The sequence below is a fragment of the Arachis ipaensis genome, chromosome B6 (assembly GCF_059453495.1).
Source record: "Arachis ipaensis isolate K30076 ecotype BB chromosome B6, ASM5945349v1, whole genome shotgun sequence".
In the NCBI taxonomy this organism is placed as follows: domain Eukaryota; kingdom Viridiplantae; phylum Streptophyta; class Magnoliopsida; order Fabales; family Fabaceae; genus Arachis; species Arachis ipaensis.
The window spans coordinates 102,724,408-102,796,496 of record NC_142441.1 but is presented as its reverse complement, the minus strand read 5'-3'; the positions used below and the strand labels follow the sequence as shown (position 1 = coordinate 102,796,496).

The 72,089-nt window shown below is 37.8% G+C and overlaps 4 non-coding genes across 4 annotated transcripts; 3 read left to right on the top strand and 1 right to left on the bottom strand.

Moving 5' to 3' along the window:
* Positions 1–15,853: 15,853 nt before the first annotated feature.
* LOC148562114 (small nucleolar RNA R71) lies at positions 15,854–15,962 on the bottom strand. The gene has a single exon (XR_015887493.1). It is a non-coding gene; the product is annotated as a small nucleolar RNA R71 (small nucleolar RNA).
* A 19,694-nt stretch (positions 15,963–35,656) lies between these two features.
* On the top strand, positions 35,657–35,764 carry LOC148562113 (small nucleolar RNA R71). The gene has a single exon (XR_015887473.1). It is a non-coding gene; the product is annotated as a small nucleolar RNA R71 (small nucleolar RNA).
* Positions 35,765–44,713: 8,949 nt separating this feature from the next.
* Positions 44,714–44,821, top strand: LOC148562112 (small nucleolar RNA R71). Its single transcript, XR_015887472.1, has one exon. It is a non-coding gene; the product is annotated as a small nucleolar RNA R71 (small nucleolar RNA).
* An 8,981-nt stretch (positions 44,822–53,802) lies between these two features.
* LOC148562111 (small nucleolar RNA R71) lies at positions 53,803–53,910 on the top strand. Its single transcript, XR_015888235.1, has one exon. It is a non-coding gene; the product is annotated as a small nucleolar RNA R71 (small nucleolar RNA).
* Positions 53,911–72,089: the final 18,179 nt, after the last annotated feature.

The window sequence follows — 72,089 nt, the reverse complement described above, 5'->3', positions numbered from 1 at the left end:
TTCATTTTATTTTTAGTTCTTACATTTACTTTTCTTGCCATTTTACTTCTCTGCACTTTATAGTTTTTTCCTTTACATTCATGCAATTTACATTTCCTTGTTGCTTATCACTCCAACATGATTCGTCTAACTAGGATAATCAATTAACCATTGATTGCTTAATCTGTTAATCCCTGTGGATTCGACCTCACTCTATTGTGAGTTTTTACTTGACGACAATTGGGTATACCTGCCGAGGGAAATTTGTTGAGAGACAAGTTTCTGTGCATCAGGGTCCCAACCAAAACCATGTTTTTCAATCCATTCTCATCCAGCTTCAATATCGTATAATTCCAAGGTCAAATCACTTTCAAAATCGAACCAACATTAATATTAAATCGTTACTAACTCTCAATCCATTACCAATAAATCAAACCAATAGTTTTTCAGACTCTTTTCAACAGTTTCAAACCCAAATCATTCCTTAATATATAAATAAATATATATAAATCAAATTTCTAAAATAAAATCACTTTTTAGTATAAACTTTCAATAACCGTATGCCAACTCAAGGAAATGAATAATCAAGCAAATAATTTCACTTGTCCAAAGCAAATCAATTCAATCCATAAAACCCACATAATCACTAAACATATATTTTTGCATCAATATAGATTTATAACAATTCTCGGAAATAAAATGAGTTTGAGGAAAACGCCCCTACCTCGATTTCGACTTAACCACACGACAGAAACTCTTTTTCTCACAGCCCGCAACAACACAACCTAAACCACAGTAACTTTAAAAACGGCACGTAAGAACCGAACTCAAACCTAAAGCATTAACGTTACAAGGACCTTAGAAACATATCACAGAATAGTGACTAAAAGAAATCGGAACAGGGAAAGGCTTACTGAACCTACGAGTATCCGTGAAAACGGAACGGCGGTGACTCCATTGACGACGCGACAGCTTGATATCGCATGCACGGCTATTGAACTCAGCATGCAAGAACCACAACTCAGCCCTACATTACCATCATCTCGGTTACTCTAATAGGCTATGACGGAAAACTGATTTCAAAGGTTTCAGAGATTATAAAGCTTACCAGGAAGACAGTGGCTCTACCGGCAGTTTCTGGCGGTCAGAACGGTGACGCAAAGCTTCGACGGTAACTGGGCAGTGATGAACGGCGGCGCCATAGCCACCCAGACGCGATGACGGCGAGCCCAGCAACACGACGGCAACGACAACTCCACGACGCCCCCTTTCGCGCATTCTCACCCTCCCCTGTTCGCGATTCTAACAACGGCGGCAAGAATGGGTTCGGCGGCAGAGATCTGACGAAGCTGGTGGCGATATCTCTCTCCCGCTCTGGCTCGTGATCAGCGGCAATGGACGCGTGGTCAGCGACAACTCCTCCCCTACGCGCGTCTTTGTTCTCTGATTACGATAATGGCAAGAGAACGGGGCGGCTTGGCAAGGCGGCAGTCCAAAGCAGCGCGGCGGTGGTGCGACGCTGGGTGGTGACGCGGATAGCTCTGCCTCTCTTCCTCTCCTTCTCCTCCACGGCAGCTCACTCATCCCCGGCGCTCTCTCCCTCTCGGACCTCCTTTTTCCCCCTTTCCCTTTCTTCTTTCTTTTTCTTATTTCGTGGTTTTAGTGTGTGTTTGTGCCTGCTGGGTGGGGGAGAGTGTCGGTTAGTTAGGGTTTGGGGTAGCTTAGGAAATTTTAATAAAGATAGGGGTAATAACATAATTTCATAAAATAAATGAAAAGATAAAATAATAATTAAAAATCAAATTAAAAGTAAAGTATCCATCTTTAAAAATATCTTTTAATTACCAATCTGTAAATTATTTTCAATTAAATACTAATTTAATAAAAATTAGAGATAAGTAAATTAAATCTCCTTTGTTTATAAAATATGGTTAAAAATATATATATTAAAATTAAGGCATACAAAATACTCATTATTTTTCAATTATAAAAACTCTAAATAATAAATAAAAGTTTACTCAACTTTTATGTAAAAATATCTAAAATATAGTCTTAAATAAATATAATACATCATAATAATTTATTAATAACTTTTAAAAATTTAGGGGTCTTACATATCTAATATATATTAATAATTTCATAATTAAAATCTGTTATATATCACTCTCTCATGGTAATTGAAATTAAATCTTTACCTTTAAAATTAAAGAGTTTTTTCCTCTTTTCTCTTGCTTTCTATATCTCTCTCATTCCTTCATTGATTTTATCTTTTTTATATATCATGACTAATTGTAAATTTGACAATCAAAATATACATGACATTCTCTAATTATATTCAAATTAAATTAAAATTAAAATTAAAATATAATTAGATTATATATTATATTTATGTATTACTAATGAATTTAATAATCAAAATATGTCACATGACACTCTTATTAAAATTTAGAGAAAATATTTTTTTCCAAAATTAGTAAACTTTCTTCTTATATTCTCTTATCTACCTCTCTTTTTTTTCTATTTCACTCTATATCCTTCCCACTATATATATTTTATATTTTATATTTTATATTAGTAATTTGACAAATCAAAATATGTCACTAGATATTTTTTATTACAATTAAAATAAAATTTTTTCTTCCAAAATTAACAAACTCTCTCTCATTCTTCTTGTTTATCTTTCTCTCTCTCTTTTCTAACATTTTTCATTTTTCTCTACCTTTCTATTCTTCAAAAAATAAAATTAACAAATATAATATAATTTAAATAAAATATATTATTATATGCATATTTTTTATTTAGTTTTAAATTTTTACTACTTATATTTTTAATCTATATTTTCACTTTTTTTTCAAATATTTATTATATATAATATAGAAAAAATACTAACGTTGTGATTAAAAGTTAGACTCAAGATTCAATTGTTTTAAAAAAAATAAATTTGAGTTAATTTTATAACTATCAATATAAATTTTTTTATGATAATATTTAATTATATTTTTATATACATAGAAAAAATATTATTTTTAAATAGTAAACATAAAAATTGATTATTTTTATTTGTTTAACAGACTTAACATCTAATCAAATATAAAAGTATACACATTAAATTCTTTCAAATTTTAGATAACGAATATTAAAATTAATTATTAGTAAAAAGTTAAACATTTTCATATGGAAATAATAACTAAAAATCTTATTATTTGATGATTTTTTTTATCAACGAAAATTCTGGTGTCCTTAGTCGACAGAAACTTTTGTCTCTTATGACTTTTTTGTAAAAGTAATTTAATACTATAAATATTTTGTGTCATAATTTATAATGTTAAAACCGACATAATTTTAAAATATTTATATTTTTATAATATTATTATGGATAAAAATAATAGTTTAAATATATTTTTGTATACCAAATGACTATTGAAGACATTTTAGTAATTTTTTTATGGTAGTTTTTAATCTGACAAATTAAAAAATACTTTATGGTGGATCTGAATTTCATTAAGGATATGCCGACATTCTTGCACTTTCTAACGAACACTTTTTCTTTGTAGTAGTGCACAAGTAGTACTGATTTAAAACGTGCCGCAGCCGGTACATGGTATTAGCATACAAATCACCATTAAATTTGGTTCTGCTGCCACACAGGTAATAGTACGGATGGCTATATTATACATATCTACTTGCTTTATGAACATTTCACAAATCACAAGTGGAAAAATGTGAGTAGAAAAAAAAATTTGGAAAACCAAATTCCCGTAAAAACTTACCAGGATCAAATGGAGAGAAAATTGCAGGCAACTTGAGTAGGACTGCCATCTCAGTTCCACTTTTCTATTTTTAACACTTTTTATGTGTGGAAAATATGAAATAAATAATTTTGATACACCTATATAATACGATTATACGTTATAATTCGATTAAATTTTTAAATTGGTCTTACATTACAAGTTAGTTACGATTTTTATATAATTCGAATATCGAAACTGTCATTACATGAATGCTATAAATCATGTAAGAGATTTTATTTTCATGAGTTACATACTCGTAATCGATAAACGGCTACAAGATATACTCAAATCTATAAAGTAACATCAATACGAAAGACAGAGATACATTATAAAAAAAACGCTGAGTACGGGTAGATTTATCGGTGTATGTTCTAAAAATTTATTTGTATTAACTTAAGTAAAATATTTTATATACTAATTTGAGTGTCAAAATATCTTGTACAGGTACTTATTCGGTGTTCTTCCAACATCCAAGATATAACTCATACTATTTGAAGTTTTTGAAGAAATCACAGAAAGACGAGCTATACTTGAGAAGGTCAAGTCGATCTATACAAGAATAATTGGTGCCTACCATCGGACCGAAAAATTAACTTTTCTTTGAGTTCTAACTCTTAAAATTAACCATGGTTGACAACCAACCTCCTCCAACACCATCCTAACTTCTTCGTTTGGCGACATAGTCACAGCAGGCTAATCAGTGTATAGCTGCAATGTAACTATGCATGAGTTAACTAATGTAGTTTCGATGAATGACGAAGTTAGAAAAATGTGGTTATTGAAGATATATGCAAACAAAAGAAAGCAATTCAACAAATATGAAGATCAAGATCAAAAGTAAGAAATGATTTTAGGTTTAGTCTTTTTATGAAAGAATTAAACCCATATCTCTCTCCTATACACACTTGAAAATGATTTCAAAGACTTAGTTCTATGAAAATCATGATAGAAATTGATTAATATCAAAAAGTTTTTCTAAACACTAGCCTAAACATTTTAAAAACATGATTTATGCCAAAAATAAAGGATAAAATCAATTCTCCTTAGCACAGAATCTATTTTCTTTAGCAAAGAATCGATTATGTGACCCAAAGAATTGATTTTTTTCATTTTAAATTTTAAATTTTATCATACAACAGCTAATAAAAATTGATTTTCTTTTAAAAGAATTGATTCTTTCACTGATAGAAAGTTTGAAATGGCTAGTTTGACAAAATGACTCTATTCTACCAAATTTGCAATGTTTCACTGCTTTGAAAATGCTATAAATAATTGCGTTGAAGCCTCATTTAAACACAACACTTCTTATAAGCTTTTTTGAGTTTATATATCAATTTATTTATAATTTCAAAGTGATATATACACAACTTGAGAGATATACAAATTTGTGTTCATTAGAACTTGATTTGTATTCACTCACTCTTCTTGAGACTGCTCAATTTCTGTTTTCATTAATATTGTGAAAGGAGAATTTTATAGCTCTTCTTGTTGACTGATTTGGAATGTGATTCTCCAAAGTTTGTGAGGTTTGTTTATACACTATATTCGGTGAGGATACCAAAGAAGTATAGTAAGCACTAAGAAAATTCTTAGAGAATGTGTCTCTAAGTGAAATGGCCTCATATATAGAGGTGATCATATACCGTGAGGTGTACATCAGGTGCCCATTGTTATAGCAGTTTGTCAAGCACCCTAAAAGCTTAGTGATATAATGAGAATCTCTGACACCTTAGCTTGGTGAGGAGGATTAGACGTAGGCGAAGAGGTTACATTAAACTAGAATATATCGATGTTTGCAATCTCTAAACTCAATCTCTTTTATATTCATATTTATTTACATTTTAGTAAATGATGTGGAAAGTAAAATCTTCTTGTAAGTACTTAAGAAGTGACTTAAGTCTTTGGAAAAATATTAGTACAGATCTATTTGTGCACTTTACTTTAAGTTCATTTAAATTCTACAAAAAATTATCATTTTTCATTGATACTCAATTCAACCCTCCTCTTGAGTATCGTACGTGTGCATAGTGACTAATATATAGGAAATCAACGAATGACAAATCAATTAGCCGAGCTTGGTAATGCCCGGATAACAAACAATGATAATAATAAAAATAATGAAGGTGATCAAAATGATGAAGACAAGGAAGGTGAATCCAATCCAACTCATGTTTTTGGAATGTAAAGGTAGGAAAATGATCAACCTACAACTCAAGCTGAAGGGCCAAATGTTGTTAGTCTATTTAATTCTAATATTATGAACGTTTAGCTTCCTAAGAATTTTGCTTTGCCCTTAACTTTGAATCCTTATGATAGACTCGCTGATTCAAAAAACCACATACAAAAATTTTGCTCAATGATGCTAGTGAATAGTGCTTTTGATCCTATTTTATGTCATTTTTCAACTGTCTCAGATGTTGTTGCACTTGATTGGTTTTTTTCTTTACCTACAGGATTTATTTCTTGTTTTCAAAATTTAACCAAAATTTTCGAAGATCATTTTACAGTTTTCTGTATCTATTTGCATTATTCATATTACTAAAATATAATAAAGCAAGGACACATGGAAGTCTAAGGGATTATGTAATCAGATTCACAAAACTGGCTATGAATATTCCATATTTGCATCTTGAGGTTCATCTCCATGCTATTAAAAGTGGTTTACGACCAGAAAAGTTTTAGGAAGCTATTGCTGTTGCTAAACCCAAAACTTTAGCCAAATTTAAACAAAAAGCCAAAGGACATATGAAGATTGAAGAACTCTACTATGCTCGGAAAGCCAAGAAGAGTAACACTAAAAATGATGAGCGAAAGCATGACAATAGAAAATCTTTCAAGCTCACGCCACGATTTGATTCATACATGCAATTCAATACTAAGAAGGCAGACATTATCAAACTGATCTTGAACATTAACATCAGAAAACCTCCAAAGAAGGCCGACACTTATCAAGATCAACGATACGTGGACAAGTTTAAATTTTATGCTTTCTATAAAAAATATGGTCATGTTACTGATGAATGTGTTGTAGTTAAAGATTTGTTGGAACGATTAGCTACGCAGGGACTTTTGGACAAATACATTGATAGCTATATACAAAAGAAGTATACCACACATCAATCTTATCAATTCACGAGCCAACATCAATTTAAAGATAAGGGTAAAATATTGGCTGACCAACCAAACCAATCACGAAGAATAATCCATTATATTTCTGGTGGTTTTGTAGCTGGAGGCCTTAGTTGTTCGGCATGAAAACGAATGTATCAAGCTGTGTTATCTATGGGGGGCATAAGCTCTTCTATTCTGCCGAAGCTTGATGTGCCAGAAATTATTTTTCATCCAACCGACCTTAATGCAACTGGAACAAACCTTGATGATCCTGTTGTTATTTCTCTATAAGTAGCAGATCTAGTTGTGTGTAAGGTTTTTCTTGATCCAGCAAGGAATGATGTTGTATTATTTTATTCTACTTTTTAGAAATGAAACTTCATGATCACTGCAACCTTCTTCTGGTGAATTAGTTGGTTTCTTAGATGAGCGCATTCCTGTACTTGGGTATGTGTCGTTACACACCACACTAGGTGAGCACCCCCCATACTAAGACATTAGATGTTCAATTTTTTATAGTTGATTTCTTTAGCCCTTACAATATAATACTTAGACATCCATCTTTGAATGCTTTTGGAGCTATTATCTCTAATATTCATCTATGCATTAAGTTTCATGGTGCAGGATAATATCATTGCAATAGTGCATGTCGATCTTAAAGAAGCTCACCATTGTTAATGCTAGCCTTAAGCAACAAAGGGTTAAAGCATCACACTTACATGTTCAAGTAGTATACAATTCAGACAATATTCCAACATTCGCTGAGATAGATCCTCGATTTGAAATATACGATAGAACAACACCAATGGATGATTTGGATAAGGTTTTTTTTTACGAAGGACTATACTAAGTTCAAACATATTGGTTGAGCTTTAATTTGTAGAGTGAAGTCCAAGCAAAGTTAATCCAATTTTTTTGCTTCAAAATGACGATTTGTATGCTTGGACTTTAGCAGGCACGCCTAGCATTGACCTTGCAGTTATTTGCCACATATTATCAATGGATCCATCAATATGACCTATAGCTCAAAAGAAATACAATCTCGATGTTGATAAACGGAAGGCATCCCTAGAAGAAACACAGAAGTTACTCATAGCAAGATTTATTAGGGAAATTCATTTTGTATATGGTTAGACAATGTGGTAATGGCAAAAAATCAAAATGGTAAAAATAGAGGATATGTGTCGATTTTACTTATTTAAATAAAGCTTGTAATAAAAATGTGTATCATTAATTACCTTCTGTTGATTTTTTAGTTGATAATGCTTCTGGTTTGCTACTTTAAGTTTGATGGATGCTTATTCAGTATATAATCAAATTCCTATGCATCATATAGATGAAGACAAAACTGCTTTTATTACTGATTATGATAGTTTTTGTTATAAAGTTATGTCTTTTGGGCTAAAGAATGCAAGTGCCACATATCAATGATTGATGGATAAAGTTTCCTATCAACAAGTCAGCAAAAACTTGAAAGTCTATGTTGATGACATGATGGCTAAGACCAAGGTTGGTGGGAGCCACACTGATGATCTCAGTGAAATATTTTCACAAGTCTGAAGAAAGTACAAGATGCGGTTAAATTCTAAAAAATGTGCATTTGGTCTGCATGGCGGCAAATTTCTTGGTTTTTTAATGACAAGATAAAATATAAAAGCCAATCTCGATAAATACTGAGGTATCTTGAACATGAAAAGTCCTTAAATCGTGAAAGAGGTTCAAAGAGTAGTAGGAAGGCTTGCTGCATTATCTTGTTTTTTTTGCCTTGTCTAGTAGATAAATCTATTTGCTTTTTTCAAACTCTAAAAATGAGAAGATCTTTTGATTGGACTAATAAATGTGAAGAGGCTTTTCAAAATATCAAAAATATTATTTCTTCTCATCCTATTTCACAGAAACTTAAAATTGGTAAACGTTATATCTGTACTTATCTGTCACTAATTATGTCGCGAGTTTTGTTTTGATTAAAGAAATAGGAAAGTAACAACATCCATTTTATTCGCTAAGCAAGTCTCTTCATCGTGCCGAACTCAGATATCCTAAATTGGAGAAACTTGCTTTGGCATTAATTTCAACAGCTCAGCAATTACGTCCATACTTCCAAAGACATACTATTATCATCCATACTAAGCAGCCATTGAGACAGGTTTTTAACAAAGCCAAAATTAGCTGGAAGACTAATAAAGTGATCAATAGAACTTTCCAAATTTGATATCTTATATCAGTTTAGAAGATCTTTGAAATATACATTTAGCCGACTTTATTGTTGTGTTTACTATACTAGACTCTGGGGATATCATTCCTAGGTGGATACTTTATGTGAATGGTGCTTCTAATTCTAATGGAGTGGCACTAAAATGCTTTTAAAGAACCATTCTGGAGCTGTGCATGAAACCTCCTTATAGTTTTCCTTCATTGCTGGTAACAACATAGCAAAATATGAAGTATTATTGGCTGGTTTGAGTTTAGTAAAAAATCTTAATATAAACAACCTATAAGTACATTGTGATTTTTTATTGGTTATACAACAGGAAAATGATGTATTTCAAGTAAAAGATCTTTTATTACAAACATATTTGTAGATTGTTAAAAATCTCATTCATTCTTTTAAGCATTTTGAAATACATCAGATACCAAGGGAGCAAAATTGTCCAAATTAGCAACAAGTAGACCAATAAACCACAAATTTATGGCAAATTTTGTATTGATATAAGTGGAATTTATCAACTTATCTTGTATTTATTCATTGAAATGGCATAGTTTTATGAATTTCTCCTAATTATGCTTAATGATTAAAAACAAGCTTTTTAGGCTCTTAAGTGGCTAACTTTAATTCACTTATATTCCATTCGATGCCTTGATGTATTTGTTGAGTGAATTCAGGCTTAGAACGCAAGGATGACTTGAAGAAGTAAAGAAAAAGCATGTAACAGTGGAGAATTCATGAAGAAATGAAGTTTTGAAAATTATAGGGTCATGCATATGCATGCCTTATGCGTATGCCTGAATCTCAATTTGCGCATACGCATGCCTCATGCATACACATGTTTTGGAAATTTGTCATTTTACGCGTACGCATCCCTCATGCGTACACATGATTGTCAGCACGTGATTTAGTTAAGTAAACACGCGGGTTGTGATTTCAAGCTTTCTTGGGCCCAATCCAACTCATTTATAAAGTATTTAATGCGATTCTCAAGGAGGATCAAAGGGAGAGCAACTAGGATAGTTCTAGGCCATGTTTTAGGTTAGAATCCTAGAGAGAGAAGTTCTCTCTTCTCTCTAGAAATTAGAGTTTTAGGTTTAGTTTTCTTCCTAGATTTAGGTTTTGATCTTGTTTTAAGTTAGTTTTCTCTACTTATCTCTACTTATAATTGTCATGTTGTGGTTAGTGACGCGAGAGTCGTTGATGTCCAATATTAATTGGTGATTTAGGATTGTTAGTTGTTCTTGTTTTCATTGACGAGTAAGACTTATGGATTAAAACTGACTATGCCCATTTGACTTTCTCCGGATGTTGGGGATGACGAAATGGGATTAACTCTAGGTAATCGCCATGTTTATGGTCAATGACTTGGTTAGGAAGCTTTAATTCTCAATCCTTGCCAGGAATGTCTTTTAGCATGTATCTTCCTTTAGTTGTTAGCTTTACTTTCTTGCAATTTATTTTCTTGTATGTTTATCTGCATACTCCCTTATTCTCATGACCGATAATACGCATGCCTCATTATAATTCCTTTGAGAGACGACCTGGGATCTAATACTCTCGATCTTTATTTGTTGGGATTCGTGACAAACAAAATTAAACTTTGATTCAGGTCATTTGTTAGTTTGGAACTATACTTGCAATGCAATTCTTTTTGAGAAAATTCTGAATCGACATTTGGCTTGCGTAAAGTTTTTGTTAGGTTTAGTTTTCTCCCTAGATTTAGGTTTTGATCTTGTTTTAATTTAATTTTTTTTTTACTTTTTATTGTTCTACCATCTTAATTCTCTTAGGTTTACTTGTTAATTTCTCTACTTTATTGCTTTTAGTTTCATGAACTCTTGTTAATTTTGGTTTTCTTAATGCAATTTGATGTTTTGTGTTTTCTTTATGCTTGTTTGAGTTATTGTTATTGTTATCTTGCATTTGATAGTTTTAGATTTTATTAATATTGCAATTTTACTATGCTTTCATTTTATGCCTTCCAAGTGTTTGTGAAAATGCTTCTCTAAGTTTTAGGGTAGATTTTTACACTCTTGGCTTGGATTGAGTAATTGAAGTGACTTTGAGTCACTAATGTTCGAATTAATTGATAATTTGGAGACTTTAATTAATCTCATTTTCATTAACAAGTAAGACCTATGGATTGAGATTGATTAAGCCCGGTTGACTTATCTCACCATTAGAGGTTGACTAATTGGGTTTGCTCTTGTAATTGTCATGTCGTGGTTAGTGATGCGAGAGTCATTGATGTCCAATATTGATTGGTGATTTAGGGTTGCTAGTTGTTCTTATTTCCATTGACGAGTAAGACCTATGGATTAAGACTAACTATGCCATTTGACTTTCTCCCGATGTTGGGGATGACGAAATGGGATTAACTACTCTAGGTAATCGCCATGTTTGTGGTCAATGTCTTGGTTAGGAAGCTTTGATTCTCAATCCTTGCCAAGAGTGTCTTTTAGCATTTATCTTCCTGTAGTTGTTAGCTTTACTTTCTTGCAATTTATTTTCTTGTCTGTTTATCTACAAACTTCTTTATTCTCATGACCGATAATACGCACACCTCACTAGAATTCCTTTGAGAGATGATATGGGATTTAATACTCTCAATATTTATTAGTTTGTATTCATGACAAACAAAATTAAACTTTGATTCGGGTCATTTGTTAGTTTGAAACTATACTTGCAACACTTGAGAAAATTCTGAACTGACGTTTGGCTCACATCATAGACCAAATTCACATTCTACAACATTTTTACAATCAATATTGCATGAGCTTAGTATAAATATCACCTATATTTTAAGTATTTCTCATGATATGGATTAGAGAGCTCCATATGTTAAATATTTGCAAAGAGGTCAAATTCCTCTTCATATTAATGATTCCAAGAAATTTAAGCGTCAAGCTTGTTTTTATACTTTAATTGGCAGCAATATATATATTGTCACCAATTTTTCTATTTTTTTATTTTAAATGACTTAAGATGCTGAGTTGACCATGGATGAAGTACATGAAGGTATTTGTGGTATACATGTTCATAGCCGAAATCTTTCCTCTAAGATTTTGTGTGCAAGTTTCTTCTGGTCGACCTTACAGTAGGATTGTAAACACAAAGTTGCCTCTTGTGACCATTATAAAAAAACATGCATCTATTATTCATACACCTGCTGAGGTCTTGCACTCTTCAAAGGTAAGTTGGCCTTTCAATAGATGGAAGCTCAATATATCTCGGTCTATTTTCACAATTCCCCCGATAGGTAAAATTTTTAGTTGTTGTAATTGATTACTTTTCAAAATAGATAGAGGCACAACCATTGGCAAAAATAACTTTTGATAAAATGATAGATTTTGTATGGAAAAGTATCATATGCAGGTTTGGTATCCCTTAACATATTATAATTGATAATGGTCGTTAGTTTATTGATAAGAGCTTTATTGATTTTTTTACAAAATTTTAAAATTCGTCAACATTTTTCTTCAGTCGAACACCTGCAGATTAATGGCTTAGCTAAAACTGCAAACAAGGTTATTCTTCATGCTCCTCTTAAGAAGTTAGATGATGCTAAAGCCTAAAGGAATGTGGTCCGACCTTATCACAGAAGTATTATGGGGGTGCAACACCACTGTAACCAAATCTTATTCTACAACAAAAGAAACTTCGTCTCGTTTGACGTACAGTTCTGATGCCATGATCCCAATTAAAATTTCACAACAATTCATAAGAGCAAGGATTGATTTAACAGCATCTGACAATGCTAGATTGATGAAACTTGATACTATTAAAGAACTCCAAGATATGACAACAATCAAACATCGAGCTATGTAACACCGAATTGCTCATAGATATAATAATTAAATCTTCAGGACTTGAGTGTCGGTGATGAGCGGATATTTTATACGCTTTTTGGCATCAGTTTCATATAGTTTTAGTTATGTTTTGTTTATGTTTTATTATATTTTCATAGGTTTTAGTACAAAATTCATATTTTTGGATTTTACTTTGAGTTGTTGTGTTTTATGGTGATTTCAGGTAAATTCTGGCTGAAATTGAGGAGCTTTAGCAAAGTCTAATTCAGAGACAGAGTAAGGACTGCAGATGCTGTCGGATTCTTACCTCCATGCACTCAAATGAGCATTTCTGGAGCTACAAGAATCCAATGGCTTGCTCTCAACGGCATTGGAAAGCTAACATCCAGGGTTTTCTAGAAATATATAATAGTTCATACTTATCTCTGGAAATGAAGGTCCAAAACTGGCATTCAATGCCACCTACCCACCCCATTCCTGGCGTTGGACGCCCAAAAGGAAGCAGCTGGCATCCAGCGCCCAAAAAGGGAAGCGTAGTGGGTGTTTAGCGCCCAAAAAGGGTACTAGCACGTGGAGTCACCCCTAGCTCAGCCCAAATACTCACCAAGTGGGTCCCAGAAGTGGATTTTCGCACTATCAGCCTACTCTATCTTATTTCTGTAATCCTTAGTTATTAGATCAGTATATATAGACAAGAGTTCACCCTTGTTAGGAGCTCTTGGCCACTCTACCCGTTTTACATTAATTTTCTGTAAGCTATGAATAACTAAACCTCCTAGGTTAAGGTTAGGAGCTCTGCTGATTTTCATGGATTAATAATATTATTGTTCTATTTCAATTCGTGTTTGATTCTATTCTAAGATGTATCTTCATTCTTCAACCTTATGAATGGAATGATCCATAACAATCATCCTCATTCTACATGGGTTTGTGCGAGTCCTTGGCAGGATAGTACTGAACCACAAGCTTGATTATACATCTCTTAGACGGCTAATCCACGACTTTGTTGGGGACTTGGAGAGATCAGTTCAGCCAAGTTATGGGGCGATTAGGCCGTTGTGGTATAGGCTAGAACCAGAAAGCAGCGTCCTCTGATCCGGAAGATGACTTTGTCTGTGGCATTTGGAGTAGGATCATCAAGGGAATGGAATGCAGGAGCTTCACCTTCATTCAGATTGGATGCACACTAACCCTGGCATTTGGTTTGAGTAGAGGAAATTAATGACCACTGGCTTAGCGTTAATCACTTACAGCCTGCCATGGAATGAATCAATCACAGTTGGAGTAGATAGTAAGAAAGGTTGATCCAGAAGAATGAAGCATCTCCGAAGCCTCAACCATTTTCCTACCATTGATTCCACACTTATTGAGTAAATCTATCCTTATTCTGTTTTTATGTGTTTTTCTCAACAACCATCTTTTACATCTGCCTGAATAAGATTTACAAGATAGCCATTGCTTGTTCAAGCCGACAATCTCTGTTGAATTTGACCCTCACTCACCTGAGGTATTACTTGGATGACCCAGTGCACTTGCCAGTTCAGTTGTGCGAGTTATGATTTTCGCGCACCAAGTTTTTGGTGCCGTTGCCGGGGATTGTTCGAGTTTGACAAACTACCAGACTATCTTGTTGCTTAGATTATATACTTTTAAGGTTTAGTTACTCATTTATTTGTGTCTTTTCTTTTCTTTTCAAAATTTTTTCAAAGTTTTTTCTTTTCTTTATTAATCTTTGTCTGTTGTTCTTGTTCTTGTTAAAGTTTCGAACTTTCTTGCTTTCTTTTTCGAAAAATTTTCAAAAATTTTTCTTTGTTTGAGTCTAGTGTCTGTTTTTAAGTTTGGTGTTCCTTTTGTGTTCATCTTTTCTTTAAAGTTTTCGAATTGTTCTTGAGTGTTCTTCTTGGTGTCCTTTAGTGTTTTTCTTTAAAATTTTCGAAAATTAGTCTCTTTTGATCTAAAAATTTTAAGTTTGGTGTTTCTTAGTTGTTTTTCTCTTTCTTCATTAATTATAAAAAATTAAAAATATTTCTTTCATCCTTATTCAAATTTTCAAAATCCTAATTACCTTTTCTTATCTTGATTTAAACCTTTTAAAATCCTTGTTTGACTTCTTCTTCCTTCTTTTTCGAAAATCACCTCTTAATTTTCAAATCTTTTTAGTTAATTAGCTTTTAATTTCCTTCTTAATTTTGAATTAAATAAATAAATAAAATAAAAAATATTTTAATTCTAGTTTCTCTTTCTACTCTCAATATTTGAATCCTTCTTTCCCCATATTCGAATTCTTTCTCTCATCTTTCTATTCTCATTCTTCTTTTTTTTTTTTCATATCTCACAGGGAGTTTTCTATACTCTGGCATAGAAGCTTCCTTTCTTCTTCTTTCTTGGTTTTCTCTTTCTTGTTTGTGAGCAGGAACAGATATAAAGAACCTATCTTTGATCCTGATGCTGAACCTGAGAGAACTCTAAGGAGGCGTCTACAGCAAGTTAGAGCACAACACTCCGGAGAAAACCTCACAGAGCTTTTCGAACAAGAAATAGAAAATATAGACATGGTACACAATCCTAATGGTGGAGGAGAGGCAAGAAAGGTCCTTGGATACTATACTGCACCCACTTTCGATTTTTATGGGCACAACATCTCCATTCCTGCTATCAATGCCAACAGCTTTGATCTGAAACCCCAACTGGTCACTTTAGTTCAACAGAACTGCCAATTCTATGGACTTTCACAGGAAGATCCAAATAAATTCTTATCTGAATTTTTGCAGATATGTGATACTCTCAAGGCTAATGGAGTGAGTCCTGAGGTTTACAAACTTATGCTCTTTCCTTTTTCTATAAGGGACATAGCTAGGGTATGGTTGGATTCTCAACCTAAAGAGAGTCTTGACACATGAGAGAAGGTGGTCAATGCATTCTTGACCAAGTTCTTTCCACCTCAGAAGTTGAGTAGACTTAGGGTGGAAGTTCAAACTTTCAGACAGAAAGAGGGTGAATCCCTCTATAAATCATGGGAGAGGTGCAAACAACTAATCAAAAGATGCCCTCCTAACATGATCTCAGACTGGACCATACTTGACATCTTTTATGATGGCCTCTCTGAGATGTCCAAAATGTCATTGGACAACTCTGCTGGTGGATCACTCCACTTGAAGAAAACACCTGAAGTGGCAGGAGAACTCATAGACATGGTTGCAAACAAACTAGTTCATGTACACTTTTGAGAAGAACCCTGTGAATATTGGGGTAGCTCAGAAGAAGGGAGTTCTAGAGGTAGACACTATAAATGCCATATTGGCTCAGAACAAGATCTTGACACAATAGGTTAATATGATCTCTCAGCATTTGCTAGAATGCAAGCTGTAGCTGGCAGCACTCAAGAGGCTTCCTCTGAAGGAGAAGCCTATGATCCTAACCAACCTATGATGGAAGGGGTAAATTATACGGGGAATCCCAACACTAAACTTTATGGAAACACCTACAACCCATCATAGAGGAATCATCCTAACCTCTCATGGAAGGATCAACAGAATCCTCAACAAGGCTTCAATAACAATCAAGGTGGAAGAAACTAGAATAGGTTTATTAACAAACTATTCCCACCTTCTCAGCAACCGATGGAGACTTCTAGGCAGAGCCTCTTTGACTTAGCAACCATAGTCTATGATCCCTCTAAGACCACTCACAGTTTCATAACAGAAACTAGGTCCTCCATCAGGAATCTAGAGGTACAGATTGGTTAGCTGAGTAAGAAGATCCCTGAGACCCCTCCTAACACTATCCCAAGTAACACTGAAGTTAAATGAAGAGAAGAGTGCAAGGCCATCCCTGTAGAAGTTGAGGCCGAATTTGAAGGAGAGGCATTGGCGTTGAACGCCAGTAAAGGAGTACCTAATGGGTGTTCAATGCCTAAAAAGGAGCCATCACTGGCGTTGAACGCCAGTAAAGCAGTCCCTACTGGGCGTTCAACGCCCAAGGAAGAGCCATTGAACGCCAGTAAGGAAGCCCCTATTGGGCGTTCAACTCTCACGAAAGAGCCATCATTGGTGTTAAACGCCAGTAAGGAAGTCCCTACTGGGCGTTCAACGCCCATAAGGGAGCCATCCTTGGCGTTGAACGCCAACAAGGGAGTAGCTGGGCGTTCAATGCCCACTAAAGACTTCCCTATTGAAGAACTGAAGGCAACCAATGCTCATGAAGAAACCATAGAAGTTCCTTTAAATGCCTTGTTAGAAATTATGGATTATGAAGACCACTCCTCCTCTAATGAGGAAGAGGAAACTAGGGAAGAGCAAGTTTCTTGGTACCTAGGAGTTCTCATGAGACTGAATTCCAAACTATTTGGAATAGAGACATTAGAGGAAGAACCTTCAGTGCTTACCAAGGAGATCAATGCTTTGATTCAGCAGAAGCTACCTCAAAAGCTGTCGGATATTTTATACGCTTTTTGGCATTATTTTCATATAGTTTTAGTTATGTTTTGTTTAAGTTTTATTATATTTTCATAGATTTTAGTGAAAAATTCATATTTTTGGATTCAACTTTGAATTGTTATGTTTTATGATGATTTTAGGTAAATTCTGGTTGAAATTGAGGAGCTTTAGCAAAATCTGATTCAGAGACAGAGAAAGGACTGCAGATCGTATCGGATTCTAACCTCCATGCACTTGAAGGAGCATTTCTGGAGCTACAGGCGTCCAAATGGTACTCTCTCAATGCCATTGGAAAGCTAACATCCAGGGCTTTCCAACAATAAAAAATAGTTTATACTTATCTCTGGAAATGAAGGTCCAAAACTAGCATTCAACACCAGATACCAACCTCATTCCTGGCATTGGACGCCCAAAAGGGAGCAGCTGGTGTCCAGTGCCCAAAAAGGGAAGCAAAGTGGGCGTTCAGCACCCATGAAGGATACTAGCACGTGGAATCACCCCTAGCTCAGCCCAAACACTCACCAAGTGGGCCCTAGAAGTAGATTTTCGCACTATCAACCTAGTTTATCTTATTTCTGTAATCCTTAGTTATTAGATTAGTATATATAGACAAGAGTTCACCCTTGTTAGGAGCTCTTGGCCACTCTACACATTTTACATTACTTTTCTATAAGCTATGAACAACTAAACCTCCTAGGTTAAGGTTAGGAGCTCTGCTAATTTTCATGGATTAATAATATTACTATTCTATTTCAATTCGTATTTGATTCTATTCTAAGATGTATCTTTGTTCTTCAACCTTTTGAATGGGATGACCCGTGACAATCATCCTCATTCTACATGAGTTCGTGCGAGTCCTTGGTGGGATAGTACTGAACCACAAGCTTGATTATACATCTCTTAGACGGCTAATCCACGATGATAAACCCATATTTTATGATATATTTTATGCTTAGTTTGAGTGATTTATCCCTTCCTTATTATATGATGTATGTGAAAAACATGTTTCCTATGCTTTAAAATTAATTATTTTAATTACCTTTATTTCCATTCGATGCCGTGATTAGTGTGTTGAGTAGTTTCAGATCTTCTAAGGCAGGAATGACTTAAAGGATGGAAAGGAAACATACAAAAATGGAAGGAAAGCACAAAACAGAGTTTTTGAAGAAACTGGTAGCCACGCGATTGCATAGGCGACGAGGCCGCATGCCAGCGCGAAAAGGCATTGACGCGGCCGCATGACTGACGCGACCGCGTGACAAGGAAAACTCCGAATGACGCGACCGCGTGACCCACGCGGACGCGTGACAGAGGCCACGCACCAGAAATTGCAGAAAACGCTCATAGCGAATTCTGAAGCCCTTTTTGGCCCAAATCCAAGTCCAGAAGGCATAGACCAGAGGTTATGAAGTGGGGGAATGCATCCATTCAAAGAGAGTCTCCACTTTAGTTAGTTTTTCATGATTTAGATTTAGTTTAGAGAGAGGTTCTCTCCTCTCTCTCCTCTCTTTAGGATTAGGATTTAGAATTAGGATTTTATTCGCTTTTAGTATTATCTCTTTATCAGGTTCAATATTCCCTTTTATTTACTTTTGCAATTTAATTTATGAATTCTTCCATGTTACAAATTACTCTTTTGAATTAATGTTATTTGAGATATTTCAGTTTAATCTTGCTTTATTTTATTTATGTTGCTATTATTCCCAATCTGAAGACATTTTTATTTCAGTAGATTTACTTTTCTCCTTTTGGTCTTGGTTAAGAAATCAGTAACTCAGGAGTTATCAAACTCAAACATGATTGATAATTGTCATCTTTGTTAATTCAATTGAACTTCAATAATCCCAATCTTTTCCTAGGAAATAAATAGGATCCGAAGATCAAACCAATTAATCCCTTGACCTTCCTTTATCTTAGTAAAGGTTAACAAAGTGGAATTAAGATTCAATTCTCATCATCATTGATAAGGATAACTAGGATATGACCTCCAATTTCTCATACCTTGCCAAAAGTTTATTTACAGTCATTTATTTATTTTACTTGCCATTTAAATTGCTTGTTCTTCATTTACTTTATTTGCTAATTAGACTATTCGCTCCTCATTCTCAAAACCCCAATTTACAATCTCCATAACCAATAATAAGAACATACTTCCCTGCAGTTCTTTGAGAAGACGACCCGGGGTTTCAATACTTTGGTTATCAATTTATTTAGGGGTTTGTTACTTGTGACAACCAAAACATTTGTACGAAGGGATTTCTGTTGGTTTAGAAACTATATCTACAACGCGACTATTTTTATAAAATTCTTTACTAGCAAAAATCCGAACGTCAAAATGGCACCGTTGCCAGGGATCTGCAATCGTGTGCCTTATTATTGGTTATTGTAAATATTTTTTCTTTTACTTGTTTATTTGTCTTTATTTTCCCCTTTTTATTTCTATTAGCTACTATGAATTCTCACCCCTTTCGCTTTGAGTTTGGTTCTAATGTTATTGAAAGGAATGGAAGTTATAACAGGAACATGCATCAAGGTCAGAACAATCAAAGATGGATGGAGCCAAGAGGATCTGATCAACCCTTTAGGCAACAACACCCTCCAAGATATCATGGACAAAGACCATTCTACAATGCATACCAAGCCAATAGACATGGTGGACAACCTTGTAATTACCCACAAGCCCCACCATGTGCTTATAGACCATCCTCTCAACATAACTTCGAACCACCACACTCACAAGCTCCTTTTCACCATTCACCATCGTATGATCCTCATCTACCCCGATTCCAGTCCAATTACTCCCAAAAATCACCACTTCCCCATGTACCATATCCAAATTTATCACCCCGAGAATCAGAGGTTCGCCTCAAGAAAACAGTAGATCAAATTCAAACAACCCTTCATCAACTGGAGCAAGCAGTAAGTCTATTATCTTCTAGACGTTCGAACATTCGAGGACATCCCACAGCCCCAAGTGGACAATCTAACGAAGAGCGTAGCATGAAGGAGATACTAGAAACTCTAGTGGACAAGACAGAGCATGGCTTCATCCTGGAACAAGTAGAGGAAGCTGTCATTATTAAAGAAGAAGAGTTGGTTGAAGACTTAGGAGACGCTGAACTTCCATGGGAATCCAGAGTTGTGAAAAATTCTGTCAAGGACGTTACAATTGATGCTAAGGAGGACAGTGCCCAACCCCCACATAATGAACTTGCATCCGCGAGTGAATTCTCTGAGATCGAAGAATCTTCCCCAAGTAAATACGAAGATGATACGTAGGTAGATTTCTCTCAACCTCCAGTCTATGACTTAAGTGATGAGGAAGACATAGATGGCTTTGATCAGGACATAGATACATTTGAAGAATCTTGCAAAGAAGTGGAGAAATTCACAGAAGAGCACAAGGGAGTAGAACTCACAGAACCACTGGAACCACCTATCCCAAGGCCATTACCACCCAATACAAGATTCAAGTGGGTACAATCCTTAATCATTAACTATGTTTTTCCACTTGAATATGGTTTTACTTGAAACAGATGGCCAGCTTAGAACTCTCTGCGGCTTTAAGAGTAAGCGGGAAATGGCTCGTACTCAGAGCTGGTGCACAAGGTTTAATAAGGTTCCACGCTTCATCAACTCGAAGTGCACGATTGGCATCATGATCAATCGGATGGATTGACGTCGGGTTTTCTACCAGTAAAGAAATTCATAGAAACGGTTGCGTTGTAGATATAGTTTCTAAACCGGCAAAAATCCCTTCGTACAAACGTGTTGGGTGTCACAAGTAACAAACCCCTTTAAAAATTGTTAACCGAGTATTCAAACCTCGGGTCGTCTTCTCAAGGAACTGCGAGGAAGTATGTTCTTATTATTGGTTATAAGGGTTGTAATCGGGGTTTAGAAGGTGAGAAGCAAGCAATTTAAATGACGAGTGAATTAAATGGCAATTAAAGATAAATAATAACTGTAAAGCAACTTTTAGCAAGGTAGAGAAATTAGAGGTCCAACATAGTTATCTCTCTCAACAATAATGAAAGTTGAATCTAAACTCCACTTGGTCAACCTTTACCAGAGCAAAGGAAAGTCAAGGGACTAATTAAGTTGACCTTTGAATCCTAATTATTTCCTAAGAGAAGGTTGGGATTATTTAAGTTCAGCTCAATTAGCAAGATAACGATTATCAATTATGTTGAGTTTAACAACTGTTGAGTTACTAAATTCTTAACCAGAACTAAAAGAAAGAAAAAGTAAAATTGCTGGAATAATAATAAAAATATCCTTAGATGGAAAGCAATGATAACTTAAGTCAAAGAGAACAATCATGAACTGAAAATACCTCAAATATCATTAATTCAAATAACTATCTGTAATACGGAATAATTCTTAGATCAAATTATAATAATCAATTCAAATGTTGGAATAAATAAATAGAAGTAAAAACTAAAAGAACATTAAACCTAGATCCAGAGTTACTCTCAAAACAAGAAGAAATCGTAAATCCTAAAAGAGAGAGAGAGAAGATCTCCCTCTCAACTAAATCTAAATCATTGGAAGGTGAAAATATGCGAGCTCTCCCTGAATGGATGCATTTCCTCACTTCATAACCTCTGGTCTATGCCTTCTGGACTTGGATTTGGGCCAAAAAGGGCCTCAGAACTCGTTATGAGCGTTTTCTGCAATTTCTGGTGCATGGCCTCTGTCACGCGGTCGCGTCATTTAGAGCTTTTCCTTGCCACGCGGTTGCGTCAGTCGTGCGACCGCGCCATGTGCGTTCTGCTTAAGGCGCGCGGTCGCGTCAGTCATGCGGCCGCGTCGCTGCTGATTCGTGCTTGGCACGCGATTGCGTCATCCATGCGATCGCGTGGATATCAGTTTCTTTAAAGCTCCGTTTTGCTTCCACCTTTCATTTTAGTATGTTTCCTTTTTCATCCTTTAAGTCATTCTGCCTTAGAAAATCTGAAACTACTCAACACACTAATCACGGCATCGAATGGAAATAAAGGTAATTAAAATAATTAATTTTTAAAGCTTATAAAACACGTTTTTCATTATATGACATAATAAGGAAGGGAAAGTAAAACTATGCAATTAATGTGAATAAGTAGGTGAAGAGTTGAATAAATCACTCTAATTAAGCACAAAAGAACTCATGAAATATGGGTTTATCAACCTCCCCACACTTAAACACTAGCATGTCCTCATGCTGAATCCAAGGTAAATAATTAAGGTTAAAGTGATGGAATGTTATGAAATGCAACCTATGCTAAATGCATCTACCTAATGAGTCATGCAATTCTAATTCATCCACTCATATATAAAGCTTACATGTAGCTAAGTTAATTCACATTCTCAAGGAGTTGTGTGTATATATATAGCCAACCCTTAAATAATAAGGTACTTTAGCAATTGAGATGGGAAAGAAAGCATTGTACAAACTTGCAAAATAATTGGTAAATTTTAAGCACAGATATATGTTGATGAGTTATTGAACCCTCAATGGATTTTGTGTTTACTCTCTAGTCACTCAGTGTTTATTGGGTTTATTCACTCTATTTTTCTTTTTATTCTTAGTTTCTACAGCTTTGTTTCTCATCTAACCAATCAACAATTATAGAACATAGTCATACCGAAAAGTCATGAGGTCTTAATTAAGGTTATAATGGGGCCAAGGTAAGGGTAAGGATTTATGTATAGGGTTAAGTGAGCTAATAAGTGAATCCTTAATTAGACTAAGATCTCACCTAACATACATATCTAGCAAAGTAAAATTTCTTTACCTAATTTCCCATAATTTCCCACTTATTGTTACATGCTCATGTTTTACTTTTTATTTTTATTCCATGTGCATTGTTTTCATTGGGGAATTTCTCTCTCTTTTTTTTTTGTATCCCATTTTATTTGGATGCTGAAAAAAAAATTTTTTTTAATGCACATGATAATTGAATCATTTAGATTTTCTCATGAGCATGCTTTCCAAATTTTATTTTATTCCCTTTTACTTTTCTACCTTTTTGTTTCTATTACCCATGTTCCCAAAAGGCTTCTCACATTTTACTCTATTCATAATTTGTCTATCTTAAGCTAACCAAAGATTCACTTGAGATTTTATTTTGTTTTTCTGCTTAAGGCTAGTAATTTGGCTAAATAGAATAAAGGGGTTTTAAAAGGCTCAAGGGGGCTAACAAGGGTGATGTAAAAGGTAGGCTAATTTGGGTAAGTGAGCTAAAATCAAATGATGGCCTTAATTATTCTCTTAGTATGTATCTTATTCTATATTCTATAATTGGACATATAGATTAAAGCAAAGTAAAGAACATCAGAATAAAAAGAAATGTGACACACAGAAATGAAATTATGGTTTGAATGCAACCATACAATTTAAGCTCAAGACTCACAGGCTGTGTGTTCTCTAACTCAAGCATCATATATCATTCATATATTGTATGCAGGTTTAGTTAAAAATTCCCATTATTCTCTTGAAAAAAATTATTTTGGGTAGCTTTTAAAGTTTTAATGTTCCTCCTTGATGAAATGTTGTCAACTAACATGTAATGCTATATATGCAAGGTGTGGGTTATTTTGATTCTGTTAAAGTTCCTAGTTTACTTTCTTTTTATATTTTTCTATTTAAACTATACTATCTTATGCTAAAAAAGGGTAAACTATACTAATTAATCCACTAATAAATCAGAATTGCAAACTAAACTAAATAACTAAAATGAACTAAATAACTAAGATATGAACTAAAGATGCAAAATGCAGAAAATAGAGTAAAATACACAAGTAGCAATGTATAAGTACTCAGAAAATAACAATAAAAGAAAAATACAGAAAAATGTCCAAAATAAAAGAAAAAGTATGTAGTGGTTCACCAAAATAAACGCCAGAGATGGCGACCTCCCCACACTTAAAATGAAACATCGTCCTCGATGCTCAATCAAGCCTGGTGTGAAGGAGTGTCATCACTGGTAGGGATGGCAGCTGGGGTCTCTGTGGCGGTGGTGGGCTGGGGGTCTGGCTGCTGTGGAGGTGGGACGGACTGGAGCGGGATCTCCGGATCTGCAACCTCTATCTGGGGCATAACCTCCTGATGCGGGGCAGCCTGCTCTGTGGCTGCCTGCTGATGAGTCTCTGCCTGGGAATGAGGCTCCTCCTCGTGCTCATCCTCCTCCTCATGCTCATCCTCTGATGGCTCTGAAGGGGTGTCGGGCTCTGAGGGGATGTCGGCGCCCTGTCTGATCGTTAGCTTCAGATGGGAATAGCGTCGCCTGCTGCGGCGCTCTAATCTCTCATACCGGCGCCTGTTATGATGCTCCATCTGATCAAGCTGGTGGAATAGACGGTGCACGAGGCGATAGACTGGCTCAGAGGCGGGTGGAGGTGCAGTGGTGGCAGCAGGGGCAGCTGGGGCAGCTGTGGATGAAGAGAGTCCAGCAGACGGAGGGGTTGTCTCATCAGTAGTAGTGACAGGTGGTGGTCTGTAGCCCAAAGCAAGGAAGTTCCTGCTGTGCGGGATGATCTTCCTGCAGTCCGCTGCTGGGGGTCTCTCATCGGCATCCTCCCAAGGCACATCAGCCTGACGGCCTAGCCGTGTAACCAGGTAAGGAAAGAGGAGGGTGCCTCGGACGTAGGCCCTGGCCATATAATGCGGGATAAAACGAGGCAGATAAATGTCCTTACCCTCCAGCACACACCAAAGGAGTGTGATCATGGTAGTCGGGATCTCCGTCTCGTGAGTACTCGGCATCACAAAGTTACTCAAGATCTGATGCCAAAACCGAGCCTCATCGTTCAAGTACACTCTCTTGATCCCTCTAGGCATAGTGGTGTTCTGACCCATCTCCCAAGGAACAGCAGGGTCGAGAGCTATTCTTGCCTTCACAGCATCCCAGTCAAACTGCATCTGGCCCATGTCCTCCTCAGCCTGTGCAAAACCATCTGGCTGATCGGACTTGGCTAGGAGCTGGAGAATGGTCTCTATGGCTTTCTCAGTGACCAGAATTAGCTTTCCTCTCAGGTTCACTGCATCTAGGGTAGTAAGGTAGTAGTTGCAATAGAATTTCCTGACCCAAGATGCATTGACCTCTGTCAGTGGTCTCTCCAGAAAGAACCAGCCCCTTTGCTTGATTTGCTCAGTAGTGTACTGTTGGAGGGCTTCTGGAATCTTCAAGGTACGTTCTAGGTATAGATTTTTGGAGTTTGCAAAAGCCGGGTACTTCAGTTCACGGTACCGGTTTGCAAATTTTATAGGATCATTTGCAGGAAGCAGCTGGTTAGCTTTCTCCTGCGGTGTGAAGTTCTTCTCCCACTATGATGAATCGTGCATTAGAGCAATGATGGACTGGGAGGAATCTCCTCTCTTGCGCTTACCAGTGGCCTTGCCTTTACCTTTCCTCTGTGAGGCAGACATCCTGAAAAACAGAAAACCAGGAAATGGATAAAACAGGAAAGCAAATAGGCAATTTAAACAAAGGAAACTCAAAGCGCTAAGAGAGAAATAAAATAAGGAAAATGAGTAATAGAAAGTGAGTGAATGAATGTTAAATGGAAAGAAAAATCAATATGCCATAGTGAGAAAATTATAGGAAAGTGAAAATAATCAGAAAAGATATTAAAAGGGTTAGTATGGTTAGGATTTGAAAAAGAAATTAGTAAATTAAAATTAGTGAGTTAGGAAGGTAAGTGTCATAGAAAAATTCCATATAACAAGGATTCACAGGTAAGCATGGAAGTACTCATAATTGAACAAGCAGTTTATGAACCAGGAAATCAAAAAAATAAGAAGGTCTGCCTTAGCATTCATGTAGTGCTTTGGGTAAAGCAGAGCAAAACAGAATTCAGAAATGCCAAACCAAAACATGAATGAAAACAAAATTAAAAAAATTTGGGCAGCATTCCGGCTAAAATTGGATTGTCCCGAAAAATAAATAGCAATTTAATCAGTTCATATGAATTAAAAAAATCAAGCTGCATGTACATAGATATAAAATGAACATAAAAACTCAATGTAAACAGCAGCAACATACAAGAAAGCAGCATATGAAGCATGATTATAGCAACAACATATATGCACATAGGATAAAACAGAAGTAAGAATAGTGCAAGTGAACAGACCTAGATCTACTAACCACAGCCTAAGCTACCTAACAACCTAAGAATCCACTACAACATGCAAGTCTAACTATCCTAATTATGAACATAAGCGGAATAAAATACAGAAAATTGACGAACGGATAAAAATGGTTGCGTGTTGCGGAACCTGGTAAGCGGAAGGGTGGAACAGGGAAGAAGGTGGCGGCGGCGGCGTCCGGCGCGGTGGTGGTGCACGGCGACGTGGTGGTGTTGGCGGAGGGGGCAGTGGCGGTGAGGATTTGGGTTAGTGATAGAGGAAGGGAGGGGGGCTTGCGGGTGGGTGGCGGAGGGGTGTGCGGCTGGGGTGCCGGCGGTGGGGGGCGGTGGTCGCGGAGGCAGTGGCGGAGAGGGGAGGGGAGAGGAGGAAGGGAGAAGAAGGGAGGGGAGGGGGTTAGGGCGGCGGCGTTGGGGTGGTGGTGTGGCGGCTGGCCGGCGGTGGCTGGGAAGGAGAAGAAGAGAGAAGGAGAAGAGGGTTGGGGGTGAAAGGGGAGGGCTGCGCGACTGATAGGGTTCACGGGCTGGGGGGTTATATTTTCGAATCCACGCGGCCACGTGGGGCATGCGGTCACGTGGCTGGGACGAGAATGGGAGTGACGCGATCGCGTGGAGTGCGCGATCGCATGAGAGGTGGGAAAGAAGGTTGATGCGACCGCATGGGTCGCGCGATCGCGTTGCTGGAATTCGTGCTAAACGCACGACTCCAGCGCCGTTTCAGCGCAACTCTCTGTCTCCTTTTGGGGTGATGTGCAATCCATGCGACGCGATCGCGTCGCTCACGCGATCGCGTGGGATTGACATTGTACATGTGACGCGATCGCATGGGGCATGCGATCGCGTGGGTCAATTTGTGCGAAATTCACAAGGGCCGCACAATTCCAGCCCAACTTTCTGTTCATTGGATCCTTACACCGATATATATATCACGCGGCCGTGTGGGTCACGCGGTCGCATGGGTGGTGTCTTTCGCGATATGACGCGATCGCATGGAGCATGCGGTCGCGCCATGCAACCACTTTTTTTTTTATGCATGAAAAGTGCAGAATGCAATGACTATCATGGATGCTTATGCATGATTCCAGGTTTAATAAATTAAAAATAAAAAGGGAAAATGAAAGCAATTAACAAGAAATAAATTGAAAAAGAAGCGACCATACCATGGTGGGTTGTCTCCCACCTAGCACTTTTAGTTAAAGTCCTTAAGTTGGACATTGGAAGAGTATCCTGTTATGGTGGCTTGTGTTTAAATTCGTCCAAAAATCTCCACCAGTGCTTGGAATGCCAATAGCCTCCGGGGTCCCAAACTAGGCATGTAAAGCTCCTGCGCAGCTTTAAACAGATATCCAGCCTCCCGGGATGACGAATGTCAGAACATAATCCATGATCCCAAGCTGTGTTTTTTGATCCGCCTCTGTTTTGATTTGTAAGTTTCCATTCGGGCGGGTTAAAAAGTAGAATCTCACCGTGGTGACCAAACGTCCTCCGTGATCCATGCAATTGAGAACGATACCAATCCGTGTACTTCGAGGTGAAGCGTGGAACTTTATTGAACCGGGTGCACCAGCTCTGAATACGAGCTATTTCCCTCTTACTCTTAAAGCCACAGAGAGCTCTAAGTTGGCCATCTGTTTCAAGCAAACCATATTCAAGTGAATAAGTAAAATTATAAGTTAAGGATTGTACCCACTTGAAGCTTGTATTGGGTGGTAACGGCCTTGGGATAGGTGTTTTTAGTGGTTCTGCAAGTTCCTTTTCCTTGTGCTCTTCTGTGAATTTTTCCACTTCCTTGCAAAGATCTTCAATTGTATCTGTATCCTGGTCAAAGTCTTCTATGTCTTCCTCATCACTCGAGTCATAGATGGAGGTTGAGAGAAATCTACCTCCGCATCATCTTCATATTCACTTGGGGAAGATTCTTCGATCTCAGAGAATTCACTTGCGGACGCAAGTTCATTAATAGGAGCACTAGACTTGTGACTATCATCATCAAGGAAATTTGCTTCTTGGATTATTCCGTCTGATTCTTCGTAAACGACTTGCCTAGGAGATTGTACGGTATCCTCCTTAGCATAAACTGTGGCATCTTGGACGGAGTTTTCCTCAATTCTGGATTCCCAAGGAAGTTCAGCATCACCTAGATCTTCAACCAACTCTTCTTCTTGAACAATGACAGCTTCTTCCACTTGTTCTAGTACGAATTCATTCTCTGTCTTGTCCACTGGAGTCTCTAGTATTTCTTTCATGCTACGCTCTTCATCAGGCTGTCCACATGGAGCTGTGGTTGATCCTTGTATATTTGAGCGCCTAGTGACCCATTGAATTAGCGCTTGCTCCAGTTGTTGAATGGTTGTTTGAAATTTAATCATTGTTTCCTTTAGGCGATCCTTTGCTTCGCGGTTTTCCAGACTTGGACATGATACAAAGGAAAGTGGTGATGATCGGGAACGATTGGATTGGTATTGGGGTAAGGAAGGATCATATGATGGCGAATGGTGAAGAGAAGCTTGTGAGTGTGGTGGTTCGAGGTTATGTTGAAAGGATGGTTCATATGCACGGGGTGGGGCTTGTTGGTAGTTACAAGGTTGTCCACCATGTCTTTCAGCTGGGTATGTGGTATGCGAAATTGTTACTCAGGTTGTGAATTGTTGTTCGAAACTGATTCCCTGGCAATGGCACCAAAAACGGATGCACAGAACCATGGTCTAAACATATCTTCACAACTTCACATAACTAACCAGCAAGTGCACTGGGTCGTCCAAGTAATACCTTACGTGAGTAAGGGTCGAATCCCACGGAGATTGTTGGTATGAAGCAAGCTATGGTCACCTTGTAAATCTCAGTCAGGCGGATATAAAATAGTTATGGAGTTTTCGAAATTTAGTAATAAAAGAAGGATAGAAATACTTATGTAAATCATTGGTGAGAATTTCAGATAAGCGTATGGAGATGCATTCGTTCCTCTGAACCTCTGCTTTCCTGCTGTCTTCATCCAATTAGTCTTACTCCTTTCCATGGCTGGCTTTATGCAAGGGCATCACCGTTGTCAATGGCTACATCCCCTCCTCTTGTGAAAATGGTCCAAATGCTCTGTCACAGCACGGCTAATCATCTGAGGTTCCCGATCATGCTGGAATAGGATTCACCCTCCTTTTGCGTCTGTCACTACGCCCAGCACTCGCGAGTTTGAAGCTCGTCATAGTCATTCAATCCCAGAATCCTACTCGGAATACCACAGACAAGGTTTAGACTTTCTGGATTCTCATGAATGCCGCCATCAATCTAGCTTACACCACGAAGATTCTGGTTAAGAGATCTAAGAGATACTCATTCAATCTAAGGTAGAACGGAAGTGGTTGTCAGGCACGCGTTCATAAGGAATGATGATGATTGTCACGTTCATCACATTCAGGTTGAAGTGCGAATGAATATCTTAGAAGCGGAACAAGTTGAATTGAATAGAAAAACAGTAGTACTTTGCATTAATCTTTGAGGAACAGCAGAGCTCCACACCTTAATCTATGGAGTGCAGAAACTCTACCGTTAAAAATACATAAGTAAAAGGTCTAGGCATGGCCGAGATGGCCAGCCCCCAAAACGTGATCTAAGATAGCATACAACTGATCAAAGATTCAAATATGGCTAATACAATAGTAAAAGGTCCTATTTATAATAAACTAGCTACTAGGGTTTACAGAAGTAAGTAATTGATGCATAAATCCACTTTCGGGGCCCACTTGGTGTGTGCTTGGGCTGAGCTTGAAGTCTACAGGTGGAGAGGTCATTCTTGGAGTTGAACGCCAGCTTTTGTGCCAGTTTGGGCGTTGAACTCCACTTTGCAACTTGTTTCTGGCGCTGGACGCCAGAATTGGGTAGAGAGCTGGTGTTGAACGCCAGTTTGCGTCATCTAAACTTGGGAAAAGTATGGACTATTATACATTTCTGGAAAGCCCTGGATGTCTACTTTACAACGCAATTGAAAGCGCGCCATTTTGAGTTCTGTAGCTCCAGAAAATCTATTTTGAGTGTAGGGAGGTCAGAATCCAACAGCATTAGCAGTCCTTCTTCAACCTCTGAATCTGATTTTTGCTCAAGTCCCTCAATTTCAGCCAGAAAATACCTGAAATCACAGAAAAACACACAAACTCATAGTAAAGTCCAGAAATGTGAATTTAACATAAAAACTAATGAAAACATCCCTAAAAGTAACTAGATTCTACTAAAAACTTACTAAAAACAATGCCAAAAAGCGTATAAATTATCCGCTCATCACAACACCAAACTTAAATTGTTGCTTGTCCCCAAGCAACTGAAAATCAAATAGGATAAAAAGAAGAGAATATACTATAAATTCCAAACTATCAATGAAACATAGCTCCAATTAGATGAGCGGGACTTGTAGCTTTTTGCCTCTTGAATAGTTTTGGCATCTCACTTTATCCATTGAAGTTCAGAATGATTGGCTTCTATAGGAACTCAGAGTTTAGATAATGTTATTGACTCTCCTAGTTCAGTATGATGATTCTTGAACACAGCTATTTTATGAGTCTTGGCTGTGGCCCTAAGCACTTTGTTTTCCAGTATTACCACCGGATACATAAATGCCACAGACACATAATTGGGTGAACCTTTTCAGATTGTGACTCAGCTTTGCTAAAGTCCCCAATTAGAGGTGTCCAGGGTTCTTAAGCACACTCTTTTTTTGCTTTGGACCTTGACTTTAACCGCTCAGTCTCAAGTTTTCACTTGACACCTACACGCCACAAGCACATGGTTAGGGACAGCTCGGTTTAGCCGCTTAGACCAGGATTTTATTCCTTTAGGCCCTCCTATCCACTAATGCTCAAAGCCTTGGGATCCTTTTTATTTGCCCTTGCCTTTTGGTTTTAAGGGTTATTGGCTTTTTGCTCTTGCTTTTTTTTTTCTTTCTATTTTTTTTCGCCTATTTTATTTTTATTTTTTTTTTTGCAAGCTTTGTTCTTTGCTGCTTTTTCTTGCTTCAAGAATCATTTTTATGATTTTTCAGATTATCAAATAATATGTCTCCTAGTCATCATTCTTTCAAGAGCCAACATATTTAACATTCTTAAACAACAACTTCAAAAGACATATGCACTGTTCAAGCATACATTCAGAAAACAAGAAGCATTGTCACCACATCAATATAATTAAACTAAGTTCAAGGATAAATTCAAAACTCATGTACTTCTTGTTCTTTTTGAATTAAAACATTTTTCATTTAAGAGAGGTGATGGATTCATAGGACATTCATAACTTTAAGACAAAGTACTAAATACTAATGATCATGTAATGAAGACACAAACATGGATAAGCACTTAACATAGAAAACGAAAAACAGAGAAAGTAAGAACAAGGAATGAGTCCACCTTAGTGATGGTGGCGTTTCCTTCTTGAGGAACCAATGATGTCCTTGAGCTCTTCTATGTCTCTTCCTTGTCTTTGTTGCTCCTCCCTCATTGCTTTTTGATCTTCTCTGATTTCATGAAGAATGATGGAGTGCTCTTGATGTTCCACGCTTAGTTGTCCCATGTTGGAACTTAATTCTCCTAGGGAGGTGTTGATTTGCTCCCAATAGTTTTGTGGAGGAAAATGCATTTGAGGCATCTCCGGGATCTCATGGTGATGAGCTTCCTGCGCCTCTTGAGCTCCATGAATGGGCTCTCGTGCTTGCTCCATCTTTTTCTTAGTGATGGGCTTCTCTTCCTCAATGTGAATGTCTCCTTCTATGAAAGCTCCAGCTGAGTAACATAGATGGCAGATAAGATGAGGAAAAGCTAGCCTTGCCCCAGGAGAGGGCTTTTCAGCTATTTTGTAGAGTTCAAGGGAGATGACTTCATGAACCTCTACTTCTTCTCCAATCATGATGCTATGGATCATGATGGCCCGATCCATAGTAACTTCAGATCGGTTGCTAGTGGGGATGATGGAGTGTTGGATGAACTCCAACCATCCTCTAGCCACAGGCTTGAGGTCCAATCTTCTTAGTTGAACCGGCTTGCCTTTAGAGTCAATCTTCCATTGAGCTCCTTCCACACATATGTCCATAAGGACTTGGTCCAACCTTTGATTAAAGTTGACCCTTCTAGTGTAGGGGCGTTCATCTACTTGCATCATAGGCAAGTTAAACGCCAACCTCACATTTTCCGGACTAAAATCCAAGTATTTCCCCCGAACCATTGTAACATAGTTCTTTGGATCCGGGTTCTTACTTTGATCATGGTTCTTGGTGATCCATGCATTGGCATAGAACTCTTGAACCATTACAATGCCGACTTGTTGGATAGGATTTGTTAGAACTTCCCAACCTCTTTTTTGAATTTCATGTCGGATCTCCGGATACTCATTTTTCTTGAGCTTGAAAGGGACCTCAGGGATCACCTTCTTCTTGGCCACAACATCATAGAAGTGGTCTTGATGGGCTTTGGAGATGAACCTTTCCATCTCCCATGACTCGGAGGTGGAAGTTTTTGTCTTCCCTTTCCCTTTTCTAGAGGATTCTCCGGTCTTGGGTGCCATCAATGGTAATGGAAAAACAAAAAGCTTATGCTTTTACCACACCAAACTTAGAATATTGCTCGCCCTCGAGCAAGAGAAGAGAGAATAATATGAAGAAGAAGAAGAAAATATGGATAAGAGGGGGAAGGTGTGTTTCGGCCAAGAAGAGAAGAGAGGGTTGTGTTGTGTGAAAATGAGGAAGAATGGAGGGCTATATATAGGGAAGGGAGGGGGGGTTTAAGTTTCGGCCATATGGGTGGGTTTGGGTAGGAAATTGATTTGAATTTTGAAGGTAGGTGGAGTTTATGAGGTAGGTTTATGGGGAAGAGTGGATGGATGTGAGTGGTGAAGAGGTGATGAGGAAGAGAGATTGAGGTGATTGGTGAAGTGTTTTGGGGAAGAGTGTTTATAGGATTGTGTGAAAGAAGGGTGAGAAGAAGTGAGTGGAGGTAGGTGGGGATCCTGTGGGGTCCACAGATCCTGAGGTGATCCTGTGGGGTCCACAGATCCTGAGGTGTTCAAGGATTTACAACCTTGCACCAAATTGGGCATGCAAAATGCCCTTGCACACAACTCTGGGCGTTCAGCGCCAGATTGGTGCTTGTTCTGGGCGTTGAACGCCCATTTGTAGCCTATTTCTGGCGTTGAACGCCAGAACCATGCTTGTTCTGGGCGTTCAGCGCCAGCTCTTCTCCAGGGTGCATTTCTGGCGTTCAGCGCCAGAACCATGCTCTGTTCTGGCGTTGAACGCCCAAAACATGCTTCTTACTGGCGTTTAAACGCCAGTAAGGTCTTCCTCCAGGGTGTGATTTTTCTTCTGCTATTTTTGATTCTGTTTTCAATTTTTATATTTATTTTGTGACTCCACATGATCATGTACCTAATAAAACATGAAAAACCATGAAAATAAAAATTATAGAAATAAACATTGGGTTGCCTCCCAACAAGCGCTTCTTTAATGTCAATAGCTTGACAGTGGGCTCTCATGGAGCCTTACAGATGTGCAGAGCTTTGTTGAGACCTCCCAACACCAAACTTAGAGTTTGGATATGGGGGTTTGACACCAAACTTAGAGTTTGGTTGTGGCCTCCCAACACCAAACTTAGAGTTTGACTGTGGGGGCTTTGGTTGACTCTGCTTTGAGAGAAGCTTTTTATGCTTCCTCTCCATGGATGCAGAGAGAGATCCTTGAGTTGTAAACACAAGGTTGTCCTCATTTATTTGAAGGATCAATTCTCCTCTGTCCACATCAATCACAGCTCTTGCTGTGGCTAGGAAAGGTCTTCCTAGGATGATGGATTCATCCTCTTCCTTTCCAGTATCCAAGACTATGAAGTCAGTAGGGATGTAAAGGCCTTCAACCTTCACTAATACGTCCTCTACTTGTCCATAAGCCTGTTTTCTTGAATTGTCTGCCATCTCTAATGAGATTTTAGCAGCTTGCACCCCATAGATTCCCAGTTTCTCTATTACAGAGAGGGGCATGAGGTTTATCCCTGAACCAAGGTCACACAGAGCCTTAAAGATCATGGTGCCTATGGTACAAGGTATTATGAACTTTCCAGGATCCTGTTTCTTCTGAGGCAATGTCAGTTGATCCAGATCACTTAGTTCATTGGTGAACAAGGGAGGTTCATCTTCCCAAGTCTCAATACCAAATAATTTGGCATTTAGCTTCATGATTGCACCAAGGAACTTGGCAGCTTTCTCTTCAGTAACATCCTCATTCTCTTCAGAAGAGGAATACTCATCAGAGCTCATGAATGGCATAAGAAGGTTCAATGGAATCTCTATTGTCTCTAGATGAGCCTCAGCGTCCTTTGGTTCCTCAGAGGAAAGCTCCTTATTGATCACTGGACGCCCCAGGAGGTCTTCTTCCTTGGGATTCACGTCCTTCTCCTCTCTTGTGGGTTCGGCCATGGTAATTAATTCAATGGCCTTGCACTCTCCTTTTGGATTCTCTTCTGTATTGCTTGGGAGAGTACTAGGAGGGATTTCAGTGATCCTTTTACTCAGCTGGCCCACTTGTGCTTCCAAATTTCTAATGGAAGACCTTGTTTCATTCATGAAACTCACAGTCGCCTTAGATAGGTCAGAGACTAAATTTGCTAAGCTAGATGGATTCTGCTCAGAATTCTCTGTCTGTTGCTGAGTGGATGATGGAAAAGGCTTGCTATTGCTAAACCTGTTTCTTCCACCATTATTAAAGCCTTGTTGAGGCTTTTGATCCTTCCATGAGAGATTTGGGTGATTTCTCCATGATGGATTATATGTGGTTCCATAAGGTTCACCCATATAATTTACCTCTGCTATTGCAGGATTCTCAGGATCATAAGCTTCTTCTTCAGAAGATGCCTCTTGAGTACTGTTGGATGCAGCTTGCATTCCATTCAGACTCTGAGAAATCATATTGACTTGCTGAGTCAATATTTTGTTCTGAGCCAATATGGCATTCAGAGTATCAATTTCAAGAACTCCCTTCTTCATAGGCGTCCCATTATTCACAGGATTCCTCTCAGAAGTGTACATGAACTGGTTATTAGCAACCATGTCAATGAGTTCTTGAGCTTCTGCAGGCGTTTTCTTTAGGTGAATGGATCCACCTGCAGAAGTATCTAATGACATCTTTGATAGCTCAGATAAACCATCATAGAATATATCCGGGATGGTCCATTCTGAAAGCATGTCAGAAGGACACTTTTTGGTCAGCTGCTTGTATCTTTCCCAAGCTTCATAGAGGGATTCACCATCTTTTTGTTTGAAGGTTTGAACATCCACTCTAAGCTTTCTCAGCTTTTGAGGAGGAAAGAACTTGGCTAAGAAAGCCGTGACCAGCTTATCCCAAGAGTTCAAACTATCCTTAGGTTGAGAGTCCAACCAGATTCTAGCTCTGTCTCTTACAGCAAATGGGAAAAGCATGAGCCTATAGACTTCAGGATCTACTCCATTAGTCTTAACAGTATCACAGATCTGCAAGAATTCAGTTAAGAACTGAAAAGGATCTTCAGATGGAAGTCCATGAAACTTGCAGTTCTGCTGCATCAGAGAAACTAGCTGAGGTTTCAGCTCAAAGTTGTTTGCTCCAATGACAGGAATGGAGATGCTTCTTCCATGTAAATTGGAATTTGGTGCAGTAAAGTCATCAAGAATTCTCCTTGCATTATTATTATTTTCAGCTGTCATCTCCTCTTCCTGTTCGAAATTTTCAACAAGGTTGTCTCTGGATTGTTGTAATTTAGCTTCTCTTAGTTTCCTCTTCAGAGTCCTTTCAGGTTCTGGATCAGCTTCAACAAGAATGCCTTTTTCCTTGTTCCTGCTCATACGAAAGATAAGAGAACAAGAAAAGAAGAGGAATCCTCTATGTCACAGTAAAGAGGTTCCTTATTGTTAGTGGAAGAAAAAAAGGAATAGGGGTGAAGAAGAATGAAGAATCCAAACACAATGGTAAGGATATGAGCAGTGATGTGAGATGAAGAGAAGTGTTAGTAGATGAATAAATAATTAGAAGGAGATGAGGGAGAAGGATTTTCGAAAATTATTTTTGAAAAAGGGTTAGTGATTTTCGAAAATAGTTTTTGAAAAAGGTTAGTAGTTTTTCGAAAATTCAATTAAAAAATAAAATAATTAGTCTAATTAAAAAGAAATTTTGAAAAAGAGGGAAGATTTTTTCGAAAATTAGAGAGAGAGAGAGTTAGTTAGGTAGTTTTGAAAAAGATAAGAAACAAACAAAAAGTTAGTTGGTTAGTTGAAACAAATTTTGAAAAGATAAGAAGTTAGGAAGTTAGAAAAGATATTTTGCAATCACTTTTTTGAAAAAGGTAAGATAAGAAGATATTTTTGAAAAGATATGATAGAAATTAGTTTTGAAAAAGATTTGATTTTTAAAATCACAATTAATGACTTGATTCATAAGAAATCACAAGATATGATCCTAGAACTTAAATTTTGAATCTTTCTTAACAAGTAAGTAACAAACTTAAAATTTTTGAATCAAAACATTAATTGTTATTGTTATTTTCGAAAATTTGATATAAAAATAAGAAAAAGATTTTTGAAAAATATTTTTAAAATTTTCGAAAATAACTAAGAAAAATGAAAAAGATTTGACTTTTGAAAAAGATTTTGAAAAAGATAAGATTTTTGAATTGAAAATTTGATTTAACTCATAAGAAACAACTAGATTTTAAAAATTTTTGAAAGAGTCAACTCAAATTTTCGAATTTATGAGAGAAAAAAGGGAAAGATATTTTTTTGATTTTTGAATTTTTATGATGAGAAAGAGAAACATGAAAATGATGCAATGCAAGAAAATTTTGGATCAAAATAAAGAATGCATGCAAGAATGCTATGAATGTCAAAATGAACACCAAGAACACTTTGAAGATCATGATGAACATCAAGAACATATTTTTTGAAAATTTTTTAATGCAAAGAAAACATGCAAGACACCAAACTTAGAATTCTTTAATGCTTAGACACTAAGAATTCAAGAATGCATATGAAAAACAAGAAAAGACACAAAACATGCAAATGCAAAGATCAAACAAGAAGACTTACCAAGAACAACTTGAAGATCATGACGAACACTATGAATGCATGAAAATTTTTGAAAAATGCAAGATGAGTATGCAATTGACACCAAACTTATAACATGACTCAAGACTCAAACAAGAAACACAAAAAATATTTTTGATTTTTATGATTTTCTAATTTTTTTTTTGTATTTTTTTTCGAAAATTATTTGAAAAAGGAAAATAAGGATTCCAATATTTTTAATATGAATTCCAGGAATCTTATGCTCTTTAGCCTAAAGCTCCAATCAAAGGGTCAGGCATGGCTTAATAGCCAGCCAAGCTTTAGTATGTAACTCAGACATGACACGCCTAACATGCCGTACAGTCGTGGCTTTACAGCCAACCAGGCTTCAACATGCTTTATGAAACACTAGAATTCATTCTTAAAAATTCTGAAGAAAAGATATTTTTGAAAACATTTTTAATTTATTTTTTTTTTTCGAAAACTGATGAGAAATTTTTTTGAAAGATTTTTGAAAAATTTTTGAAAATTAAAACAAAAAGAAAATTACCTAATCTGAGCAACAAGATGAACCGTTAGTTGTCCAAACTCGAACAATCCCCGGCAACGGTGCCAAAAACTTGGTATGCGAAATTGTTACTCAGGTTGTGAATTGTTGTTCGAAATTGATTCCCTGGCAATGGCACCAAAAACGGATGCACAGAACCATGGTCTAAACATATCTTCACAACTTCGCATAACTAACCAACAAGTGCACTGGGTCGTCCAAGTAATACCTTACGTGAGTAAGGGTCGAATCCCACGGAGATTGTTGGTATGAAGCAAGCTATGGTCACCTTGTAAATCTCAGTCAGGCAGATATAAAATAGTTATGGAGTTTTCGAAATTTAGTATTAAAAGAAGGATAGAAATACTTATGTAAATCATTGGTGAGAATTTCAGATAAGCGTATGGAGATGCATTCGTTCCTCTGAACCTCTACTTTCCTGCTGTCTTCATCCAATCAGTCTTACTCCTTTCTATGGCTGGCTTTATGCAAGGGCATCACCGTTGTCAATGGCTACATCCCCTCCTCTTGTGAAAATGGTCCAAATGCTCTGTCACAGCACGGCTAATCATCTGAGGTTCCCGATCATGCTGGAATAGGATTCACCCTCCTTTTGCGTCTGTCACTACGCCCAGCACTCGCGAGTTTGAAGCTCGTCACAGTCATTCAATCCCATAATCCTACTCGGAATACCACAGACAAGGTTTAGACTTTCCGGATTCTCATGAATGCCGCCATCAATCTAGCTTACACCACGAAGATTCTGGTTAAGAGATCTAAGAGATACTCATTCAATCTAAGGTAGAACGGAAGTGGTTGTCAGGCACGCGTTCATAAGGAATGATGATGATTGTCACGTTCATCACATTCAGGTTGAAGTGCGAATGAATATCTTAGAAGCGGAACAAGTTGAATTGAATAGAAAAACAGTAGTACTTTGCATTAATCTTTGAGGAACAGCAGAGCTCCACACCTTAATCTATGGAGTGCAGAAACTCTACCGTTAAAAATACATAAGTAAAAGGTCTAGGCATGGCCGAGATGGCCAGCCCCCAAAACGTGATCTAAGATAGCATACAACTGATCAAAGATTCAAAGATGTCTAATACAATAGTAAAAGGTCCTATTTATAATAAACTAGCTACTAGGGTTTATAGAAGTAAGTAATTGATGCATAAATCCACTTTCGGGGCCCACTTGGTGTGTGCTTGGGCTGAGCTTGAAGTCTACAGGTGGAGAGGTCATTCTTGGAGTTGAACGCCAGCTTTTGTGCCAGTTTGGGCGTTGAACTCCACTTTGCAACTTGTTTCTGGCGCTGGACGCCAGAATTGGGTAGAGAGCTGGTGTTGAACGCCAGTTTGCGTCATCTAAACTTGGGCAAAGTATAGACTATTATACATTTCTGGAAAGCCCTGGATGTCTACTTTACAACGCAATTGGAAGCGCGCCATTGTGAGTTCTGTAGCTCCAGAAAATCTATTTTGAGTGTAGGGAGGTCAGAATCCAACAACATTAGCAGTCCTTCTTCAACCTCTGAATCTGATTTTTGCTCAAGTCCCTCAATTTCAGCCAGAAAATACCTGAAATCACAGAAAAACACACAAACTCATAGTAAAGTCCAGAAATGTGAATTTAACATAAAAACTAATGAAAACATCCCTAAAAGTAACTAGATTCTACTAAAAACTTACTAAAAACAATGCCAAAAAGCGTATAAATTATCCGCTCATCACAACACCAAACTTAAATTGTTGCTTGTCCCCAAGCAACTGAAAATCAAATAGGATAAAAAGAAGAGAATATACTATAAATTCCAAACTATCAATGAAACATAGCTCCAATTAGATGAGCGGGACTTGTAGCTTTTTGCCTCTTGAATAGTTTTGGCATCTCACTTTATCCATTGAAGTTCAGAATGATTGGCTTCTATAGGAACTCAGAGTTTAGATAATGTTATTGACTCTCCTAGTTCAGTATGATGATTCTTGAACACAGCTATTTTATGAGTCTTGGCTGTGGCCCTAAGCACTTTGTTTTCCAGTATTACCACCGGATACATAAATGCCACAGACACATAATTGGGTGAACCTTTTCAGATTGTGACTCAGCTTTGCTAAAGTCCCCAATTAGAGGTGTCCAGGGTTCTTAAGCACACTCTTTTTTGCTTTGGACCTTGACTTTAACCGCTCAGTCTCAAGTTTTCACTTGACACCTACACGCCACAAGCACATGGTTAGGGACAGCTCGGTTTAGCCGCTTAGACCAGGATTTTATTCCTTTAGGCCCTCCTATCCACTAATGCTCAAAGCCTTGGGATCCTTTTTATTTGCCCTTGCCTTTTGGTTTTAAGGGTTATTGGCTTTTTGCTCTTGCTTTTTTTTTCTTTCTATTTTTTTTCGCCTATTTTTTTTTTATTTTTATTTTTGCAAGCATTGTTCTTTGCTGCTTTTTCTTGCTTCAAGAATCATTTTTATGATTTTTCAGATTATCAAATAATATGTCTCTTAGTCATCATTCTTTCAAGAGCCAACATATTTAACATTCTTAAACAACAACTTCAAAAGACATATGCACTGTTCAAGCATACATTCAGAAAACAAGAAGCATTGTCACCACATCAATATAATTAAACTAAGTTCAAGGATAAATTCAAAACTCATGTACTTCTTGTTCTTTTTGAATTAAAACATTTTTCATTTAAGAGAGGTGATGGATTCATAGGACATTCATAACTTTAAGACAAAGTACTAAATACTAATGATCATGTAATGAAGACACAAACATGGATAAGCACTTAACATAGAAAACGAAAAACAGAGAAAGTAAGAACAAGGAATGAGTCCACCTTAGTGATGGTGGCGTTTCCTTCTTGAGGAACCAATGATGTCCTTGAGCTCTTCTATGTCTCTTCCTTGTCTTTGTTGCTCCTCCCTCATTGCTTTTTGATCTTCTCTGATTTCATGAAGAATGATGGAGTGCTCTTGATGTTCCACGCTTAGTTGTCCCATGTTGGAACTTAATTCTCCTAGGGAGGTGTTGATTTGCTCCCAATAGTTTTGTGGAGGAAAATGCATTTGAGGCATCTCCGGGATCTCATGGTGATGAGCTTCCTGCGCCTCTTGAGCTCCATGAATGGGCTCTCGTGCTTGCTCCATCTTTTTCTTAGTGATGGGCTTCTCTTCCTCAATGTGAATGTCTCCTTCTATGAAAGCTCCAGCTGAGTAACATAGATGGCAGATAAGATGAGGAAAAGCTAGCCTTGCCCCAGGAGAGGGCTTTTCAGCTATTTTGTAGAGTTCAAGGGAGATGACTTCATGAACCTCTACTTCTTCTCCAATCATGATGCTATGGATCATGATGGCCCGATCCATAGTAACTTCAGATCGGTTGCTAGTGGGGATGATGGAGTGTTGGATGAACTCCAACCATCCTCTAGCCATAGGCTTGAGGTCCAATCTTCTTAGTTGAACCGGCTTGCCTTTAGAGTCAATCTTCCATTGAGCTCCTTCCACACATATGTCCATAAGGACTTGGTCCAACCTTTGATTAAAGTTGACCCTTCTAGTGTAGGGGCGTTCATCTACTTGCATCATAGGCAAGTTAAACGCCAACCTCACATTTTCCGGACTAAAATCCAAGTATTTCCCCCGAACCATTGTAACATAGTTCTTTGGATCCGGGTTCTTACTTTGATCATGGTTCTTGGTGATCCATGCATTGGCATAGAACTCTTGAACCATTACAATGCCGACTTGTTGGATAGGATTTGTTAGAACTTCCCAACCTCTTTTTTGAATTTCATGTCGGATCTCCGGATACTCATTTTTCTTGAGCTTGAAAGGGACCTCAGGGATCACCTTCTTCTTGGCCACAACATCATAGAAGTGGTCTTGATGGGCTTTGGAGATGAACCTTTCCATCTCCCATGACTCGGAGGTGGAAGTTTTTGTCTTCCCTTTCCCTTTTCTAGAGGATTCTCCGGTCTTGGGTGCCATCAATGGTAATGGAAAAACAAAAAGCTTATGCTTTTACCACACCAAACTTAGAATATTGCTCGCCCTCGAGCAAGAGAAGAGAGAATAATATGAAGAAGAAGAAGAAAATATGGATAAGAGGGGGAAGGTGTGTTTCGGCCAAGAAGAGAAGAGAGGGTTGTGTTGTGTGAAAATGAGGAAGAATGGAGGGCTATATATAGGGAAGGGTGGGGGGGTTTAAGTTTCGGCCATATGGGTGGGTTTGGGTGGGAAATTGATTTGAATTTTGAAGGTAGGTGGAGTTTATGAGGTAGGTTTATGGGGAAGAGTGGATGGATATGAGTGGTGAAGAGGTGATGAGGAAGAGAGATTGAGGTGATTGGTGAAGTGTTTTGGGGAAGAGTGTTTATAGGATTGTGTGAAAGAAGGGTGAGAAGAAGTGAGTGGAGGTAGGTGGAGATCCTGTGGGGTCCACAGATCCTGAGGTGATCCTGTGGGGTCCACAGATCCTGAGGTGTTCAAGGATTTACAACCTTGCACCAAATTGGGCATGCAAAATGCCCTTGCACACAACTCTGGGCGTTCAGCGCCAGATTGGTGCTTGTTCTGGGCGTTGAACGCCCATTTGTAGCCTATTTCTGGCATTGAACGCCAGAACCATGCTTGTTCTGGGCGTTCAGCGCCAGCTCTTCTCCAGGGTGCATTTCTGGCGTTCAGCGCCAGAACCATGCTCTGTTCTGGCGTTGAACGCCCAAAACATGCTTCTTACTGGCGTTTAAACGCCAGTAAGGTCTTCCTCCAGGGTGTGATTTTTCTTCTGCTATTTTTGATTCTGTTTTCAATTTTTATATTTATTTTGTGACTCCACATGATCATGTACCTAATAAAACATGAAAAACCATGAAAATAAAAATTATAGAAATAAACATTGGGTTGCCTCCCAACAAGCGCTTCTTTAATGTCAATAGCTTGACAGTGGGCTCTCATGGAGCCTTACAGATGTGCAGAGCTTTGTTGAGACCTCCCAACACCAAACTTAGAGTTTGGATATGGGGGTTTGACACCAAACTTAGAGTTTGGTTGTGGCCTCCCAACACCAAACTTAGAGTTTGACTGTGGGGGCTTTGGTTGACTCTGCTTTGAGAGAAGCTTTTTATGCTTCCTCTCCATGGATGCAGAGAGAGATCCTTGAGTTGTAAACACAAGGTTGTCCTCATTTATTTGAAGGATCAATTCTCCTCTGTCCACATCAATCACAGCTCTTGCTGTGGCTAGGAAAGGTCTTCCTAGGATGATGGATTCATCCTCTTCCTTTCCAGTATCCAAGACTATGAAGTCAGTAGGGATGTAAAGGCCTTCAACCTTCACTAATACGTCCTCTACTTGTCCATAAGCCTGTTTTCTTGAATTGTCTGCCATCTCTAATGAGATTTTAGCAGCTTGCACCCCATAGATTCCCAGTTTCTCTATTACAGAGAGGGGCATGAGGTTTATCCCTGAACCAAGGTCACACAGAGCCTTAAAGATCATGGTGCCTATGGTACAAGGTATTATGAACTTTCCAGGATCCTGTTTCTTCTGAGGCAATGTCAGTTGATCCAGATCACTTAGTTCATTGGTGAACAAGGGAGGTTCATCTTCCCAAGTCTCAATACCAAATAATTTGGCATTTAGCTTCATGATTGCACCAAGGAACTTGGCAGCTTTCTCTTCAGTAACATCCTCATTCTCTTCAGAAGAGGAATACTCATCAGAGCTCATGAATGGCATAAGAAGGTTCAATGGAATCTCTATTGTCTCTAGATGAGCCTCAGAGTCCTTTGGTTCCTCAGAGGAAAGCTCCTTATTGATCACTGGACGCCCCAGGAGGTCTTCTTCCTTGGGATTCACGTCCTTCTCCTCTCTTGTGGGTTCGGCCATGGTAATTAATTCAATGGCCTTGCACTCTCCTTTTGGATTCTCTTCTGTATTGCTTGGGAGAGTACTAGGAGGGATTTCAGTGATCCTTTTACTCAGCTGGCCCACTTGTGCTTCCAAATTTCTAATGGAAGACCTTGTTTCATTCATGAAACTCACAGTCGCCTTAGATAGGTCAGAGACTAAATTTGCTAAGCTAGATGGATTCTGCTCAGAATTCTCTGTCTGTTGCTGAGTGGATGATGGAAAAGGCTTGCTATTGCTAAACCTGTTTCTTCCACCATTATTAAAGCCTTGTTGAGGCTTTTGATCCTTCCATGAGAGATTTGGGTGATTTCTCCATGATGGATTATATGTGGTTCCATAAGGTTCACCCATATAATTTACCTCTGCTATTGCAGGATTCTCAGGATCATAAGCTTCTTCTTCAGAAGATGCCTCTTGAGTACTGTTGGATGCAGCTTGCATTCCATTCAGACTCTGAGAAATCATATTGACTTGCTGAGTCAATATTTTGTTCTGAGCCAATATGGCATTCAGAGTATCAATTTCAAGAACTCCCTTCTTCATAGGCGTCCCATTATTCACAGGATTCCTCTCAGAAGTGTACATGAACTGGTTATTAGCAACCATGTCAATGAGTTCTTGAGCTTCTGCAGGCGTTTTCTTTAGGTAAATGGATCCACCTGCAGAAGTATCTAATGACATCTTTGATAGCTCAGATAAACCATCATAGAATATATCCGGGATGGTCCATTCTGAAAGCATGTCAGAAGGACACTTTTTGGTCAGCTGCTTGTATCTTTCCCAAGCTTCATAGAGGGATTCACCATCTTTTTGTTTGAAGGTTTGAACATCCACTCTAAGCTTTCTCAGCTTTTGAGGAGGAAAGAACTTGGCTAAGAAAGCCGTGACCAGCTTATCCCAAGAGTTCAAACTATCCTTAGGTTGAGAGTCCAACCAGATTCTAGCTCTGTCTCTTACAGCAAATGGGAAAAGCATGAGCCTATAGACTTCAGGATCTACTCCATTAGTCTTAACAGTATCACAGATCTGCAAGAATTCAGTTAAGAACTGAAAAGGATCTTCAGATGGAAGTCCATGAAACTTGCAGTTCTGCTGCATCAGAGAAACTAGCTGAGGTTTCAGCTCAAAGTTGTTTGCTCCAATGACAGGAATGGAGATGCTTCTTCCATGTAAATTGGAATTTGGTGCAGTAAAGTCATCAAGAATTCTCCTTGCATTATTATTATTTTCAGCTGTCATCTCCTCTTCCTGTTCGAAATTTTCAACAAGGTTGTCTCTGGATTGTTGTAATTTAGCTTCTCTTAGTTTCCTCTTCAGAGTCCTTTCAGGTTCTGGATCAGCTTCAACAAGAATGCCTTTTTCCTTGTTCCTGCTCATACGAAAGATAAGAGAACAAGAAAAGAAGAGGAATCCTCTATGTCACAGTAAAGAGGTTCCTTATTGTTAGTGGAAGAAAAAAAGGAATAGGGGTGAAGAAGAATGAAGAATCCAAACACAATGGTAAGGATATGAGCAGTGATGTGAGATGAAGAGAAGTGTTAGTAGATGAATAAATAATTAGAAGGAGATGAGGGAGAAGGATTTTCGAAAATTATTTTTGAAAAAGGGTTAGTGATTTTCGAAAATAGTTTTTGAAAAAGGTTAGTAGTTTTTCGAAAATTCAATTAAAAAATAAAATAATTAGTCTAATTAAAAAGAAATTTTGAAAAAGAGGGAAGATTTTTTCGAAAATTAGAGAGAGAGAGAGTTAGTTAGGTAGTTTTGAAAAAGATAAGAAACAAACAAAAAGTTAGTTGGTTAGTTGAAACAAATTTTGAAAAGATAAGAAGTTAGGAAGTTAGAAAAGATATTTTGCAATCACTTTTTTGAAAAAGGTAAGATAAGAAGATATTTTTGAAAAGATATGATAGAAATTAGTTTTGAAAAAGATTTGATTTTTAAAATCACAATTAATGACTTGATTCATAAGAAATCACAAGATATGATTCTAGAACTTAAATTTTGAATCTTTCTTAACAAGTAAGTAACAAACTTAAAATTTTTGAATCAAAACATTAATTGTTATTGTTATTTTCGAAAATTTGATATAAAAATAAGAAAAAGATTTTTGAAAAATATTTTTAAAATTTTCGAAAATAACTAAGAAAAATGAAAAAGATTTGACTTTTGAAAAAGATTTTGAAAAAGATAAGATTTTTGAATTGAAAATTTGATTTAACTCATAAGAAACAACTAGATTTTAAAATTTTTTGAAAGAGTCAACTCAAATTTTCGAATTTATGAGAGAAAAAAGGGAAAGATATTTTTTTTATTTTTGAATTTTTATGATGAGAAAGAGAAACATGAAAATGATGCAATGCAAGAAAATTTTGGATCAAAACAAAGAATGCATGCAAGAATGCTATGAATGTCAAAATGAACACCAAGAACACTTTGAAGATCATGATGAACATCAAGAACATATTTTTTGAAAATTTTTTAATGCAAAGAAAACATGCAAGACACCAAACTTAGAATTCTTTAATGCTTAGACACTAAGAATTCAAGAATGCATATGAAAAACAAGAAAAGACACAAAACATGCAAATGCAAAGATCAAACAAGAAGACTTACCAAGAACAACTTGAAGATCATGACGAACACTATGAATGCATGAAAATTTTTGAAAAATGCAAGATGAGTATGCAATTGACACCAAACTTATAACATGACTCAAGACTCAAACAAGAAACACAAAAAATATTTTTGATTTTTATGATTTTCTAATTTTTTTTTTGTATTTTTTTTCGAAAATTATTTGAAAAAGGAAAATAAGGATTCCAATATTTTTAATATGAATTCCAGGAATCTTATGCTCTTTAGCCTAAAGCTCCAATCAAAGGGTCAGGCATGGCTTAATAGCCAGCCAAGCTTTAGTATGTAACTCAGACATGACACGCCTAACATGCCGTACAGTCGTGGCTTTACAGCCAACCAGGCTTCAACATGCTTTATGAAACACTAGAATTCATTCTTAAAAATTCTGAAGAAAAGATATTTTTGAAAACATTTTTAATTTATTTTTTTTTTTCGAAAACTGATGAGAAATTTTTTTGAAAGAGTTTTGAAAAATTTTTGAAAATTAAAACAAAAAGAAAATTACCTAATCTGAGCAACAAGATGAACCGTTAGTTGTCCAAACTCGAACAATCCCCGGCAACGGCGCCAAAAACTTGGTATGCGAAATTGTTACTCAGGTTGTGAATTGTTGTTCGAAATTGATTCCCTGGCAATGGCACCAAAAATGGATGCACAGAACCATGGTCTAAACATATCTTCACAACTTCGCATAACTAACCAACAAGTGCACTGGGTCGTCCAAGTAATACCTTACGTGAGTAAGGGTCGAATCCCACGGAGATTGTTGGTATGAAGCAAGCTATGGTCACCTTGTAAATCTCAGTCAGGCAGATATAAAATAGTTATGGAGTTTTCGAAATTTAGTATTAAAAGAAGGATAGAAATACTTATGTAAATCATTGGTGAGAATTTCAGATAAGCGTATGGAGATGCATTCGTTCCTCTGAACCTCTACTTTCCTGCTGTCTTCATCCAATCAGTCTTACTCCTTTCTATGGCTGGCTTTATGCAAGGGCATCACCGTTGTCAATGGCTACATCCCCTCCTCTTGTGAAAATGGTCCAAATGCTCTGTCACAGCACGGCTAATCATCTGAGGTTCCCGATCATGCTGGAATAGGATTCACCCTCCTTTTGCGTCTGTCACTACGCCCAGCACTCGCGAGTTTGAAGCTCGTCACAGTCATTCAATCCCATAATCCTACTCGGAATACCACAGACAAGGTTTAGACTTTCCGGATTCTCATGAATGCCGCCATCAATCTAGCTTACACCACGAAGATTCTGGTTAAGAGATCTAAGAGATACTCATTCAATCTAAGGTAGAACGGAAGTGGTTGTCAGGCACGCGTTCATAAGGAATGATGATGATTGTCACGTTCATCACATTCAGGTTGAAGTGCGAATGAATATCTTAGAAGCGGAACAAGTTGAATTGAATAGAAAAACAGTAGTACTTTGCATTAATCTTTGAGGAACAGCAGAGCTCCACACCTTAATCTATGGAGTGCAGAAACTCTACCGTTAAAAATACATAAGTAAAAGGTCTAGGCATGGCCGAGATGGCCAGCCCCCAAAACGTGATCTAAGATAGCATACAACTGATCAAAGATTCAAAGATGTCTAATACAATAGTAAAAGGTCCTATTTATAATAAACTAGCTACTAGGGTTTATAGAAGTAAGTAATTGATGCATAAATCCACTTTCGGGGCCCACTTGGTGTGTGCTTGGGCTGAGCTTGAAGTCTACAGGTGGAGAGGTCATTCTTGGAGTTGAACGCCAGCTTTTGTGCCAGTTTGGGCGTTGAACTCCACTTTGCAACTTGTTTCTGGCGCTGGACGCCAGAATTGGATAGAGAGCTGGTGTTGAACGCCAGTTTGCGTCATCTAAACTTGGGCAAAGTATGGACTATTATACATTTCTGGAAAGCCCTGGATGTCTACTTTACAACGCAATTGGAAGCGCGCCATTTTGAGTTCTGTAGCTCCAGAAAATCTATTTTGAGTGTAGGGAGGTCAGAATCCAACAGCATTAGCAGTCCTTCTTCAACCTCTGAATCTGATTTTTGCTCAAGTCCCTCAATTTCAGCCAGAAAATACCTGAAATCACAGAAAAACACACAAACTCATAGTAAAGTCCAGAAATGTGAATTTAACATAAAAACTAATGAAAACATCCCTAAAAGTAACTAGATTCTACTAAAAACTTACTAAAAACAATGCCAAAAAGCGTATAAATTATCCGCTCATCACAACACCAAACTTAAATTGTTGCTTGTCCCCAAGCAACTGAAAATCAAATAGGATAAAAAGAAGAGAATATAATATAAATTCCAAACTATCAATGAAACATAGCTCCAATTAGATGAGCGGGACTTGTAGCTTTTTGCCTCTTGAATAGTTTTGGCATCTCACTTTATCCATTGAAGTTCAGAATGATTGGCTTCTATAGGAACTCAGAGTTTAGATAATGTTATTGACTCTCCTAGTTCAGTATGATGATTCTTGAACACAGCTATTTTATGAGTCTTGGCTGTGGCCCTAAGCACTTTGTTTTCCAGTATTACCACCGGATACATAAATGCCACAGACACATAATTGGGTGAACCTTTTCAGATTGTGACTCAGCTTTGCTAAAGTCCCCAATTAGAGGTGTCCAGGGTTCTTAAGCACACTCTTTTTTTGCTTTGGACCTTGACTTTAACCGCTCAGTCTCAAGTTTTCACTTGACACCTACACGCCACAAGCACATGGTTAGGGACAGCTCGGTTTAGCCGCTTAGACCAGGATTTTATTCCTTTAGGCCCTCCTATCCACTAATGCTCAAAGCCTTGGGATCCTTTTTATTTGCCCTTGCCTTTTGGTTTTAAGGGTTATTGGCTTTTTGCTCTTGCTTTTTTTTTTCTTTCTATTTTTTTTCGCCTATTTTATTTTTATTTTTTTTTTTGCAAGCTTTGTTCTTTGCTGCTTTTTCTTGCTTCAAGAATCATTTTTATGATTTTTCAGATTATCAAATAATATGTCTCCTAGTCATCATTCTTTCAAGAGCCAACATATTTAACATTCTTAAACAACAACTTCAAAAGACATATGCACTGTTCAAGCATACATTCAGAAAACAAGAAGCATTGTCACCACATCAATATAATTAAACTAAGTTCAAGGATAAATTCAAAACTCATGTACTTCTTGTTCTTTTTGAATTAAAACATTTTTCATTTAAGAGAGGTGATGGATTCATAGGACATTCATAACTTTAAGACAAAGTACTAAATACTAATGATCATGTAATGAAGACACAAACATGGATAAGCACTTAACATAGAAAACGAAAAACAGAGAAAGTAAGAACAAGGAATGAGTCCACCTTAGTGATGGTGGTGTTTCCTTCTTGAGGAACCAATGATGTTCTTGAGCTCTTCTATGTCTCTTCGGGTCTTTGTTGCTCCTCCCTCATTGCTTTTTGATCTTCTCTGATTTCATGAAGAATGATGGAGTGCTCTTGATGTTCCATGCTTAGTTGTCCCATGTTGGAACTTAATTCTCCTAGGGAGGTGTTGATTTGCTCCCAATAGTTTTGTGGAGGAAAATGCATTTGAGGCATCTCCGGGATCTCATGGTGATGAGCTTCCTGCGCCTCTTGAGCTCCATGAATGGGCTCTCGTGCTTGCTCCATCTTTTTCTTAGTGATGGGCTTCTCTTCCTCAATGTGAATGTCTCCTTCTATGAAAGCTCCAACTGAGTAACATAGATGGCAGATAAGATGAGGAAAAGCTAGCCTTGCCCCAGGAGAGGGCTTTTCGGCTATTTTGTAGAGTTCAAGGGAGATGACTTCATGAACCTCTACTTCTTCTCCAATCATGATGCTATGGATCATGATGGCCCGATCCACAGTAACTTCAGATCGGTTGCTAGTGGGGATGATGGAGTGTTGGATGAACTCCAACCATCCTCTAGCCACAGGCTTGAGGTCCAATCTTCTTAGTTGAACCGGCTTGCCTTTAGAGTCAATCTTCCATTGAGCTCCTTCCACACATATGTCCATAAGGACTTGGTCCAACCTTTGATTAAAGTTGACCCTTCTAGTGTAGGGGCGTTCATCTACTTGCATCATAGGCAAGTTAAACGCCAACCTCACATTTTCCAGACTAAAATCCAAGTATTTCCCCCGAACCATTGTAACATAGTTCTTTGGATCCGGGTTCTTACTTTGATCATGGTTCTTGGTGATCCATGCATTGGCATAGAACTCTTGAACCATTACGATGCCGACTTGTTGGATGGGATTTGTTAGAACTTCCCAACCTCTTCTTTGAATTTCATGTCGGATCTCCGGATACTCATTTTTCTTGAGCTTGAAAGGGACCTCAGGGATCACCTTCTTCTTGGCCACAACATCATAGAAGTGGTCTTGATGGGCTTTGGAGATGAACCTTTCCATCCCCCATGACTCGGAGGTGGAAGTTTTTGTCTTCCCTTTCCCTTTTCTAGAGGATTCTCCGGTCTTGGGTGCCATCAATGGTAATGGAAAAACAAAAAGCTTATGCTTTTACCACACCAAACTTAGAATATTGCTCGCCCTCGAGCAAGAGAAGAGAGAATAATATGAAGAAGAAGAAGAAAATATGGATAAGAGGGGGAAGGTGTGTTTCAGCCAAGAAGAGAAGAGAGGGTTGTGTTGTGTGAAAATGAGGAAGAATGGAGGGCTATATATAGGGAAGGGAGGGGGGTTTATGTTTCGGCCATATGGGTGGGTTTGGGTGGGAAATTGATTTGAATTTTGAAGGTAGGTGGAGTTTATGAGGTAGGTTTATGGGGAAGAGTGGATGGATGTGAGTGGTGAAGAGGTGATGAGGAAGAGAGATTGAGGTGATTGGTGAAGAGTTTTGGGGAAGAGTGTTTATGGGATTGTGTGAAAGAAGGGTGAGAAGAAGTGAGTGGAGGTAGGTGGGGATCCTGTGGGGTCCACAGATCCTGAGGTGATCTTGTGGGGTCCACAGATCCTGAGGTGTTCAAGGATTTACAACCTTGCACCAAATTGGGCATGCAAAATGCCCTTGCACACAACTCTGGGCGTTCAGCACCAGATTGGTGCTTGTTCTGGGCGTTGAACGCCCATTTGTAGCCTATTTCTGGCGTTGAACGCCAGAACCATGCTTGTTCTGGGCGTTCAGCGCCAGCTCTTCTCCAGGGTGCATTTCTGGCGTTCAAACGCCCAGATGCTGCCCATTTCTGGCGTTCAGCGCCAGAACCATGCTCTGTTCTGGCGTTGAACGCCCAAAACATGCTTCTTACTGGCGTTTAAACGCCAGTAAGGTCTTCCTCCAGGGTGTGATTTTTCTTCTGCTATTTTTGATTCTGTTTTCAATTTTTATATTTATTTTGTGACTCCACATGATCATGTACCTAATAAAACATGAAAAACCATGAAAATAAAAATTATAGAAATAAACATTGGGTTGCCTCCCAACAAGCGCTTCTTTAATGTCAATAGCTTGACAGTGGGCTCTCATAGAGCCTCACAGATGTGCAGAGCTTTGTTGAGACCTCCCAACACCAAACTTAGAGTTTGGATATGGGGGTTTGACACCAAACTTAGAGTTTGGTTGTGACCTCCCAACACCAAACTTAGAGTTTGACTGTGGGGGCTTTGGTTGACTCTGCTTTGAGAGAAGCTTTTTATGCTTCCTCTCCATGGATGCAGAGAGAGATCCTTGAGTTGTAAACACAAGGTTGTCCTCATTTATTTGAAGGATCAATTCTCCTCTGTCCACATCAATCACAGCTCTTGCTGTGGCTAGGAAAGGTCTTCCTAGGATGATGGATTCATCCTCTTCCTTTCTAGTATCCAAGACTATGAAGTCAGTAGGGATGTAAAGGCCTTCAACCTTCACTAATACGTCCTCTACTTGTCCATAAGCCTGTTTTCTTGAATTGTCTGCCATCTCTAATGAGATTTTAGCAGCTTGCACCCCACAGATTCCCAGTTTCTCTATTACAGAGAGGGGCATGAGGTTTATCCCTGAACCAAGGTCACACAGAGCCTTAAAGATCATGGTGCCTATGGTACAAGGTATTATGAACTTTCCAGGATCCTGTTTCTTCTGAGGCAATGTCAGTTGATCCAGATCACTTAGTTCATTGGTGAACAAGGGAGGTTCATCTTCCCAAGTCTCAATACCAAATAATTTGGCATTTAGCTTCATGATTGCACCAAGGAACTTGGCAGCTTGCTCTTCAGTAACATCCTCGTTCTCTTCAGAAGAGGAATACTCATCAGAGCTCATGAATGGCATAAGGAGGTTCAATGGAATCTCTATGGTCTCTAGATGAGCCTCAGAGTCCTTTGGTTCCTCAGAGGGAAGCTCCTTATTGATCACTGGACGCCCCAGGAGGTCTTCTTCCTTGGGATTCACGTCCTTCTCCTCTCTTGTGGGTTCGGCCATGGTAATTAATTCAATGGCCTTGCACTCTCCTTTTGGATTCTCTTCTGTATTGCTTGGGAGAGTACTAGGAGGGATTTCAGTGATCCTTTTACTCAGCTGGCCCACTTGTGCTTCCAAATTTCTAATGAAAGACCTTGTTTCATTCATGAAACTCACAGTCGCCTTAGATAGGTCAGAGACTAAATTTGCTAAGCTAGATGGATTCTGCTCAGAATTCTCTGTCTGTTGCTGAGTGGATGATGGAAAAGGCTTGCTATTGCTAAACCTGTTTCTTCCACCATTATTAAAGCCTTGTTGAGGCTTTTGATCCTTCCATGAGAGATTTGGGTGATTTCTCCATGATGGTTTATATGTGTTTCCATAAGGTTCACCCATATAATTTACCTCTGCTATTGCAGGATTCTCAAGATCATAAGCTTCTTCTTCAGAAGATGCCTCTTGAGTACTGTTGGATGCAGCTTGCATTCCATTCAGACTCTGAGAAATCATATTGACTTGCTGAGTCAATATTTTGTTCTGAGCCAATATGGCATTCAGAGTATCAATTTCAAGAACTCCCTTCTTCATAGGCGTCCCATTATTCACAGGATTCCTCTCAGAAGTGTACATGAACTGGTTATTAGCAACCATGTCAATGAGTTCTTGAGCTTCTGCAGGCGTTTTCTTTAGGTGAATGGATCCACCTGCAGAAGTATCTAATGACATCTTTGATAGCTCAGATAAACCATCATAGAATATATCCGGGATGGTCCATTCTGAAAGCATGTCAGAAGGACACTTTTTGGTCAGCTGCTTGTATCTTTTCCAAGCTTCATAGAGGGATTCACCATCTTTTTGTTTGAAGGTTTGAACATCCACTCTAAGCTTTCTCAGCTTTTGAGGAGGAAAGAACCTGGCTAAGAAAGCCGTGACCAGCTTATCCCAAGAGTTCAAACTATCCTTAGGTTGAGAGTCCAACCAGATTCTAGCTCTGTCTCTTACAGCAAATGGGAAAAGCATGAGCCTGTAGACTTCAGGATCTACTCCATTAGTCTTAACAGTATCACAGATCTGCAAGAATTCAGTTAAGAACTGAAAAGGATCTTCAGATGGAAGTCCATGAAACTTGCAGTTCTGCTGCATCAGAGAAACTAGCTGAGGTTTTAGCTCAAAGTTGTTTGCTCCAATGACAGGAATAGAGATGCTTCTTCCATGTAAATTGGAATTTGGTGCAGTAAAGTCACCAAGCATTCTCCTTGCATTATTATTATTTTCAGCTGCCATCTCCTCTTCCTGTTCGAAATTTTCAACAAGGTTGTCTCTGGATTGTTGTAATTTAGCTTCTCTTAGTTTCCTCTTCAGAGTCCTTTCAGGTTCTGGATCAGCTTCAACAAGAATGCCTTTTTCCTTGTTCCTGCTCATACGAAAGATAAGAGAACAAGAAAAGAAGAGGAATCCTCTATGTCACAGTAAAGAGGTTCCTTATTGTTAGTGGAAGAAGAAAAGGAATAGGGGTGAAGAAGAATGAAGAATCCAAACACAATGGTAAGGATATGAGCAGTGATGTGAGATGAAGAGAAGTGTTAGTAGATGAATAAATAATTAGAAGGAGATGAGGGAGAAGGAATTTCGAAAATTATTTTTGAAAAAGGGTTAGTGATTTTCGAAAATAGTTTTTGAAAAAGGTTAGTAGTTTTTCGAAAATTAGAGAGAGAGAGAGTTAGTTAGGTAGTTTTGAAAAAGATAAGAAACAAACAAAAAGTTAGTTGGTTAGCTGAAACAAATTTTGAAAAGATAAGAAGTTAGGAAGTTAGAAAAGATATTTTGCAATCACTTTTTTGAAAAAGGTAAGATAAGAAGATATTTTTGAAAAGATATGATAGAAATTAGTTTTGAAAAAGATTTGATTTTTAAAATCACAATTAATGACTTGATTCATAAGAAATCACAAGATATGATTCTAGAACTTAAATTTTGAATCTTTCTTAACAAGTAAGTAACAAACTTAAAATTTTTGAATCAAAACATTAATTGTTATTGTTATTTTCGAAAATTTGATATAAAAATAAGAAAAAGATTTTTGAAAAATATTTTTAAAATTTTCGAAAATAACTAAGAAAAATGAAAAAGATTTGACTTTTGAAAAAGATTTTGAAAAAGATAAGATTTTTGAATTGAAAATTTGATTTAACTCATAAGAAATAACTAGATTTTAAAAATTTTTGAAAGAGTCAACTCAAATTTTCGAATTTATGAGAGAAAAAAGGGAAAGTTATTTTTTTTATTTTTGAATTTTTATGATGAGAGAGAGAAACATGAAAATGATGCAATGCATGAAAATTTTGGATCAAAACAAAGAGTGCATGCAAGAATGCTATGAATGTCAAAATGAACACCAAGAACACTTTGAAGATCATGATGAACATCAAGAACATATTTTTTGAAAATTTTTTAATGCAAAGAAAACATGCAAGACACCAAACTTAGAATTCTTTAATGCTTAGACACTAAGAATTCAAGAATGCATATGAAAAACAAGAAAAGACACAAAACATGCAAATGCAAAGATCAAACAAGAAGACTTACCAAGAACAACTTGAAGATAATGACGAACACTATGAATGCATGAAAATTTTTGAAAAATGCAAGATGAGTATGCAATTGACACCAAACTTATAACATGACTCAAGACTCAAACAAGAAACACAAAAAATATTTTTGATTTTTATGATTTTCTAATTTTTTTTTGTATTTTTTTTCGAAAATTATTTGAAAAAGGAAAATAAGGATTCCAAAATTTTTAATATGAATTCCAGGAATCTTATGCTCTTTAGCCTAAAGCTCCAATCAAAGGGTCAGGCATGGCTTAATAGCCAGCCAAGCTTTAGTATGTAACTCAGACATGACACGCCTAACATGCCCTACAGTCGTGGCTTTACAGCCAACCAGGCTTCAACATGCTTTATGAAACACTAGAATTCATTCTTAAAAATTCTGAAGAAAAGATATTTTTGAAAACATTTTTAATTTATTTTTTTTTCGAAAACTGATGAGAAATTTTTTTGAAAGATTTTTGAAAAATTTTTGAAAATTAAAACAAAAAGAAAATTACCTAATCTGAGCAACAAGATGAACCGTTAGTTGTCCAAACTCGAATAATCCCCGGCAACGGCGCCAAAAACTTGGTATGCGAAATTGTTACTCAGGTTGTGAATTGTTGTTCGAAATTGATTCCCTGGCAATGGCACCAAAAACGGATGCACAGAACCATGGTCTAAACATATCTTCACAACTTCGCATAACTAACCAACAAGTGCACTGGGTCGTCCAAGTAATACCTTACGTGAGTAAGGGTCGAATCCCACGGAGATTGTTGGTATGAAGCAAGCTATGGTCACCTTGTAAATCTCAGTCAGGCGGATATAAAATAGTTATGGAGTTTTCGAAATTTAGTAATAAAAGAAGGATAGAAATACTTATGTAAATCATTGGTGAGAATTTCAGATAAGCGTATGGAGATGCATTCGTTCCTCTGAACCTCTACTTTCCTGCTGTCTTCATCCAATCAGTCTTACTCCTTTCTATGGCTGGCTTTATGCAAGGGCATCACCGTTGTCAATGGCTACATCCCCTCCTCTTGTGAAAATGGTCCAAATGCTCTGTCACAGCACGGCTAATCATCTGAGGTTCCCGATCATGCTGGAATAGGATTCACCCTCCTTTTGCGTCTGTCACTACGCCCAGCACTCGCGAGTTTGAAGCTCGTCACAGTCATTCAATCCCATAATCCTACTCGGAATACCACAGACATGGTTTAGACTTTCCGGATTCTCATGAATGCCGCCATCAATCTAGCTTACACCACGAAGATTCTGGTTAAGAGATCTAAGAGATACTCATTCAATCTAAGGTAGAACGGAAGTGGTTGTCAGGCACGCGTTCATAAGGAATGATGATGATTGTCACGTTCATCACATTCAGGTTGAAGTGCGAATGAATATCTTAGAAGCGGAACAAGTTGAATTGAATAGAAAAACAGTAGTACTTTGCATTAATCTTTGAGGAACAGCAGAGCTCCACACCTTAATCTATGGAGTGCAGAAACTCTACCGTTAAAAATACATAAGTAAAAGGTCTAGGCATGGCCGAGATGGCCAGTCCCCAAAATGTGATCTAAGATAGCATACAACTGATCAAAGATTCAAAGATGTCTAATACAATAGTAAAAGGTCCTATTTATAATAAACTAGCTACTAGGGTTTACAGAAGTAAGTAATTGATGCATAAATCCACTTCCGGGGCCCACTTGGTGTGTGCTTGGGCTGAGCTTGAAGTCTACACGTGGAGAGGTCATTCTTGGAGTTGAACGCCAGCTTTTGTGCCAGTTTGGGCGTTGAACTCCACTTTGCAACTTGTTTCTGGCGCTGGACGCCAGAATTGGGTAGAGAGCTGGCGTTGAACGCCAGTTTGCGTCATCTAAACTTGGGCAAAGTATGGACTATTATACATTGCTGGAAAGCCCTGGATGTCTACTTTACAACTCAATTGGAAGCGCGCCATTTTGAGTTCTGTAGCTCCAGAACATCCATTTTGAGTGCAGGGAGGTCAGAATCCAACAGCATTAGCAGTCCTTCTTCAACCTCTGAATCTGATTTTTGCTCAAGTCCCTCAATTTCAGCCAGAAAATACCTGAAATCACAGAAAAACACACAAACTCATAGTAAAGTCCAGAAATGTGAATTTAACATAAAAACTAATGAAAACATCCCTAAAAGTAACTAGATTCTACTAAAAACTTACTAAAAACAATGCCAAAAAGCGTATAAATTATCCGCTCATCACAACACCAAACTTAAATTGTTGCTTGTCCCCAAGCAACTAAAAATCAAATAGGATAAAAAGAAGAGAATATACTATAAATTCCAAACTATCAATGAAACATAGCTCCAATTAGATGAGCGGGACTTGTAGCTTTTTGCCTCTTGAATATTTTTGGCATCTCACTTTATCCATTGAAGTTCAGAATGATTGGCTTCTATAGGAACTCAGAGTTTAGATAATGTTATTGACTCTCCTAGTTCAGTATGATGATTCCTGAACACAGCTATTTTATGAGTCTTGGCTGTGGCCCTAAGCACTTTGTTTTCCAGTATTACCACCGGATACATAAATGCCACAGACACATAATTGGGTGAACCTTTTCAGATTGTGACTCAGCTTTGCTAAAGTCCCCAATTAGAGGTGTCTAGGGTTCTTAAGCACACTCTTTTTTTGCTTTGGACCTTGACTTTAACCGCTCAGTCTCAAGTTTTCACTACAGACTGTAGTATAGTTTACCCAAAACTCTTCACCAATCACCACTACAGACTCTTTTTAATTTATTTTGCTACTTTTTTGTATTTTTATTTTTATTTTTATTTTTATGTTCTCAGTACTTATATATTGCTATTTTTATGTATTTTTACTCTATTTCTGCATTTTTCATTTTAGTTCATATTTTAGCCATTTAGTTTAGCAGCAATTCTAACTTATTAGTTATAGAAATTGTGGATTAATTAGTATAGCTTACCCTTTTTAGCATAAGATAGCTTAGTTTAATTTGAAAATATAAAAAGGGAGTAAACTAGGAACTTGAACATAATAAGAAACAATCCACACGACTTGTATATATAGCATTACATGTTAGTTAGTTAACAACATTTCATCAAGGAGAAACACTAGAACTTTAAAGCCACCTTAAGTTTTACATTGAGAATAATGGGAACTTTTAATTTTACTTGCATGACATACATAATTGATAAATGATTTTTGAGCTAGAGAATACACAGCCTGTGAGTTTTGAGCTTAATTGTATGGTTACATTCAAATCATAATTTTTATTCCTGTGTGTTCCGCCCTTCTTATTTATTCTGGTGTTCTTTACTTTGTTTTAATCTATATGTCCAATTATAGAATAGAAATACATACCAAGAGAATGATCGAGGCCATTATTTGATTTTAGCTCATTTATCCCAAAATAGCCTACCTTTTACATCACCATTGTTAGCCCCCTTGAGCCTTTAAATCCCCTCTTATTCTATCAGCCGCATTACTAGCCTTAAGCAGAAAAACAAATTAAAAATCCCAAGTTGAATCCTTGGTTAGCTTAAGATAGAAATTGTGTAATTGTTTAAGTGCGGGAAACCTATTGGAAACATGGATGATAAAAACAAAAGGTATAAAAGTTGAAAAGAATAAAATAATTCAAAATAAAAGTTTTGGGAAGCATGCTCATGTGAAATCAAAATAATTGAATTACCATGTGCATTAAAAAAAGTGTTATTTTTCAGTAGTTGAATAAAGGGGACACAAAAGAATTCCCCAAATGTGAAATAAAGCAATGCACATGGGATAAAAATAATAAACATTGAAACATGAGCATGTAACATCAAAAGTGGAAAAATATGGGAAAATAGGTAAAGAAGCTTTGTTTTACAAAGTATGTATGTTAGGTGAGATCTTAGACTAGTTAAGGATTCACTTATTAGCTCACTTAGCCTTATACATATACCCTTACCTTTACCTTGGCCCCATTACAACCTTAACTAAAGACCTCATGATTTTTGATATGTCTATATTCTATAATTGTTGATTGGTTAGATGAAGAACAAAGTTATAGAAAGTAAGAATAGAAAGAAGAATAGAGTGATTAACCCAATAAACATTGAGTGACTAGAGAGTAAACACAAAATCCAGTGAGGGTTCAATAGCTCATTAACATATATCTCTGCTAAAATTATTAATTGTCTTGCAAGTTTATAAAATGTTTTTCTCTCCCATTTCAATTGTAAAGGCCTTTTATCAACTATCTAAGGTTTGGCTATATATATATATATATATATAACTCCTTGAGAATGTGAATTGATTCAACTACATGCAAGCTTTATATACAAGTGAATAAAAATTAGAATTGCATGATGCATCTAGGTAGCTGCATTTAGATTAGATTGCATTGCATGGCATTCCACCACTTTAACCTAACATTACTCTTGGACTTAGCATGAGGATATGCTATTGTTTAAGTGTGGGGAGGTTGATAAACCCATATTTTATGATATATTTTATGCTTAGTTTGAGTGATTTATTCAATCCTTCACCCACTTATTCATATTAATTGCATGGTTTTACTTTCCCTTCCTTATTATATGATGTATGTGAAAAACATGTTTCCTATGCTTGAAAATTAATTATTTTAATTACCTTTATTTCCATTCGATGCCATGATTAGTGTGTTGAGTAGTTTCAGATCTTCTAAGGCAGGAATGACTTAAAGGATGGAAAGGAAACATACAAAAATGGAAGAAAAGCACAAAACAGAGTTTTTAAAGAAACTGGTAGCCACGCAATCGCATGGGCGACGCGGCCACATACCAGTGCGAAAAGGCATTGATGCGGCAGCATGACTGACGCGACCGTGTGACAAGAAAAACTCTGAATGACGCGACCACGTGACCCACGCGGACGCGTGACAGAGGCCACGCACCAGAAACTGCAGAAAACGCTCATAGCAAATTCTGAAGCCCTTTTTTGCCCAAATCCAAGTCCAGAAGGCATAGACCAGAGGTTATGAAGTGGGGGAATGCATCCATTCAAAGAGAGTCTCCACTTTAGTTAGTTTTTCATGATTTAGATTTAGTTTAGAGAAACCTCTCTCTCTCTCCTCTCTTTAGGATTAGGATTCAGAATTAGGATTTTATTCGCTTTCAGGATTATCTCTTTATCAGGTTCAATATTCCCTTTTATTTACTTTTGCAATTTAATTTATGAATTCTTCCATGTTGCAGATTACTCTTTTGAATTAATGTTATTTGAGGTATTTCAGTTTAATCTTGCTTTATTTTATTTATGTTGCTATTATTCCCAATTTGAAGACATTTTTATTCCAGTAGATTTACTTTTCTCCTTTTGGTCTTGGTTAAGAAATCAATAACTCAGGAGTTATCAAACTCAAACATGATTGATAATTGTCATCTTTGTTAATTAAATTGAACTTCAATAATCCCAATCTTTTCCTAGGAAATAAATAGAATTCGAAGATCAAACCAATTAATCCCTTGACCTTCCTTTATCTTAGTAAAGGTTAACAAAGTGGAATTAAGATTCAATTCTCATCATCATTGATAAGGATAACTAGGATAGGACCTCCAATTTCTCATACCTTGCCAAAAGTTTATTTACAGTCATTTATTTATTTTACTTGCCATTTAAATTGCTTGTTCTTCATTTACTTTATTCGCTAATTAGACTATTCGCTCCTCATTCTCAAAACTCCAATTTACAATCTCCATAACCAATAATAAGAACATACTTCCCTGCAGTTCCTTGAGAAGACAACCCGAGGTTTGAATACTTCGGTTATCAATTTATTTAGGGGTTTTTTACTTGTGACAACCAAAACGTTTGTACGAAGGGATTTCTGTTGGTTTAGAAACTATATCTACAACGCGATTATTTTTATAAAATTCTTTACTAGCAAAAATCCTAACTTCACATGACTTCGTTGGGGACTTGGAGACATCAGTTTAGCCGAGGTATGGGGCGATTAGGGTCTTTGTGGTATAGGCTAGAACCAGGAAGCAGCATTCTCTGATCTGGAAGATTCGACCTTGTCTGTGGTATTTGGAGTAGAATCATCAAGGGAATGGACTGCAGGAGCTTCACCCCTCGTTCAGATTGGATGCACACTAACCCTGGCGTTTGGTCTGAGTAGAGGATATTAATGACCATTGACCTAGCGATAATCACTTATAGCCTGCCATGGAATGAATCAATCATAGTTGGAGTAGACAGTAAGAAAGGTTGATCTAGAAGAATGAAGCATCTCCAAAACCTCAACCATTTTCTTACCATTGATTCCATACTTACTGAGTAAATCTATCCTTATTCTATTTTTATGCATTTTTCTCAACAACCCACTTTTAGATCTGCCTGACTAAGATTTACAAGATAGCCATTGCTTGTTCAAACTGACAATCTCCGTGGGATTCGACCCTCACTCACCTGAGGTATTACTTGGACGATCCGGTGCACTTGCCAGTTCAGTTATGCGAGTTATGATTTTCGTGCACTGATAAACCCATATTTTATGATATATTTTGTGCCTAATTTAAGTGATTTATTCAATTCTTCACTCACTTATTCATATAAATTGTATGGTTTTACTTTCCCTTCTTTATTATGTGATGTATGTGAAAAACATGTTTCCTATGCTTTAAAAGTAATTATTTTAATTACCCTTTATTTCCATTCGATGCCATGATTCGTGTGTTGAGTAGTTTCAGATCTTCTAAGGCAGGAATGACTTAAAGGATGGAAAGGAAACATACAAAATTGGAAGAAAAGCATAAAACGGAGTTTTTGAAGAAACTGGCAGTGACGCGATCGCATGGACGACGCGGCCGCATGCCAGCGCGAAATGGCAGTGACGCGACCGCGTGATTGATGCGATCGCGCGCCTTAAGCGAAACGCATATGACGCAGACGCATGACTGAAGCGACCGCGTGACAAGGAAAACTCCAAATGACGCGACCGCGTGACAGAGGCTACGCACCAGAAAGTACAGAAAACGCTCCCAACGATTTCTGAAGCCCTTTTTGGCCCAAATCCAAGTCCAGAAGGAACATATCAGAGGTTATGAAGTGAGGGAATGCATCCATTCAGAGAGGACTCTCCAATTAGTTACTTTTTCATGAATTAGATGTAGTTTTGAGGGAGAGGTTCTCTCCTGTCTCTTTTAGGATTTAGAATTAGGATTTCTTTTGCTTTCAGGATTATATCTCTTTATCAGGTTCAACATTCCTTTTTATTTAACTTCCCAATTTAATTTATGAATTCTTCTATGTTACAGATTATTCTTTGAATTAATGTTATTTGAGGTATTTCAGTTTATTATTGCTTTCTTTTATTTATGTTACTGTTGCTTCCAATCTAAAGACATTTTTGTTCCAGTAGATTTACTTTTCCCCTTTGGTCTTGGTTAAGAAATCAGTAACTCAGGAGTTATCAAACTCAACATGATTGATAATTGTTATCTTTGCTAATTGAATTGAACTTCAATAATCCCAATCTTTCCTTAGGGATTAACTAGGATTTGAAGATCAACACAATTAGTCACTTGACTTTTCTTTACCTTAAGTAAAGGCTAACTAAGTGGAATTAAGATTCAATCTTCATCATCATTGTTAAGGATAACTAGGATAGGATTTCTAATTTCTCATACCTTACCAAAAGTTTATTTTACAGTCATTTATTTATTTTACAGTCTTTTACTTATTTTAATTGCAATTTAAATTACTTGTTCCTCATCTTCAAAATCCCGATTTACAATCTCCATAACCAATAATAAGAACATACTTCCCTGCAGTTGCTTGAAAAGACGACCCGAGGTTTAAATACTTCAGTTATCAATTTTTAAGGGGTTTGTTACTTGTGACAACCAAAACGTTTGTATGAAGGGATTTCTGTTGATTTAGAAACTATATCTACAACGCGACTGTTTTTATAAAATTCTTTACTGGCAAAAAATCTTAACGTCAAAAAATGGCGCCGTTGCCAGGGAGCTGCAATCGTGTGCCTTATTATTGGTTATTGTAAATATTTTTCTTTTACTTGTTTATTTGTCTTTATTTTCTCCTTTTTACTTCCATTAGCTACTATGAATTCTCACCCCTCTCGCTTTGAGTTTGGTTCTGATATTGTTGAAAGGAGTAAAAGTTATAACAGGAACATGCATCAAGGTCAGAGCAATCAAAGATGGATGGAGCCAAGAGGATCTGATCAACCCTTTAGGCAACAACACCCTCCAAGATATCATGGACAAAGACCATTCTACAATGCATACCAAGCCAATAGACATGGTGGACAACCTTGTAGTTACCAACAAGCCCCACCCTGTGCTTATAGGCTATCCTCTCAACATAACTTCGAACCGCCACACTCACAAGCTCCTTTTTACCATTCACCACCATATGATCTTCATTTACCCCAATTCCAATCCAATTACTCCCAGACACCACCACTTCCCCATGTACCACGTCCAAATCCATCACCCCGAGAATCAGAGGTTCGCCTCAAGGAAACAGTAGATCAACTCCAAACAACCCTTCATCAACTGGAGCAAGCTATAAGTCAATTATCTTCTAGAGGTTCGAACATTCAAGGACCTCCTACAGGCCCATGTGGACAATCTAAAGAAGAGCGTAGCATGAAGGAGATACTAGAAACTCCAGTGGACAGAACAGGGCATGACTTCGTACTGGAACAAGTAGAGGAAGCTGTCATTGTAAACGAAGAAGAGTTGGTTGAAGACTTAGGAGACGCTGAACTTCCATGGGAATCCAAAGTTATGGAGAATTCTGTCAAAAACGTTACAATTGATGCTAAGGAGGATAGTGCACAACTCCCAAAGCAAGTCTTTTATGAAGAACTAGACGGAATAATCCAAGAATCAAGTTTCCTTGATGATGATAATCTCAAGTCAAGTTCTCTCAGTAATGAACTTGCATCAGCAAGTGAATTCTCTGAGATCAAAGAATCTTCCCCAAGTGAATACGAAGATGATGCGGAGGTAGATTTCTCTCAACCTCCCGTTTTTGACTTAAGTGACGAGGAAGACATAGAAGGCTTTGATCAGGACATGGATGCAATTGAAGAAGTCTGCAAGGAAGTGAAGAAATTCACCGAAGAGCACATGGGAGTAGAACCCACAGAACCACTGGAAACACCTATCCCAAGGCTATTACCACCCAATACAAGCTTCAAATGGGTACAACCCTTAACCTTTAGCTTTATTTTCCCACTTGAATATGGTTTGCTTGAAACAGATGGCCAGCTTAGAGCTCTGTGCGGCTTTAAGAGTAAGAGGGAAATGGCTCGTACTCAGAGCTGGTGCACAAGGTTCAATAAGGTTCCACGCTTCAACTCGAAGTGCACGGATTGGCATCATGATCAATCGAATGGATCTAGGAAAATGTTTGGTCACCTTAGTGAGAATCTAATTTTTAAACCGCCCGGATGGAAAAATATAGATCAAGACGGAGGCGGATTCAAAAGCAAAGTTTGGGATCCTGGAATCTATTCTGACATTCGTCACCCCGAAAGCTTGAGAATCTGTTTGAAACTGCTTAGAAGCTTTACATGCCTAGTTTGGGACCCCGGAGGCTATTGGCATTCCAAGCATTGGTGGAGATTTCTGGATGAATTTAAGCACAAGCCGCCATAACAGGAAGCTCATCCAATATTATTCATTCGCATTGCATACTGCATAATTGCATACCTGCACACAAAAAAAAGAAAGGGCGTGCGACGCAACCGCATCATTCATGCGATCGCGTCAGTTGCGAAAAACACTTCCCATGCGTCCGCGTCATTCACGCAGCCGCGTGACTTGGAAATCGGCATAAGGATCCAACGCCCAGAAAGTTGGGCTGGAATCGTGCGGCTATTGTGCGTTTCGCATAGAATGACCCACGCGATCGTGTTTCTGATGCGATCGCGTCACTTGCACAACACAAATCCCACGCGACAGCGTGAGCGATGCGATCGCGTCGCATGGATTGCATAACACCCCAAAGGAGACAGAGAGTTGCGCTGAAACGACGCTGGAATTGCGCGTTTAGCACAATTTTCAGCGACGCGGTCGCATGCCTCACGCGACCGCGTCATTCATCCTTTCTCCCATTCCATGCGATCGCATCACTCACGCGATCGCGTCAACTCCCATTCCACCCCAGCCACGCGACTGCATGCCCCACACGATCGCGTGGATTCAAATTCCATAACTCCCCCTGTCACGCGAACCCTACCCATTCGCGCCCCCCCCCCCCCCCCAGCCCCTTCTCCTTCCTCTCTTCTCTCCAACCAACCACCACCAACTTTCAGCCACCACCACTGACCACCGCCAGCCCTGACGACCACCCAGAACCCACCGCCACGCCACCCTCCTTCCCCCTTCCCCCTCTTTCTTCTTCTTCTTTCCTCTTTTTCCCTCTACGACCACTACCCCCCCCCTCCGCGACCGCCACACCCACCGCGCCGCCGTCACCGCCACGCTTCCAACCGCCACCAACGCCCCCTTCCCTTCCTTCCCCCTACCCACATTAACCCTGCCCCAAACCCCCTGCCTCCGAACAGCCCTCACTGCCGCACAACCACCATCAACCACCGCGTCAGCCGCTATCACCACCATCCCCCAGCCACCTCTTTGCCCCACCTTCTTTCATACGCCTTCCAGGTTCTGCCAAACGCCACCTTTCTTTCAATTCCTAGTTAATTAGATATTTTTCTGTTTATGTTCATAATTAGGCTAGTTAGATATGCATGTTGTAGTGGATTCTAGGTGGTTAGGTAGCCTAGGATGTGGTTAGTGGATTTAGGCCTGTTTAATTGCGCTGTTCGTGCTTCTTGTTTTATAATTTTTGCAATTCTGCTATTGTTATGATGTTAGTTTTGTTCATATGCTATTCGTACTGTTCATGTTGCTATTATGAATGTTATTTCTTGTTCATACCTAATTGCAGTTTGTTTTAATTCATATGAACTGTCTTGTTTACTATTTATTTTCCGGGAACATCTAATTTTAGCCGGAATGCTGCCCAATTTTCTGTAAACTGTTTTGTTTCCATTCATGTCTTGGTTTTGGCACTTTGAACTCTACTTTACTCTGCTTTTACCAAACCAATTCATGAATACTAGGGCAAGCTTTCTTATTCTTTTTGATTTCCTGGTTCATAATCTACGTTTTTTATGTTTAGCTTCCAATTTTTTATTTATCATCAACCTGATTCCCTTGTTTGGATATGAGTTAACTGTAGCTTCTAATTGAGCATGCTTGTTACTTAGCAAATGTTCATCATGCTACTTACTCTAACCCACTTTTTACTCATTCACTAATTTTAACTTCCTAAACTCATTTTTCATTCCTAACCAACCTCACCTTTCAAAACATCTTTATTGGTTTTTCACCATTCTCTTTAACCTTCTAACAAAGGCATGATGATAATTTTTCCTAATTAACATGTATTCTAATACATTTTGGATTGATAATTTTTCTTCTCGGACTTTTCACTCCTATTCAATCCTTAATGCTCATTTACTTAACTCATTTTCATTACTCCACTGCTCCTTTGCCACTATATGCTTATTTTGTGATTTACATACTTGTTTTTCCTGTTTTTATTATATCCTGGTTTTTTATTTTTCAGAATGTCTGACACCCAAAGAAAGGGAAAAGGAAATGCAACAACTGGCAAACAGAAAAGAGGAGAATCCTCCATGTCCATCCTGGACATCATGCATGATGACTCCTGGCACGAGAAACACTTTACCCCGCAGGAAAAGGCTGACCAGCTACTCCCTGCTACTGATCCCATTAAGTTTGCAAACCGATACTGTGAGTTGAAGTATCCGGTGTTTGCAACCTCCAGGAACCTGTACTTGGAGAGGACTCTGAAGATCCCAGAAGAACTCCAGCAATACACCTCTGATCAGATCAAACAAAGAGGCTGGTTCTTCCTGGAGAGAAACTTGACTGAGGTCAATGCATCTTGGGCAAGGAAATTTTACTGCAATTACTTCAAAACTTCCCTAGATGCAGTAAACCTAAGAGGGAAGCAGATTCTGGTCACTGAAGAGGCCATAGAGGATGTTCTGAAGCTCCTTTCTAAATCCGATCAGCCAGATGGTTATCAACAGGCTGAGGAGGACATGCGCTTCATGAAATTTGACTGGGATGCCGTCAAAGCAAGGATAGCCCTCCGACTGTTCCACGGGTCTTGGGTCAGAACACCACCATGCCTAAGGGAATCAAGCGGGCATACTTAAACGATGAGGCTCGGCTATGGCATCAAATCCTAAGCAACTTTATTATGCTGAGTACTCACGAGACGGAGCTACCTGCCGCTATGATCACCCTCCTATAGTGTGTGATGGAGGGTAAGAACCTGTACCTGCCACGCTTCATTCGGTACTACATGGCCAGGGTCCACGTCCGAGGCACTCTCCCCTTTCCATATCTGATTACACAGCTTGGCCGTCGAGCTGACGTGCCTTGGGAGGATGCTGATGAGAAGCCACCTGCTGCAAAATGCAAGAAAATTATCCCTCACAGCAGGAACTTTCTGGCTTTGGGCAACAGACCTCCATTCCTCACTCCGACTAATGAGACAGCCACACCATCTGCCGGCCCCTCTTCCTTTACAACTACCCCTGCTACCACCACTGCACCTCCACCTGCCTCAGAGCCAGTTTATCACTTAGTACATCACCTGTTTCGGCAGCTAGACCATATGGAGCGCCGCAACCGGCGGCGATATGAGAGATCTGAGTGTCGCAGCAAGCGACGCTATGAGCACCTAAAACTGATGATCCATTCTGGCAGCGACATCCCCTCCGAGCCTGACACCCCATCAGAGCCATCTGAGGAAGAGGCGGATGACCACGAGGCAGAGACCCATCCACAGAGTGAGGCTGCATTGGCAGGCACAGAGCAGGCTGCATCACATCAGGAGGCCCCGCATCAGATTCAGGCTGCAGACCCAGAGGTTCCTATTCAGTCAGCACCTCCTCTGCAGCAGGCAGATCCTCAGACCACCACCACAGAGACCCCAGCTACCCATCCTTCCAGTGATGACACCCCCTTCACACCCTGCTTGAGTGAGCATCAGGGACGATGCTTCATTTTAAGTGTGGGGAGGTCACCATCTCTGGCGTATATTTTTTGGTGAACCACTACAGACTCTTTTTACTTTATTATTTTTCTGTATTTTTCTCTTTATTTTTATTTTTTATTTTTATTTCCTTAGTACTTATACATTGCTAATTTCATGTATTTTTACTATATTTCTGCATGTTGCACTTTAGTTCATGTTTTAGCCATTTAGTTTAGTTGCAATTCTAACTTATTAGTTATAGAAAATGTGGCTAATTAGTATAGTTTACCCTTTTTAGCATAAGATAACTTAGTTTAAATTAAAAATATAAAAAGGAAGTAAACTAGAGACTTTAACAGAATAAAAACAAACCACACCTTGTATATATAGCATTACATATTAGTTAGTTAACAACATTTCATCAAGGAGAAACACTAGAACTTTAAAGCCACCTTAAGATTTACATTGAGAATAATGGGAACTCTTAATTTTTACTTGCTTGACATATATAACTGATATATGATTTTTGAGTTAGAGAACACACAGCCTGTGAGTTTTGAGCTTAATTGCATGGTTACATTTAAACCATCATATTTTATTCCTGTGTGTTCCGCCCTTCTTATTTATTCTGGTGCTCTTTACTTTGTTTTAATCTATATGTCTGATTATAGAATATAGATACATACCAAAAAAGTGATTGAGGCCATTGTTTGATTCTAGCTCACTATTCCCAAATTAGCCTACCTTTTACATCACCCTTGTTAGCCCCCTTGAGCCTTTAAAACCCCTCTTGTTTTATAACCACATTACTAGCCTTAAGCAGAAAAACAAAATAAAAATCCCAAGTTGAATCCTTGGTTAGCTTAAGATAGAAATTGTGTGCTGTGTAAGTAGGGAAACCTATTGGGAACATGGATGATAAAAACAAAGGGTAAAAAGTTAAAAAGAATAAAATAATTCAAAATAAAAATTTTGGGAAGCATGCTCATGTGAAATCAAATAATTGAATTACTATGTGCATTAAAATAAAAAAAAAATTCAGTATTTGAATAAAGGGGATACAAAAGAATTCCCCAAATGCAAAAAGCAATGCACATGGGATAAAAATAACTAAAATTAAATATGAGCATGTAACATAAAAAGTGGAAAAAATATGGGAAAATAGGTAAAGAAGCTTTGCTTTACAAAATATGTATGTTAGGTGAGGTCTTAGACTAATTAAGGATTCACTTATTAGCTCACTTAGCCTTATATATATGTACCCTTACCTTTACCTTGGCCCCATTACAACCTTAATTAAAGACCTCATGATTTTTGTATGCCTATATTCTATAATTGTTGATTGGTTAGATGAAAAACAAAGTTATAGAAAGTAAGGATAAAAAGAAGAATAGAGTGATTAACCCAATAAACACTGAGTGACTAGAGAGTAAACACAAAATCCAGTGAGGGTTCAATAGCTCATCAACATATATCTCTGCTTAAATTGCTAATTGTCTTGCAAGTTTGTAAAATATTCTTCTTTCCCATCTCAATTGTAAAAGTGCTTTATCATTATCTAAGGTTTGGCTATGCATATATGATTCCTTGAGAATGTGAATTAATTTGACTACATGTAAGTTTTATATACAAGTGAATAAAAAAATTAGAATTGCATGATTCATTTAGGTAGTTGTATTTAGAATAGATTGCATTGCATGAGATTCCACCACTTCAACCTTACCTTACTCTTTATATTGGATTTAGCATGAGGACATGCTATTGTTTAAGTGTGGGGAGGTTGATAAACCCATATTTTATGATATATTTTGTGCCTAATTTAAGTGATTTATTCAATCCTTCACTCACTTATTCATATAAATTGCATGGTTTTACTTTCCCTTCCTTATTATGTGATGTATGTGAAAAACATGTTTCATATGCTTTAAAAGTAATTATTTTAATTACCTTTTATTTTCATTCGATGCCGTGATTCGTGTGTTGAGTAGTTTCAGATCTTCTAAGGCAGGAATGACTTAAAGGATGGAAAAGAAACATACAAAATTGGAAGGAAAGCATAAAACGGAGTTTTTGAAGAAACTGGCAGTGATGCGACCGCGTGATTGATGCGATCGCACGCCTTAAGCGAAACGCATATGACGCGGACGTATGACTGAAGCGACCGCGTGACAAAGAAAACTCCAAATGACGCGACCGTGTGACCCACGCGGACGCGTGACAGAGTCTACGCACCAGAAAGTACAAAAAACGCTCCCAGCAATTTCTGAAGCCCTTTTAGGCCCAAATCCAAGTCCAGAAGGCACAGATTAGAGGTTATGAAGTGAGGGAATGCATCCATTCAGAGGGAGCTCTCCAATTAGTTACTTTTTCATGAATTAGATGTAGTTTTGAGGGAGAGGTTCTCTCCTCTCTCTTTTAGGATTTAGAATTAGGATTTCTTTTGCTTTCAAGATTATATCTCTTTATCAGGTTCAACATTCCTTTTTATTTAACTTCCTAATTTAATTTAAAAATTCTTCTATGTTACAGATTATTCTTTGAATTAATGTTATTTGAGGTATTTCAGTTTATTATTGCTTTCTTTTATTTATGTTACTGTTGCTTCCAATTTGAAGACATTTTTATTCCAGTAGATTTACTTTTTTCCTTTGGTCTTGGTTAAGAAATCAGTAACTCAAGAGTTATCAAACTCAACATGATTGATAATTGTTATCTTTGCTAATTGAATTGAACTTCAATAATCCCAATCTTTCCTTAGGGATTAACTAGGATTTGAAGATCAACACAATTAGTCACTTGACTTTTCTTTACTTTAAGTAAAGGCTAACTAAGTGGAATTAAGATTCAATCTTCATCATCATTGATAAGGATAACTAGGATAGGATTTCTAATTTCTCATACCTTGCCAAAAGTTTATTTTACAGACATTTATTTATTTTACAGTCTTTTACTTATTTTAATTGCAATTTAAATTACTTGTTCCTCATCTTCAAAACCCCGATTTACAATCTCCATAACCAATAATAAGAACATACTTCCCTGCAGTTCCTTGAGAAGATGACCCGAGGTTTAAATACTTCAGTTATCAATTTTTAAGGGGTTTGTTACTTGTGACAACCAAAATGTTTGTACGAAGGGATTTCTGTTGGTTTAGAAACTATATCTACAACGCGACTATTTTTATAAAATTCTTTATTGGTCAAAAATCTTAACGTCATACACCAATCGGTAACCTAGTTCTGAGAAAAAATGAAGATTGGAATCCATCAAGCTTGAAAAGTTAGGTGCCACATGGGAAGGACCATTTTGTATATGTAAAGTGTTAGGCAATGGAGCCTATAATATCCAGACCTTAGATGGTGCAACTTTACCTAACTCTT